The 72,089-nt window shown below is 37.0% G+C and overlaps 1 long non-coding RNA gene across 1 annotated transcript; it reads right to left on the bottom strand.

Annotated features, from left to right (window-relative positions):
- Positions 1–21,547: 21,547 nt before the first annotated feature.
- On the bottom strand, positions 21,548–51,751 carry LOC310888982. Its single transcript, XR_014576299.1, has 3 exons — positions 51,719–51,751; positions 25,207–25,453; positions 21,548–21,671 (listed from the first exon to the last, which is right to left on the bottom strand). It is a non-coding gene; the product is annotated as an uncharacterized lncRNA (long non-coding RNA).
- Positions 51,752–72,089: the final 20,338 nt, after the last annotated feature.

Genomic DNA, 72,089 nt, shown 5'->3' with positions numbered 1-72,089 from the left:
TCTAGAGAAAGTGAGACAGTATGTTTTTCTGAGGAATACCTTTTGCTTATAACATTAATATAACTTTTTTAACTAGAACGCTGGCCATTAAAAATGGAAGTCATAATTAAGAAGCATCATCATGGTGTACAAAACTGATAGAGTTTGTTCCATGGAAGACAGAACACAAAAATTTGGAAAATTTAAGAAAGGGGGGTGGGGGTGGGATGGGGGTGGGGGGAGGAGGGTGTTAACTATCTGATAACAGACATGGAGTAAAGGTCACAGATACATATGAAACAGAATCTATTTACTTTTCCTTGTGCAACATAAATTGGAAGATGTTACATTCCATTAACATAATACATAATACAAAGTTTGATTCTCATTATGATATTATGATTCTCATAATATGATTAGTAGTAACAATATAATGAAAACAATGGCTTTTTTTTACTTCCCCCCCCCCCCCCCCAGGTAGCACCAGAATGTTCCTTTTCTCAGTGATGCCAAACCATGGATTTACATATAATGGGTTATATGCAAGTATATTTTTGTTAAGTGTAAATATTTTAGTTAAATGCAAGTATATTTTTGTGTTTAGCGGTTTCTTGAACTGCATTATTAGAAGGTAGACATTATAAATAATCTAAGAAATAGAGAAATGAGTGTTTTGCATGGAAAGTAAAAATCTTACGTCACTTAACAAAGATCAGACCCTGATGAAAATCTTTATATGCATCGCAGTGAGATGTCTGCAGTTATTTGGAATCTTAAAGTAAAGAACAACAGAAAATTATTTGTTTCTCAGTAGGGTGTAACATTTTTTTAATTGACTTTTGAACCTCTGTGTCTGGATTGTCATTGTTATCTGTATCAGTTTATTTTTAAGAAGTACTAAAATCTTTGCAATTTACTGTAATGTATCCCTTATGCCTCTAGTTTATGAATTCGCATGCATCAGAAAAAAATCATTTATTATGAGTTAGAAAAACCCTCCTTATTTTCTTATTGCTAGAAGAATGCAGATGAGGAAAAAACAGCACCAGATATAAGTTAGATAGATATTGTGTATTACTCATTAAAAAAAAAATAAAAAATAGTAAGGTTACCATTACAACCACAGCATTTTTTAATCAGATAATGATCGGATTAATGTAATGACTGCATAATAAAGTCATGAGTACGTTATTGTGGTGTTATGTATTTATTTATTTAAATGAAAGGTAAATACTCATGATATGAGTAATGATGATGAGTATGATATAGTAAAATACTCATGATACCCTCAAAATCTCTACCTCTCTCTAAAACTATTTCATAATTAGCAAGTTCAATTGATTTTTTTATTATTTTTTTTATACTCCAGATGATTTAAGTTGCTACTACACTGTAGAGTAGGAACATGCTTTTCCTACTGTAAGACAATAAATCTTCATATTTTTCTATATATATTTATAATTATGATATATATATTGCTATATATATTGTTATAAATATTTATAATATCCAGTGATTCTGAGCTGAGACAATGTATTTCTTTCCTAAGGAATCTGAACTTCTGCTGTATTTAATCATTATTTTCTGAAAATCAGAATATCTTTAACCAGAACAAGAAAAAACAGCTACATAGCACTCTATTGTAGCAGCTTAAAAAAAAAAAAAAAAAAAGTTCTATTGAAACCATAACAGTCTTTATGGTATGAAACATTGGTTAATATGTAAAAGCAGGGTCTGCCTCCTTTAGATAGAATGTAGAATTAAATAGCCTTAGGTTTTGTGTTGTTTTTTAGTTTTCTTTTTCTGTCTTTTACAATTCTCACTCACAACTATCTTTAGAGAAAAACAAGCTCATTTGCAGATGTCAGAATTCAGGAGAACTCTGTTCTGTACTATTTTCACATCTATGTAAGTTAAAAAGGTGAAATTTAAAGTGCTGAACATAAAGCCATATAATTCAAAACTGAGTGGTCTTTAGAACAAGAAAGGATCTTTTGATAACTGTCACAGAATGGCAGTTCAGAAGTGTGACTCTCACTTTCTAGTCACATGGTGCTATCTTCCCATGTTTTATGTGACACTTTCATTATAGAAAAAGAAAATAATGACTTTTAAAACTAATTCTATTTGCAAGGAATACAAATTAGTTGGTCCCTTCCAATAGCAATATATAACTGATCTACCCTTTAGAATTCTTCATCTTTGAAATGTTTGGCTGAAAAACTAAGTTACAAAACAGCAGCACACATGCTCAGGCTGTGCTCTTGCAGTAATAAACATATTTTACAGGGTCAGTTTTCCTAAGATCACGATCATGTCTGTTTCAAATTTATGTCAATATACAAGTGGAGAAGTGTTCTGTTTTACTGTCTCTTTGACTTTTGCTCACTGTTTCTAGTATTTGTAGGCCACCTGCAACTTGAAACTGAAGTCTCCTGTGAACCATTCCATTGAGACTGTGAACTGGAATAGCAAAAAGGCACTTATATGCTTCTTTGAAAGGACATTGTAGAATAAAAGCCTATGGAAATATTGGAGCAAAATAGGCACAAAAACACATACTAGAATTGTGCAGATCCATGTGGAGGAAATAAATATCTTTTTATGGCTAAGAATATTTAATTCTTTTAGACATGCAGGCACTCACTCTTCAGAGGAATTCAAAGTGATTTACCGTTCTTCATAATTACCCAGATTTTTTTCATTATAAATTTTCGTTTGGAAAGGTAAATATATTTGCACATGTAGATTTTTATGTGCAGAAAGTTAAAAAGTACTAATATTAAAATACATGTAATAAAAATTATTCAGTAGCAATGAAAATGTTTCTTGTTTTCAAGATACTTTTGAATATTTACAATTAAGATCTAGTAATATTTCTTTAAATAAATAATTAAAATAATTTGTTGCTAAAGAGGTTGTTAATGAGGACTGAAAGAAACAAGACTGTTACCCACAAGCATTGAGTGGTAATACACACAACACTGCCCCTTTGGATAGTTTCTGTCTATTTCCTTCCTGCTTTTGTTGCCATGTAATGTAACAGTCTTCGTTTCTGAAGAAGTATAGCAATAGCCAAAACAGTGACTGTAGCAGCTCCTGGGCTTTAAGTCAATCCATCCTTGGCTAGGTTACTCTGTCCCACTCCTACCTGAGCTTCCTTCCTGCTATTTCTTTGGAGAGTACTGACTGAGTAGTCATTACACATTATCTCTCTTCTGGACTAGTTCAACTTTTACTTTATCAATATTTTGCAATTAATATGATATCATTTAAATCTTTTTCCATCTTAAATAGAATAGGCCCTTCAGACATTTTATAAGTGCTTAGACTGAGCTCTTGATGAATACCTCAAGAGGGTGACTTAGTATTTTTATAATTATTTTGTGTGTGTGTGTGTGTGTGCGCATGTGTGGAATTCCATGTATAAATACAATAAAATTAAAAGCAGAAGAGAAAAATAAAAATAAATAAAATAAAATAAATAAAATAAAATAAAATAAAATAAAATTAAATTAAATTAAATTAAATTAAATTAAATTAAATTAAATTAAAAGTAAAATAACAAGACAGGTTTTCATTCATTTCAGAATTGTATAACTTCATTATACTATACACCAAAAAACAAATACATCAACTGCAAACCTAGTTCCTCTAAATAAATAACATAATCTGAGGTAAATGAAAAGATACAAAGACCTTTTAGTAAGCTTTTTGTTTGAAACTGTTCAGTTATGGCTTTTTGTTCAGTTCTTATTTGCCACCACGGAACCCTCCTAATCTGTAAAACTTCAACATTGTCCTATGATTGCATACCTGCTTGCACAGTTATGAGAATATTTTCCACCAAAGTAACACTCCTGAATCCTAACGAATGTGCTGTATGGAAGTACCTGAGTCTTTCCTATCTGCCTTACCAACACTTGTCACCATAGCACTCCAGTATCACAAAGTGGCTGAAGCTGGCTAGAACCTCTGGAGATCTTCCAGTCCCAATCCTGCATGGAGCTGTGTTCCTCAGAGCCATCTTCTGGCAGGTTTAAATATCTCCAAGCATGAAAATTCCATAGCTTCTCTGAGAAATTAAATAAATAAAAATAAAATTCCTCCATTTAAAAAGATTTTTTTTTTTTTAATTTCAATTTGTGAGTATTGCCTTTATTTTCTAACACTGGGCACCATCAAGTGTCAGGTTTTGTCTCCTTTATTCCCTTCCACCAAGTTTTTGCAATACATGCAGAGAAGATCCCATGAACCTTCTTTTCTTCTTGCTAAACATTCTCAGTGCTCCTAGTCCCTCCTAATAGATGATCCAACCCCTTAAAAATTTTTGTCCTTCACTGGACTCCCTGCAATATCTCCATGTTTCTCCTGTACTGAGAAGCCCAGAATTGGACACAGCACTCCAGGTGTGACCCCACTAGTGCTGAGGAGAGAGGAAGGATCACTTCCATGAACTTGCTTCCAATGTTTCTCCTAATGTGTTCTTTGCAACAAAGGGCACACTGCTGTTTATGTTCCATTTGGTGTCCACAAGGACCCTCAGAAGCTTTTCTGTAAAGCTGGCTTTCCAGCTGGTCAGCACCCAGCCTGTGTTGATGTATGAACTTACTCTTCCATAGCTGCAGGACTTTATACTTACTTTCATTGAACTGCTTGATGTTCCTGTCAGCCCACCCATCTGGTGTTATCAGTGTCTCCTCCCACTTTCGCATCATCTGCAGACTTGCTGAGGATACACTCCACCTTACCATCCCAAACTTTAATGAAGCTGTTAAACAGTATTAGACTGAGTGTTGATCTCTGGGATACACTATTAGTGACTGGCGTCCAGATGGACAGATCATAAATGCCATGGACCACACCACCTTCAACATGGCTCTCCAGCTATTTCTTATTCCAGCTGACTTTCCACTTACCTAGACCATATTTTCTCAGTTTGCCTACAAGGGTATTACGGGAAACAGTGTTACAGGCTTTGCTAAAGTTGACTTAAGCAACATCCACTGCTCTCCCTTCATTCTTCATGCCAGTCACATCATCATAGAAGGCTATTGCATAGGTGGGGCAAGATTTCACCTTCATAAATCCACGCTGACTACTCCCAATCACCTTCCTAGTCTCAATATGTTTGGAAAGAGTTTCCAGGTTTATTAGGTCCATGACCTTTCCAAACACTCAGAGCCTTCAGTTAACCTGGATCCTCATTCTTGGTCTTCTTGGAGATAGGTGTAACATTTGATTTTTTTCAGCCCTCAGGAACCCTGTTTCATCAACATGACCTTTCAAAGATAACCAAGTGTGGCTTTTCAATGACATCACTCAGTTCACTCAGCACTAGTGAGTGCATCTCATCAGGTGCAAGGACTTTTGTCATTCACTTTACATATATGTTCTCTAACCTGATCCTCCATTACCAACTTTTAATCTGGTTCCCTCCCTGAGGTCCCCAAATCCACTATCTCATGGTTACCCTTAACATGTATATCCTCAACCAGTGTATAAGGTCCTGAAGAATACCTCCAGTCACTGACTTTTCAGTCACCTGTGTCACAAAACTGACACCAAAGCACTTCAGAAACCTTCTGGATTGCTCATGCCCTGCTTTGTTGTCCCTTCAACAGATTCCAGGGTTGCGTAATGTTCTCAGTAAGAAAAAAAACAGCCTGTGAAAGTGAGGCTTCTTCTGGCTCCTGAAGGTCTCATCTGTTTATTCTTCTCTATCAAGGTTATCTGTAGTAGACCCCCACCAGGATATCATATGACCTACTTTGGACTGCCCACTGATTCTGACCCACAAGCTCTCAGCTGTCTCATTGTCTGTTCCCTGAAGTGCCATGTATCCCTGCAGCTGTCACAAGTTGAAGAAATCACCATTTCAGTTCTATCCTTCCTAAAGAGCCTGTATCTGTCCATGTCAACACTACAATCATGAGGTATTCCATGCTGACTCCATGATCCCAGTGATATCTTAGCCTCATAACTTCATGCAGATTTCTAATTTCTCGTGTGTGTTTTCCGTGCTGCACCCATTAGTAGCCTATAGGTGCAATAAATGGATGCCCAGTTATGCTCATCTCCCAGAAAATGTGTGAGCTTACTTAATATTTCTGTCCTGTATACCTTCTTTATTTGTGCACATGCTCTTGAGATGGCCTGACTTTATTCCTGTTTCATCAGTTATAAGATCACTTTTGTCCACATCACCCTGGTTCCTTTGTTTGCCAACCTTGACCATCACGTCCTCATTTGATTCTCTAGTACCCTGAGACTCAATACATTTCTAAACACTTTCTGTATTGCTACAGTACTGTGCTGTGATCACCGTAACTGTTTCTGTTGCTTAGGCTGGCATACTATTTCAATAGCAACCACCAATGTCTGTCTGGGCCGTGCTGTGAAATGTACAAAGGTAATGCATTTTTTTCACATATGACTGCACGTGTTTTTGCAGAATTTTCACAATTTGAGAGCATTATAGCAGTGAATACTTTGAGGATTTTTGTTCTTTTTATGTTCTTCTCTGTAAAAAAAAAAAAAAAAAAAAAAAAAAAAAAAAACTTGCTTAATTTAATTTTGAATGAAAAAGAATACATGTAGTGACAGAAAAAAAAAATAAAAAAAAAATGAGGGATCCTGAATCATATATGTGCCAATATTGAAACTACAGAATCATAGATTCATAGAATCATAATGTTTTTTGTTGGAAGAGACCTTAAAGAACATCTAATTCCAACTCCTCTTGCCATGGGCAGGGACACCTTCCGCTACACCAAGTTGCTCAAAGCCCTATCCAAACTGACCTTAAACACTAGCTGACATGCAACAATTTAAACTTTGTTTTGTCATGAGGATGGAGGTCAATCATGCTATAAAAGAGCAAACATACCTCGGAGTACACATTGTCACAAAATGCAATATCAACGTGAAATGAGGATTTGAATTCAGTGTGGTATATAATGTAGGTCCAATGTCTACAGCAGAGAAGGGTGCCTTTGACAGAATTTACAAGAAAAGAGGTTATTTAAAGAAAAAAAAAAATAAATCTTGATAGTGTTTCTTAACTTAGAAAAAAAAAAAAACATTATCACTGATTGTTTCACTCCTTTTGTCAGCAAAATTTCTTGAAATAAAACTGAAATTACTGGAAGTTTTTCTTGCATTAAAATCACGAGAGGTGATTACATACGCAATAGGAAATTCTCTGAGCTTACTAGCTTCCCTTGTGAATTGTTTCTTTTACATTTGTGTACTGGGTATGATTCATTTTGAGAATGTCATGGATCATTGAGGTATGACTTAGAGAAAGCTAATTGATTAGATATTCACTTCTTAGGTAATCAACTATTATTCAGAACTGTTTGGACTGTCTATTTGATAACCTCCCTAGAATTTTACTTACTAAACAACCAATAACTACAGTGATGTTAAATTAAAAAAAAAAAAAATCAATAAAGTTGTCATAATTTTCATTCATTTACATTTAATTTTTGATAGACTGCAACATTTTTAATGAAGATGTAGCCTTCTGTAGATTGAAACAAACAATTTGACACTCTTAAGTCTTATGGCTGCTTTCGAAGCTCTTAGTAATTATGTATTACTTAATAGGGAGGTTAAATATGCCACAAATATAGATTTTCAATCAAACTGAAATAAATTCATGTGCAACTGTATAACTCATAAGATAAAGTGGCTCAAGCATTAATGAGTTATACTGTTGCTTTATGAATGGGATTAAAAAACAACACAACATAAATAAAAAAAAAAAATGACACTCCCACAGAAAATGATAAAAACAATTGAGAATACACATATTGAATTTTAATCAACCTATGAGCTATGGGTGTTTTTATTACTGATTTTGAATGTTAGAATGGAGTAGAACATCTTACAGGACTTGTATGTCAAGACAGAAAATTTTAGTTTGCATAGGTCTTGATTACCTCTGGGCTGACTTAAAAATACTTAGATATTTTGTCTGATCTGAAATAAAATCTCCAAATTACTAGTGTTCAAAAACTTGAATGATTTCAATATTTTAACCTTATGCCAAGAAAACAATATTTTTCATCTCAAGATGATCCCTAAGAAATATGTCTGTGTGTATTTATATATACATATTTGCATAAGAGAAGTTCTTAGTTTCTTGGAAGACATTGATGGTAACTTCCTTCTCCAAATGATAGAAGAGCCAACGAGGAGAGGTGCTATTCTGGACTTCATTACGACCAACAAGGAGAGGTGAGGAATGTGAAGTTCAAGGACAGCCTTGGCTGCAGTGACCATGAAATTGTACAGATTAGGATCCTGAGGGCAGCAAGGAGGCAGCACAGCAAGCTCTCTACCCTGGACTTTGAGAGAGCAGACTTATCCTCTTCAGGAATCTGCTTGGTAGAGTACCACAGACCAAAGCCCTGGAGAGAAGAGAGGCCCCAGAAAACTGGATAATTATTCACCATAAAGATCTCTAGTCACATAGCCTAAGCCCCAGAAGGCAAAGGCAGGAACTGGTAGAATGAAAAGCTGCCCACTGTAGCAGAATATCAGGTTCAAGACCAGCTAAGGAACCTGAAGGGGCACAAGTCCATGGGACCTGATGAGATACATCTGTAGGTCCTGAGGGAAATTGCAGATGTATTTGCAAAACCACTATCCATTATATTTAAGAAGTAATGGATAGTGCAGTGAAGTTCCCAGTGAATGGAAAAATGGAAACATAACCTCCCATTCAGAAAAAAGGAGAAAAACAAGACCCGTGGAACTACAAGACAGTCAGTCTCAACTCTGTGCACAGCAATATCATGGAGCAGATCTTCCTGGAAAATCTGCTGCAGCATATGAAAAATAAGGAGGTGATTTGTGACAGCCAATACAGATTCACTAAGGGCAGATCATGCCTGGCAAATTTGGTGGCCTTCTACAATGGGGTTACAGTATTGGTGAAAAGGGGAAGAGCAACTAACATCATCAATCTGGACTTTTGCAAAACATTTGACACTGTCCCAGATGACATCCTCGTCTCTAAATTAGAGAGATACAGATTTGACAGATGGACAACTTTATGTGCAAGGAATTGTCTGGATGGTCACACTTAAAGAGTTGCAGTCAATGGCTTAATATCCAAGTGGAGATCAATGAGTGCTGTTCCTCAGAGGCTGGCATTGGGACCAGCACTGTTTCACATCTTTATTGTTTACATGGACAGTGGGATTGTGTTTATGCTCAGCAAGTTTGCCAGTGACATCAAGCTGTGTGGTGCAGTCAACACTCTGGAGGTAAGAGATGACATCCAGAAGGACCTGAACAGGCTTGAGAGGTGGGCCTGTGAGAACCTTATGAAGTTCAACAAGGCCAAATGCAAGGTCCTGCACCCGTGTCAGGGCAATTCCAAGTACAGGTACAGGCTGGGTGGAGAATGGGTTGAAAGCAGACCTGCAGAGACGGACTTAGGGTATGGATTAATGAGAAGCTCAACATGAGATGGCAATGTGCACTTGTAGCCTAGAAAGACAACTGTATCTTGGGCTGCATCAAAGGAAACATGGCCAGCATTTTGACGAAGGTTATTTTCCCTCTCTGCTCTACTCTTGTGAGACTTCATCTGGAGTACTGCATTCTTCTCTGGGGCCCCTAGCACAAGAAGGACGTGCATGTATTAGAACAAATCCAGAGGAGGGCCATGAGGGCTGGAGCACCTCTCCTATGAAGACAGCTTGAGAGGTGGGGTTGTTCAGCATGGAGAAATATCCAGAGAGACCTCATACGCAGGTTTCCAGTACCTAAAGGTGCCTACAGAAAAGCTGAGAAGGGACTCTTTATCAGGGAGTGTGATAGGACAAGGGCTAATGGCATTAAACTTAAAAAAAAAAAAAAAAAAGTAGATTTAGATTGTGTATTCAGAAGAAAGTCTTTACTCAGAGGCTGGTAAGGGTCTGGAACAGGTTACCTAGAGAAGCTGTGGATTCCCCATTCCTGGTGGTGCTCAAGGCCATGTTGGATGGGGCTTTAAGCAACCTGGGTGAGTGGGAGGTGTCCCTGCCCATGGTAGGGGGGTTAGAAATGGGTGATCTTTAAGGTCCTTTCCAACCTAAACCATTCTATGATTCTGTTTGTATAATTATATGTGTTAGTGTATAAATAGAATAGAATATGTATATATGTATTTTACATGGGAAACGTGATTGCTGGATATACATGTCTTTGACTGAACTGTGTTTTTTAACTGTGCTGGTTTTTTTGTTGTCGTTGTTGTTGTTCTTTTTTAAAGAAGCATTATTTATTTTCATTAACATGATAATAAAATATAACTTTAAAAACAAAAACAAACAAACAAAAAAAAATTGGCATCTTAGCTAAAGTGCCTGACAAACTAATCAGTGCTTGCTACATCTTGGTTTTGATTTTGAATATTTTGAGGACAAATCTAAGTGTAAGAAAAAAAAATATATAATAAAATACTAATGTAGGTGAATGATTTTTTTTTAGTCAGGATGACTGAAAAGGCCATGTAAAGAGCTGCAAAATGCTCTTATCGATGTGTTAAATTTCATGGCAGCTGTGTTGGCATCATTGTAAGTACATCAGTTTATTTGAACGAGGATGAGAGGAGAGGTGTAAGATCTTCAGTCATTAGCTACTCCTTACAAACCACAAAATACAGTGTTAAAGTGTCAGTGGATGCAATCTCTTGCTAACCAACTTTTAACTCCTTTAGTTAAGGAAGAATAAAATCTGGGAGGCAGCTGACATGCAATAAATCCAGACTGTGGGGACACAGATAAATTAAAGGAAGGTCATGTCAGAGATTGTGTTGGCTATTTTCACTTCTGTGGGGAGAGGAATTGCTGCATCATGCTGTAGTAGCACTGGGTAGCAATGTGGCATACAGGGATTTCCTAGAGGGCTGCCAATGAACAGGGAGGACCCCGAGACCCTGCATGAGGCATTAATGAAAGTAGAACAACAGACTGAAGATTTTTGCAGGAGCAGTCGAGGGTCAGGTTTTCTTGCTGTCAGAAATTCATCCAGTTGAACCACATATCATCTCTTGGAAGCGGGCCACTGACTAAAGTAACACCTTCTTAGGTTAGGCATGGGTCTGTGAGTTCTCTGCAACATCTGTGAGACTGCAACATTTGGCACACACCTTCTGGAAGAGAAGTGCTAGTGACATGTATATCCCTATACTTATGTTGTTGTTTAACTTGTTGGGCAGCTAGGCAGCACACAGACATTCTCTTACTCTCCCCCACATACAGTGGGATTACAGAGAGAAATGGAAAAAAATGTAAAAGCTTGTGGGTTGAGATAGACAGTTTAATAAGATAGAAAAGGAAGAGCAAAATAATAATAGTAACATAAATAAAATAGTAATTATAAATATAAATAATAAATAATATATTAAATAATAAATAATATATCAAATAATAAATAATATTGTATAATTTTATAAAATTCATATTGAATATGTATAATAATATTTTATATAACATAGCATAACATCACATAATATTAATATATCACATCATAGCATAGCATAGCATAGCATATAGAATATCCCTTCAGCCAGTTTAAGTCAGCTGTTCTAGTTGTGTTCCCTCCCAACTCCTTGAGCACCCCTAGCCCCCTTACTAGCAGGACAGCATGAGAAGCTGAAAAGTCCTTGTCTCTGTGTAAACACTGCTCTGCAACAACTAAATTATCTGTGTGTTATCATCCTTACGCTCATTCTAAATCCAAAACACAGAATCATACCAGCTACTAGGAGGTAAATTAACTATCCCAGACAAAACCAGGACAACTCATCTACTGTAAGATTTACTATTACTTATTTTCTTCTTATATAAATGTTTTGATCATTTTAAACATAAACTGATTTAGTTAAAATATCATAAACAATAACTCAAAAAGAATGTGATTAATTTGTCTCAGGGTCAAATAATTTTATATGGAAAAAATAATATATTACCTATACCCTGACAAGCTGCACATACAATATTATTTTGAGAAAAAAAATACCTACAATGATGCCTATCTCTAAAGAGAAAGAACAGATGTAAGGTGATAATCATAATTTAAACTCAAGAGATAGTGCTGTAAAGATAAAAGAAATAAACGATAAAACACATGGAAAGTGAAAAAAAAAAAAAAAAAGAAAGCAGGCAAGCTCTGTACTTGTTGGTGGAGACTGTCCGGGAATTTCAAAGTGAAAAATCAAAAAACAAATACAAGACAGGTTTTTCACATTTTTATCATAATTATTTACAGGTTAGATGACCTGAAATAAGTCTAGCTTAAAATGACTACGTTAAAGAATGATTTTTTCCAACTCTTAAATTGACAGTATTTTTTTATATAATCTTTTCTATTTATTTATTTATTATTAAATAAGATCTTTTATAACCCTTCTTGTTGAAACAAGGGACTCTCTTTAGTTCTGAAACTAGTGAAAGTGGTGAACTTTCTTGGAAGGAAAGATCATGGACCAGGTCTATTTCTCAGCAGAGTTTTCACTATTTCAGAAATAAAGTTCATCTCTTTGTCTTCTCTGCAGTGGTAATCTGAGATATAATGCCAATTTTCATGGCAAATTTTGTAGCACAGATGTCTGTCCATTTGAATATAGACTGAAAACAGTAACTTGTTTAAGGAGAACAAATGAAAGAGAAATATTTATGACTTTTTCTTGCTCCTGGTTTATATCTAACATACATTGGTACTTAAGACTTGAAAAGATAAAGATCTTTAAAAATCATAGAATCATACAATTATTAAGGCTGAAAAAGAACAAACAAACAAACGAAAAAAAAAAACCTCCAAGATCATCTGGTCCAACCATCACCCTACCAACAATATTACCCACTAAACTGTGTCCCTAAGCACCAAGTCCAATCTTTCCTTAAAAAAACCCAGGTATGGTGACTCCACCACCTCCCTGGGCATCCCATTCCAACGTCTAACCACTCTTTCTGAGAAGGAATTTCTCCTAATTTCCCTGAATTTCTCCTAACCTCCCCTGGCACAACTTGAGGCTATTCCCTCTAGTCTTATCGTTAGTTATCTGCGAGAAGAGGCCAACCCCCAGTTCCCCACAATTTCCTTTTAGGTAGTTGTAGAGAGCAATAAGGTCTCCCCTGAACCTCCTCTTCTCCAGACTAAATAACCCCAGTTCCCTCAGCTGCTCCTCAGGAGACTTGTGTTCCAGGCCCTTCACCAGCTTTGTAGCCTTTCTCTGGGCACGCTCCAGGGCCTCGATGTCTTTCTAGTAGTGAGGGGCCCAAAACTGAACACAGTACTCAAGACATGGCCTCATCAGAGCAGAGTACAGGAGTAAAATCACCTCCCTGGTCCTGGTGCCTACACTATTCCTGATACAAGCTAGGATGCCCTTGGCCTTCTTGACCACGTTGGCACACTGCTGTCTCATGTTCAGATGAGCATTGACCACCACTCCCAGACCCTTTTCCTCTGCACAGCTTTCAGGCTACTCTGCCCCAAGCCTGCAGCGCTGCATGGGGTTGTTGTGACCAAAGTGCAGGACCCAGCACTTAGCCATGTTGAACCTCTTCCCATTGGCTTCTGCGAAACAATCCAACCTGTTCAGGTTCCTCTGCTGGACCTTCCTACCCTCCGGCAGATCAAGACTTCTGCCAGCTTGGTGTCATCTGCAAAACTTGGTGTCATCTCTGAATACAGACTCATTCCTCATCCAGTCAGCAATAGTATATATTTAGGATAAAATTTTGCTCTGTTTTAATTTTAATCCTAATAAAATATATTTTATTATATAGAGGGTTTAAGGTGTTGACAAATTTGATTGGGGTGTGGAATATGCTAGACCAAATTTATAGATGTTATAGCTGTTTAGCTGCTAATTGACAGGCTTCTGTGCTTGCCATGGGGCTTGTTTGCCTTCCTGTATGTTAGTCTAGTGCTTGTTAGAGGCTGTATTTGCTTCTGTTGTTAGTTCTACTCCCTGTCATCTTGCTTTGCTGTGCCTGGGGACATTTTGATAACTGTTATGGGCATCCACATGGACAGGTCATCAGCCAAGGCATTGATACTCTACTTGTGCTTCTGTACTCGGCAGGCTGGAACTCCAGACTGAACTTGAGTCAGAGGCACTGTGACCTGTGGATGAATTGACATAGGAGAAGGTACACCCCAAAGCATCTCTGGCAATGGATAAGTCCCCTGTGAAGCAAAGTACACCTTTAAGCATCAGTTGCCAGAAAGAAGTCCATGCCAAAGAAGGTACACCTTACAGTGTCCATGTCTGTGGACCAGTCCATGTCAAAATACCCCAAAGTGTTCTGTGTCTGTGAATAAGACCATGATACTGCAGGTGTCTGAAGGGACCTCTGAAGGGATTGTGGCAAATGGGAAAGGCTGCTCCTGAGCAGGTACACCTTGAAGTGACTTTAGCTGTGCAAAAGTCCATGCCACAGCAGGTATACCTCTGAAGAGGCTGTGGCCCAATAATAAGTCTGCACCAGAACAAGTAGACCTCAAAGCATTAGTAGCTATGGAATATTCCGTGGCACTGTAGATAAACCTCTGAATGGACTGTGTTCATGGATACAGCCATTCCAGAGCAGGTACGCCTTTACGGACTGTAGTCAATGGACAAGCCCAGGCTGCAACAGGGGCAAGGGGAAGAGTTCATAGCAATGTTAAACCCTATAGCCTGGTCTGAAGGTCCCACGCATGGACACCATGAAGGATATACCTTTAAATTGTTGTAACCTATGATCTGAGTTATAGGAAGTCCTATAGCAGGAATCACTCAAAACGACAAAGGTTGAATCTTGCAAGACATAGTGCAAATGTAGCAGTGACCTGACCTAAGATGGCTTTGGCATCTGATAAATCCACATGACACACCACCTCTACTGCTCTGAAAAACAACCATAACAGATAGAACCTGAGTCATGGAGTAAAAAATGGAGTGGATATTTTATGAACATTGTATGGACATTGCACAGTGGTGGTCTTAGTCAAGAGAAAAGATATCTGTGTATTAACTGAATAGTAAACCACAATATTCTCTCACATTTTCTCACTTTTCTCTCAGGCTGCTGCTGCACAGAAGTTTTTATTCCTTCTTAAATATTCTCTCACAGAGATGCAACCAGCATCACTCATTGGCTCAGCTTTGGCCAGCAGTGGATCTCTTTTCAAGATTGCTGGAACTGGCCCTTATCTAACATAACGATGCTTCTGAGTCCTCATAGAAGTCACTGGCCCCTGTTCCCCTGCTCAGCTACCACAACCTCGACATGTAAACCCAATACAATGTTGGAACAACTGTATAATACAGTTAGAAAATAAAATCTTAATCTTCCCTGTTACATTGCAAATTATCATCCAGGTTTCCCATTTTCTCTCTAGTTGTTTTGAAATTAAATTTTACAAACTAATGATAAAAAGCAGAGGTATCAAATCACTGTGTTCATTGTGAACCTTAATAAACAATAAATAATTGTAGTCTTAACTGTCTAAGAATTATTTGTCCAGTAACAATGATACTAAAAGTTGCAGTCCACAATTTTCAGTTATTTCAGCTTGTTCTTACTTTTCCAGTTCCTTTGGGTCCTATTATCCATGGTACTAGTTTTTTTTTTTCAGGAAGAAGATGAGGATGCTGAATGTGATTTTGATGTGTTATTAGAAATGTGAGTTTTCTGCTGAGGGAGCATGATGTTGATGGTCCATATTCTTCCTCTTCTCTCTGGGATCATTTTCACATATTTGTCAATGCTCTACTTACCATTTCTGTCCTCATTGGTTCCCATTTCCATATTATATCCAAATTTATTGTATATGGTTTTATTTGTGATGGAGACTTAGTCTTTGATCTCTTTCTTCCGAGGTTGCTTCCAAGGTTACTTTATTTTAATAAACAAATTATTTACTGATTGTGATTGTGATCTGTTGTTTCTGTTTGCATTTCCAAAAACTCTTCTTTCATCTTGGGTATGTCTATGAGGAGGGGTCCAACAACCCTCAAGATATGGTTTCTCAATTAACAGTCTCAATGTTATAAAGTTTATAGCAATTTTGTTTTACTTTAGTGCAAATTGACAGTTCCTAGATCTTGGATTTATTTATTTATTTTCTATTCCACATTCATTCTTAGTTGCTACAGATTTACAATGAAGAAAAAAAAAATTGTTTCAGGATTAATTGACATTATCTCACTCAGTGAAATTTAATTCAGAATCTTTCTATAGTGTTGGCAGTTATTGTCTGATAGATATCACACCAGTTATATCTGAGACTGTCTTAAGTCTGCATATCTTAAAATAATAATAATAATAAACAAGTAAAGAGTGTATATATAAAACAACAACAACAACAACAAAGTGGTAGTTTTACTCTGCTGAGCAGCTAAACTCCACCCACCACAACCATCCTCTCAATCCACTACCTCAGAAGAAGAGGGGAAAAATAAAGTATGCTGGAAAAAAATAAGTCTCACAGGTTAAGATAATTTAATTAAAGGGAAAAGGAAGATAGAAAAATCAAACAAAGGTTGTGTGGAAGCACAGAGAGAGAAAAAAAATAATATATATATATATATATATATATTTCTACTTCCCATCAAGAAACGATGTTTGACAACTTCCTGGGAAGTAGGGTTTTGTTATGCATAGCAGTTGTTTGAGAGGACAGATATCTTTATAACTACAGCCCCCACTCTCCTTCCCCTTTCCCACTTTTTATTTCTGAGTGTGACATCATAAGTTATGGAATATTTTCATTCAAAAGGTGGTAAGACAACGGAACAGGTTGCCCGGAGAAGTTGTGGATGCTCCATCCCTGCAGATGTTCAAGACCGGGTTAGATGAGGCCCTGGACAACTTGATTAGAGAGTGGCATCCCTGCCCATGGTAGGGGGGGTGGAACTAATTTTAAAGGTTGGAACTTTTAAGGTCCCTTCCAAAATGAGCTTTCTATGGTTCTATGAATATTCCTTTGGTCGCTTTAGGTCAGCTGCCCTGGTGATGTTCCCTCCCCGTTTCTTGCCCACCCCAGCCTACTGGCTTTGGGGGGGTTTGGAGAGAGTTCTGATGCTGTGCCAGGATTGCTCAGCAATAGAGAGAACATTGGTGTGATACCATTGCTGTTCTAGTTACAAGAGCAGAACACAACAGTATATCGGTCACTGCAGTGAAAGTTAACTCCATCTCAGCAAGACCCAGTACACCAACCAACCAAAAATTTCTTGATTTGATGTTGCTTGTTTGTTTTTCAGTTATGAGACCATAACTTCTGCACAAAAAATTCTTGTTGATCTTTCTGGATAACTTCACTGTATATTTCCTAGCTATACCTATTAATTTAACATAAATCACTTTACTTGTAACTACAAGCAAGAAGAAAATGTCTCAAAGCATGTGTTAAAGACACAGGAGATATCAAAAATAGGTTTAAAATAAAATTCTGCGTAGAGAAATGTAACAGGATTTTTCAGTGTGCACTGACTCAAATCTCATTCCAAAATTCTCTTTTGTCTTCTACGTGAGGATCAGATTATTTAAGTATTTCCCTTTTGTTTCTGTATCACTTCCTTCTGTTTGTAATTCACAGTATGTTCCTGTCTCATTACACAATCTTTGCCATCTGAATTTTTCTAACCCACATGTAATCTTGCCTAAACAATAATTTCAAATTAATTTATAATAATGTATGCATATGCAGAACTTGAAGTCAGAGGGATTTGAGGTGTTATCCTAATTATATTGGACTTGGATCCCAAATCATGAACCGTTCACATTCTGTATTTATATTACTCACATCCTGTGTTTACATAAACGCTGTAAGTTTAAAATGGTGAAATAAACGCACACACAAAATCACACACACACACACACACACACTTTTTTTTTTTTTAAATAAGGTGACTGCTTCAGTAAGAGCAGCTTCTGTGGCAGCAGCAGCAGTTGCCATATGCTGAGAAGACTGCAAGACTTGCAACATCCTGGGGGCTGCCTGAGACATCCTGGGGGCTATCTCTCAATGAAGACATCCTCAGCCCCCTGACATCCTGGGGGTTCCCTCTCAGTGAAGAACCTTTACTTAATTTCCAATCTGAACCTCCCATTATGCAGCTTCAAGTAATTACCTCAGGTGTTATCTCTGGTCACCCTGAGGTCTTATCTCTGGTCATCAACGTCTTCTCTTCTACTGCCCCTCGTGAGGAATCTGTATACTGCAAGGAGTTCACCCATCAGTCTCCTCTTCTCTTGGCTGTGCAAACTGTGTGACCTCAGCTATTCCTCATACATCTTCCCGTCTAGACACTTCACCATCTTCATAGCCCTCCTTGGACACTCTCTAACAGTTTTATATCCTTCTCACACTGTGGTGCCCAAAACTGTACACTGGAGATGAAGCCACACGAGCACAGAGTAGAGTAGGACAATCATCTTCCTCAGCTTGCTAGTAATGCCATGCTTAAGACACGCCAGGATACGTTTGGCCCTTTTGTTTTCCAAGGCACATTGTTGACTCATAGTCATCATGCTATCAACAAAACTCCCAGATCCCTTTCCTTAGGGCTGCTCTCCAGCCTCTTGTCACCTAGTCTGTACATTTACCCAAGAGTGCCGAGTACCAGGTGCAGAATCCAGCACCTGCTCTTGTTAAAATTCATAAAATTGGTGATTGCCCAGCCCTCAGTTTTTTTCAAGATCTCTCTGCAAGGCCTCTCTATCCTCAGGAGGAAAATATATTACCTCTTGAACCAAGGTCATACTTTATAGAAAGATTACAGAGCTACAGTTTGTATCTGCAGGGAGAAAACAAGAAAAAGCAAGGTCATCTTGAATTGACACTGGCCAGTATGGTGTCAGAAAACAACAACAACAAAAGAGTTTTTTTAAGTAAATCAACAGCAAGAAGAGGTCAAAGGAAAACATTGGATTCATACTTGACCAAGACTGATGCATAACATGTGAGGATGGGGGAAAGGCAGAGGCATTTCATGACTTTTTGCCTCAGTTCTTAGTATAAATGATAGGTCTTGTGATGCCTTGTCCTCAAAATTGAAGGACCACGAAAGGAAGTTTTGGTGAGCTGGCAGTCTGCCTTTTCTCACAGATAACTAGTGACAAGACAAGAGGGAATGGACTCAAGTTGTGCTAGGTTAGGTTCAAGTTGGAAATTAAGAGAAATTTATTCTCAGAAAGAGTAGTTAGACATTGGAATGGGTTGCTCAGGGAGGTGGTGGTGTCATTGTCCCTGGGAGTGTTAAAGGAAAGGTTGGACGTGGTACTTAGGGACATGGTTTAATGGGTAATACTAGTGGTAGGGGGATGGTTGGACTAAATGATTTTAGAGGTCTTTTCTAACCTTAACAATTCCATGATTATATGATTCTATGATTGTGGCAGCAGTGACTTTGCAGTTATGGACACTGAAATTGTAAGTGATCTGTAGTATCTGTTGAACATTCATAAGTCCATGGGGACTGACAGGATTCATCCAAGGGTACTGAAGGAGATAGCAAGTCATAGAGCTGGACCCCTCTCAACAGTATATTAAACGTCATGGGAAAGTGAGGAGGCCCTTGCTTGCTTGAAGCTAGACAATGTTATACCAATCTACAAGGAGGGTGCAGGAGACAGACCACACCGGAAAGTACAGACCTGATTGTCTGAGCTCAGTTCCTGGAAAAATTACAGAGATTATCCTGGGTGATATTGAAAGCAACGTAAAGAACAAAGATATTATCAGGCATAATTAACATGGGTTCATCAAGGTACATTCCTGCCTCAATAATTTAATCTCCTTCTGTGGTAAGACTACCCACTCAGTGGATGAAGTGAAGGCAGTGGATGTAATATTTCTGGATTTCACTAAGGCCTTTGATACTGTCCCTGCCAATATCCTTCTGGACAAATTGTCCAACTGTGAGATGAACAAGATCATGTTATGCTGGGTGACAAGCCAGCTGAATGGCAAAGCTCAAAGGGTTGTAGTGAATGCAGCTACATTTCACCAACAGCCATTCACTAGCAGTGTTCCCCAGGGCTCAGTTCTACAGCTGGTTCTGTTTGCTATTTTTTTTTTCAATGATCTGGATGCAGGAGGTAAATGCATACTTAGCAATTTTGCTGATGATTCTAAACTGGAAGGTGGCTGTTGACTCTCTGGAGGGATGAGAGACCTTGAAGATGTATCTAAATATATGGGAGTATTGGATAATCATCAATGGCATGAAGTTCAACAAAGGTAAATACTGGGATGGAGTAATGCCAAACACAGCTACAGACTTTGAGTTGATTGGCTAGAGAGCAGCTCTGCATAAAGGGATCTGGGGGCACTTCCTGACTGTGAACTCAGCATGAGTCACCTGGCAGCCAGGCCACCTGGCAGAAAAGATGGCAAATGACATTTTGGGTGGCATTAAACACATTATAGCCAGCCTCTAAAAAGAGGTGATTCTCCCACTACATTTAATGTTGATGTAGCCTCACCTCAAATATTGTGTGAAGTTCTGGGCTACACAATATAAAAAGGATATTAAGATACTTAAAAACATCCAGAGGTGGGTAACAAAACGGGTTAAAAGAATGGAGGAGAAGCTGAAGACATTTGACTTATCTAGTCTGCAGAAAAGAAGGGAAAGAGTGACCTGATTACTCTCTATAACTTCCTGAGGAGAGGAAATGGAGAGGGAGTTGCTGATCATTTCTTCCTGGCAGCTAATGATAGAACACATGGAAAATGCAGAAAGTTGAGTCAGAGAAGTTTAAAAGTGGATATTAGGAAAATTTCTTTATTGTGAGGGTTGTCAAACGTTGGAACAGTTTTTCTAGTGAGGTGGTTGATGTCCTATGCTTCTCAGTGTTCCAGAGGCATTTGGATAATGACCTTAGCTATACGCATTAACTTGTGATTAGCTATAAAGTCATCATACAGTTGGAAATGATATTATTGTAGGTGCCTTCCATTTGAACTATTCTGTTCTGTTCTGTTCTGTTCTGTTCTGTTCTATTCTATTCTATTCTATTCTATTCTATTCTATTCTATTCTATTCTATTCTACTCTGTTCTGTTCTGTTCTGTCCTGTCCTGTCCTGTCCTGTCCTGTCCTGTCCTGTCCTGTCCTATCCTATCCTATCTTATCTTATCCTACCCTAAATTTATGTATTAAAGGGTATAATAAATTTAACTATTATTGCCCCTTAACCACACAAAAGTAATTTCAGTGTTAATAATATGGCTCAACTTACTCACATATATGTCTTAGTCATACTGCATGCGCCACAAAGTTAATTAACAATGACTTGGTCGTAATTTGCTCACAGTATGAGGATTCAGTCCAGATTAGGTTAGAAGTGCCCTCTTTTAAATATAATTTTCCTTTCAAAGGCATGAATGAAATCTAACCACAGACCTCCCCGTGGTCTAGCTATTGTATGACCGTATATTTTAGTTCATTTTGGTGCATTGGCTCACTTCTGGTTCAGAAGATCCATGAATCTTTGCCACCTAGCTGTGATATAAAGATTATAAGTAAAAACAAATCAACCTGGAAATAAGGAAAAAACTTTTCAGGGTGCAAAAGAGGTGTCTGCTTATTTTATTCTGTGAAGGTACAATCATCATGTGCCAACAGCAAATTCTCCTTGTCCAAATTTTTGATGTCTCCTTGTAGACCTCTTACCCGTGTAGTGGGAGCTGAAAATAAACAAGTTGACAGCAGTTAAGTAATCAAAATTCATCTTCTTATTCATGTAATAATTTCATAAAAAAATTTCCCAACCTAGGTGGCTTGGGCCTCTGATTTTCATATGTCAGAACAATGTTTTAAAATTACACGAACATTCCACATATTCTCTTACAAAGTGAACTAGAGTTCAAGAGTTTCATTTGTATTCCAAATATAGAAATCATCAGTTGCTGTGCTGTTTCATTAAAATCAGCTTCACAACAAATTAATTCTCTGATGTTCAGTAATAATATAATTGGCTCTCCAATAGTAAAACACCCACTTACCTCAGAAAGATACACATTTTAAACACTGATTATCTGATAGCTCTTTCTCTGTTCCTAAAATATGACATGTATTTTGCACTGCTATAGGACGTCAAAAGTAAATATGTAACTTCCAAGTGGACTGATGATTATAAGAAATATATATAAAATCTAATTATAGCATACTAGATCAGTAGTCCTAGACAATAGTGTTGCATTGCAATGTGTGAAAGGAAGAAGATTACTTTAAGACTTAAAACTTAAGCTGTATCGATATCTTTGATATCAACATCACTTTGTCTTATCCAATGGGACACACTTACATATATGATGTTTACAAATGAGTAACTTATTCTTCATATTTCTCCTTAGGTGGTTTTACTATCAATGCTTTGTGCATAGATCTAGCTGTCTTGTGACAGCTGTAGTAGTAATATGCCTGAGTAAAATTTTATCTGACGTTGAAATGTGTAAATGTAGAGCTGTAGTATTGCAGTTATCCATTTGCCCTTTAACAAAAGCTTATAAAATGACAGGGAAGAAGCAGGGAAGACAGTGTGGTAGAAAAGGTAGCAGAAAAGCAATAATAACACAGTGTTACCCTATATTGTCTTTAATTAGATGTCCCTCACCTCAGATATTTAATTATTTAGAAAAAAATGACCTTTTCTTCCTGGAATACTTACTCCATTCTCTGTATACATTAAAAATATGTATAAATTTATAAAATGGCATATGTATGTATATACACACATAGATACATGTAGAAGTTTTTATAGCATGTAATATATATATATACACCAAAAAAAAATACAGACATACGCACATAGATGCATGTATGTTTTCATAACATGTAATGTATACATATGTATACACCAAATATATATATATACATTCTCCCCACACTCACATACATTGTTTTCATCCTCTTACTTTTTACGTTTTAGACATTTACTGTTTCTTTATTAATTTTGTTGTGTACTATGTACATTTTTTTATATATATACATAAGGTTCTATATCACAACTTCCTCAGTAAAAGAGTTTTGGATTTTTGTTTTCTTGCTTAAAGTTACAACTTGTTTAACTACTAAAAAAAAAAAATGTCTTCAGATGACTTTGATAGTACTGTTGTACAAAAACTAGTCACCTTTAAATGAGTGAAGAATGATAAATGTAACTTCAATTTTTGTTTCTTGGGTTTTTGTCATCTAACTTTAATTTCAGGTAACTCTTTTGTTCCATCTTTTTTCTCAGGTACAGGCTGTTTTGTCTTTCTTCTGGGTATGAGACTGAACACCCATGTAAGTGAATATATGGAATATATCTTGAATATATTGTTGCATAACCTCAAGATACAGTTTATTGATTTCTTTTTCCCCAGCTTTCCACTATGTATCTGTGCATTTGCTATTTAATCTGTATGCTTTACCTTTTCATATGCTTTTTACCTTTCAACACTGCTCAGGGAACTAGTTAGTGAGGTGTGCTGGGAAACTGCTTTTAAAGACATTGGGAGCCATCAGTGTTGGTCATTTTTTAAGTACCACCTACTAATAGTGCAGGAACAGGCAATTCCAAAATGTCAGAAATCAAGCAGGAGGGACAGAAGGCTGGCCTGGCTGCAGGGATCTTTTTCAAGAGCTTAGGTGGAAAAAGAAAGTGAATGGTTGCTGGAAGCAAGGTCGGGTGACATGACAGAACTATAGGGATGTTTCTTGCTTTTGTAGGGAGAAAATTTATGTGGCCATGGTTCAATTAAAGCTGAAGATGGCCAGCGGTGTGGGGGACAATAAAAAAGGCTTTTTTAAGTATGTTAATGGGAAAGGAGGACCAGAGCAAACATTGGTCTGATACTTCATGAGGATGGTCACCCAACAAACAGGGACATAGGCAAAGGAGATAATTTTAAAGCATTTATTTCCTTCAACACCAGTGAAGGGCTTTGGGAACCCAGCTGCCCTGAGTTGGAGGACCATGACTGTGGGAACAAAAAACTACCAGTCAACCCTGAACTTGTGTGGGATTTGCTGCTCCACCTGGATGCATATAAGTCCATGGGGCCTGATGTAATTCATCTCAGGGTACTCAGAGAACTGGCTGACGTTATCACAGGACCTCTCTCAATTATTTTTCAATGGTCTTGGGAATCTGGAGAGTCCCCAGCTGACTGAAAGCTGCCAAATGTGGTCCCAATTTTCAAGAAGGGCAAGAAAGAAGATACTGGCAATTACAAGCTAGTCAGTCTCACTTCAATGACTGGTAAAATTGTGGAGAATATTATTCTGGGAGTTATTGAAAAACACTTGAAGGACAACACAGACGTTGGTAACAGCCAACATGGGTTCACTAGGGGAAGGTTATGCCTAAAAAACTTAATTTCCTTTTAAAATAAGATCACCCAGCTAGTTGACCAAAGGAATCCAGTTGAGGAAATCATTCTGGATTTCAGTAAAACTTTCAATAGTTTCTCTCATAGTATCTTTCTGGACAAAATGACCATAATTCAATTAGATAAAAGTACAATAAACAGTGAGGCAAGTATGATGAGCAATTGGCTGATGTGTCAGGCCCAAAGGGTTCTTGTAAATGGGGTTACACCAGGCTGGCAACCTGTCAGTAGTGGGGTTCCCCAGGGCTCCATTTTAGGACCAGTCCTCTTTGATGTTTTCATAAATAATTTGGATTTTTCACACTTGAAGTTGTTTTGAACAAATTCATGGATGACACCGAACAGGGCGGAGCTGTTGACTCCATTGACAGTGGTAAGGCCTTGTAGAGAGATCTTGACCAATTAGAGAGCTGGGCAATCACCAACAATATGAAGTTTAGTATGAACAAGTTCCAGATTCTGTACCTGGGAAGGGGCAACTCTGGCTATACAAAAAAAAAAAAAAAAAAAAAAGGGCAACAAGATGATGGAGATTAGCATCACATCACCAACAGGGATCTGGGGGTTTTGATTGGCAGCAAGCTGAACGTAATCCAGCAGTGTGCCTTAGCAGTCAGGAAGGCCAACCATATCCTGGGGTGCATCAAACATAGAATTGCTAGCCGGCCAAGCAAAGCGATTGTCCTGCTCTACTCTACGCTGATGTGGCCTCACCTCAAGTACTGTGGACAGTTTTGGGTGCCACTGTGTAAGAAAGATATAAAACTGTTAGAGAGCGTCCAAAGGAGAGCTAAAAAGATGGTGAAGGGTCTGGAGGGCAAAGCATATGAGGAGTGGCTGAAGTTACCTGGTTTGTTCAACCTGGAGAAGAAAAGACTGAGGGGAGGCCTAACGGAGGCCTACTGCTTCCTCACAAGTGGAGTGGAGGAGCAGGTGCTGATCTCTTCTTTCTGGTGAACAGCAATAGGAACCAAGGGAACATCTTGAAGCTGTGACACGGGAGGATCAGGTTGGATATCAGAAGAAGATTCTTCATTGAGAGGGTTGTCAGACACAGGAATAGGCTCCCCAGGGAAGTGGTCACAGCACCAAGCCTGCCAAAGTTCAAGAAGAGTTTGGACAAGGTTCTCAGATACATGGTCTGATTTTCTGTGTGGTCCTTTGGGGACCCAGGAGTTGGCCTCCCTGATCCTCGCTGGTCCCTTCCAACTCGGGATATTCTATGATTCTATGCTGTGGCGATCTACCTATAACTCCAATTCGCATATAAGCTTGTTCCTTCTAAACTATTTTTGAGATGTAGAGAACTCCAGCCCAAGCTAACATTAAGATGACCACATTTCCTTTTTCTCAGGACTCTGATGTCAGCTCTGAAGGCAAATAAATCCTCTGTAATAGCCATGAAAGGATAACCATTCTTGTTTATGATTCTACATTTACGAATATGTGAGTCATACTTTTTTCTCAAATTCACTTCCCTTGTTCTTCATATATTAATGGGTTTTAATTGCTTGGGTTTTGTTTGTTTGTTTGTTTTTAATTATTTTTGCATCATAGAGTATACAGATCTTCATTTTGTATATTAAGCGCTTTATCTTATTTGCTCGATTAATGTCTTTCCAGATGATACACCTAGATTCCAGTTCAGATTTAGATTTAGAGAATAAGTTATTCTACTCATGATATATCTGTCTAATAAAAAAGGTACCTAGTCATGCCTGGATCCTAAATTTGGGCCTGGTCACAACTGTTCTTTACATGTAGAAGCCTTATAAATAAGATGTAAGAAAAGAAGTGAGTGTTTTTAATACTTTCTGTTTGTTTGTTTTTCTTTTCCAGAGCACATTTTCTAGAGATATAGTAAACTGTGTTTCTCAATTACAGGAGGAATTAATGCATTTCACCTTTGAGAAGTAACGTCTCCAATCAATACCTCCTGGCAACACTCTGAATAAAATCCAAATGTCAAGTGTTGTCTTTCCTTTGGTTACTAGTTCTTTTTTCTACAGTAGGGGTTGGGGGGGTGCAGGGGTGCGGGGGGAATAAAAGTAGACTTCTACATAACTTTACTAACCAGTCTCTCTGCATCATTAGATCAAGAAGCAGATTTTATGAATTTCATGTATATTTCATGTATTAGGCTTATGTAGCAAGGTTGTGGTAGCAGGAAGGCTGCAGGGGTGGCCTCTGTGGGTACAGAAGCTGCCATATGTTAGATAACAGCCAGTTCCAGACGACTCAAAAATGGACCTGCCACTGGCTAAAGCTGAGTCAATAAGTGGTGCTGGTTGAACTTCTGTAAAGGCATATTTAAGAGAGTAAAAACTGCTGATCAACAGTAGCTGGGAGAGGAGAGTGAGAGAATGTGAGAGAAACAACCCTGTAGACACCACAATCAGTGAAGTTGTGGAAGGAGACGCTCTAGGCATTGGAGCAGAAGTTCTCATGTGGCCTGTGGAGAGGCCGATGTTAGAGCACGCTGTCCTGTTGCAGCTCATGGTGTACCATAGTGGAGGAGATCCCTACACTGCAGACCATGGAGGAACCCAGAGTGGAGCAGGTGGATGTGGCCTGAAGGAGGCTGCAGCCCATGGAGAGTCCCTGCAGGAGCAGACTCTGGACTAGAACTGCAGCCTGTGGAGAGGAGTACACAGTGGAGCAACTGGTCTGATGAGAGATGCCACTGGTGGGGAACCTGTGCCGGAGCTGTCTGTTGCTGAAGGACAGCATCCCATGGTATGGATCCATGCTAGAGAAGTTCCTGAAGAACTGCAGTCTGCGGCATGCCCACATAAGATCATTTCATGAAGGATGGCATATCATGGGAGGGACCCTAGAGCAGAATAAAAGAGTGAAGATGAGGGAGCATCAGAGACGGAGTGTTGTGGACTGACTGAAATGCCCCAGTTGCCTGGTCCCTTGTACCATTTGGGTGGAGAAGGTAGAAGAGGGTGATGGAAGGGACAGTGTTTTTAGTATTCTTTTAGTTTCTCACTGCTCTAATCTGCTAGTGATAGATAAAAACAAAAACAAAAACAAACAAAAAAAAAAGTTAATTTCTCCATGTGAGACTGTTTTGTCCGTGAAAGTAATTGGTGAGTAATCTGTTTTTCCTTATCTTAATCCATGAACAGTTTTTCCATCATAACTTCTTCCCACATTTTTTTGAGAAAGGGTAGTGGGACAGCAGTGTGGTGATTAGCTAGCCATTAGTGTGAAAACAACACACTTTGATATTTTGTTGGCCTCTTTTTCAAACTCTCTTTTGATTTCGAAAAGCTTTCTCAACCTTCCATAGAAACCCTCTATCTGAGGCTGGAAAACAGGCTGCATTAAACTAAAAGAGGGGAGATATAGATTAGATGTTAGGAGGAAATTTTTTACTCAGAGAGTGATAAGGCATTGGAACAGGTTTTCCAGAGAAGTTGAGGATGCCCCTTTCCTGAAGATGTTCAAGACCAGATTGGATGAGGCCCTGGACAACCTGATCTAGTAGGTGGCATTCCTACCCATGGCAGGGGAGTTGGAACAAGATGATCTTTAAGGTTCCTTCCAACCTAAGCCATTCTATGATTAGTCACAGACATTAATATCAATATATTTCCACAAGCCAACTGCTGAGACAGAAACACTTACAGGTCATCACTAGTGTCAGAAGACATACAAATGTTCTCTGTGATCTTGGAGATTAATATTACAAAAAACAAACAAACAAACAAAAAAACTACCAATTAAATGATGCTAAATAAAGCAGCGGGTTGCACATTGTCAGACATCTGGTTAGCTTTAGAGGTGTGCTAAGCTTGTGATAAACTGAAAAGAGAAACATAGTAGAAAGTTACTCATTAAGACTCCATCAAGAACTCATCCTTGAAAAACTACAAGGTAATTTTTCTCATATCTACTAAGCTGCTTGAAGGGATCATTAAGAAGAGTATTTCTCCCAAAGAGCAAGATCAATTAGAGGTGGTCTGGTATAAGGTTTAAACTCGTTAGAGAACAAGTGCTTTCTTCCTTTGCAAGTGCTTGCAGAGCGATTTAATCTCTGTATACTATACAACAGTGATTTCAACAAATGTAGAAGACCTAAATACTGAAAATTACCAGAAGATATATCAAGATGGTATTTCGTTTTTCCTGTCCTCAATGTTTGATATATCATTTTATTTATTTATTTATTTATTTATTTACTTATTTATTTATAATAATTGGTCCATTATATGAATACTAAATATTTGTACACCAACCTAACTGACAGATGAAATCAAAAGTTTCTAAATTTCAAAAAAATACCAGGGAGATCTAGGAATTTTATACACAAATATATTCTGAATGAAAAATATTGCTCAATATAATTAAAAGTCTCTGTATGAAAAAGTAAGACTTTCAATCATATTTCTGAACAGTACAAATGCTGCCTGTTTCCACTTGCAAAGTTTAAATTTACTTTTCAAATCCCTCCAGTGTTTCACCTAGTTTGCTGTCTCCATACCTCCGTCATCCAACATGGTGAAAGAGGTGAGGGGAAGGGCAGTAATTTTACCTTTGACAAAAGCATAAAAGTATTTCTAATTTGGAACTAGAAGCAGCCAGTTTTCTTGGTATACTTTCCCAAACAGGGAAAACACCTTTTTCCCAAACAGGGAATATACCTTTTTCTCAGTCTGGTTTGGGCAGAAAACAGTGAAATTTTCATATCAAATTATTAAAGCTTGAAAAAAATATTAGAAACAGTACTTATTATGAAATATTTTAGGCAATTTTACCATGCACAATAGTGACAGTTTTCTTGATATAAAGTGTTTATTTTGATTCAGGTTATATATTTTTTAAACTTCTGAATTATTTCATTGGATCCCTGCAGACTTTTGTACCTCTACATGTCTCACCGATAGTTCTTTTCAGAAGTGCGCGCTCTATATGTAAAAAGAAAAAGAATATGGTCCTTTTTAAAGTCAAATGTTATTTCTGAAGCAAGGATTATTCCATTAGGTCTTTCAAAATTCCTAGTAGACTTTACTGTCAGTGAAACTTCAAAGACTCTGTTTATACAGAGACCATCAGATAACACTAAGGGTCTTTGAAATGGTGTCTAAGAAATGGTGACAAAGCAGTCATTGGTCCCAGCCAGCATGGGTTTGTGAAGGGTAGGTCCTGCCTAACTAACCTGATTTCCTTTTATGATAAGATCACCCGTATGATGGACCAAGGGAAACCAGCTGATGTGATTTTTTTGGACTTCAGCAAGGCTTTTGACACGGTTTCCCATAGGATCCTACTGGACAAAATGTCCACCATACAGCTAAATAAAAACATCATACGATGGGTGAGCAATTGGCTAACGGGCAGGGCCCAAAGGGTTATGGTAAATGGGGCTGCGTCAGGCTGGCGGGCGGTCACCAGTGGGGTCCCTCAAGGCTCCATTTTAGGGCCGGTACTTTTCAATATTTTTATAAACGATCTGGATGTAGGAATAGAAGGTATTTTGAGCAAGTTTGCTGATGACACCAAACTTGGAGGAGTTGTGGACTCGAATGAGGGTGGAAAGGCCTTGCAGAGGGATCTGGATAGGTTGGAGAGCTGGACGATCACCAACTGCATGAAGTTCAATAAGAGCAAGTGCCGGGTCCTGCACCTGGGACGGGGAAACCCTGGCTGCACGTACAGACTGGGCGATGAGACGCTCGGGAGCAGCCTAGAAGAGAGGGATCTGGGGGTCGTGGTAGACAGCAAGTTGAATATGAGCCAGCAGTGTGCCCTGGCGGCCAGGAGGGCCAACCGTGTCCTGGGGTGCATCAAGCACGGCATCGCTAGTAGGTCAAGGGAGGTGATTGTCCCGCTCTACTCTGCGCTGGTGAGGCCTCACCTCGAGTACTGTGTGCAGTTCTGGGCACCACAGTATAAAAAGGACATGAAACTGTTGGAGAGTGTACAGAGGAGGGCTACGAAGATGGTGAAAGGCCTGGAGGGGAAGACGTAAGAGGAACGGCTGAGGTCACTGGGCCTGTTCAGCCTGGAGAAGAGGAGGCTGAGGGGAGACCTCATCACAGTCTACAACTTCCTCGTAAGGGGGTGTCGAGAGGCAGGAGACCTTTTCTCCATTAACACCAGTGACAGGACCCACGGGAACGGGGTTAAGCTGAGGCAGGGGAAATTTAGGCTCGACATCAGGAGGGGGTTCTTCACAGAGAGGGTGGTTGCACACTGGAACAGGCTCCCCAGGGAAGTGGTCACTGCACCGAGCCTGTCTGAATTTAAGAAGAGATTGGACTGTGCACTTAGTCACATGGTCTGAACTTTTGGGTAGACCTGTGCGGTATCAAGAGTTGGACTTGATGATCCTTAAGGGTCCCTTCCAACTCAGGATATTCTATGATTCTATGATTCTATGAAATTAGAAAGAGTTCTCTCCCTGAGAAAGAACTGCTGAGTACTAGAGAATTTCTTACGAAAACACATGCATGTATTCTTGCCTACCGACAACTATGGACACTTACACATACTGGAGCTACAAAAAAAAAAAAAAAAATCACAGATTTTTGGGGAGATTCTCAGCTTAAGCTGGGAAATCTCAGACAGACTCTCAAAGATAATAATAGTATCCTGGGATAAAGAATGACATACTCAGCTTCTCTGCCTGGATGTATATTAGCAGAGGTGGTTTTTGTTTGTTTGTTTGTTTGTTTTTATGATGATGAGTAGGATAGAAAAGAACTGAACAAAACAAAAGAAAACAGAATTGTATAGTTCGGTTGTTCAGTTGGAAGCGACCTACAAAGACCATAAAGCCAAACCAACCTCACCACTGTCTGCCTGACCACTTCTGGAGGTAGCCATGTATCCTGCACTTGTGAATCATGTTTTCTGATGCCTTCCCCTTCTTTGAAAAATGCTCATCACTTTAATTTACATATGAAATCCACTTTGTATAAAAAAGAAAATCAAAGAGCATTTAACAGTTGACCAGCATTAGTTTTATATCATTTGTTATCATGATGAAATGCTTTATCTAACTTGTCCTGTCTGGGTTTTTAGAATAAATCCTGTAAGGTCAGACTATTCAGTGAACCTCTGAGTTAATTTAGTTCTGGACACATCCAATATGTGTGACCGTGATTAAAGGCTTTTATTTCAGCATTTTCAGTAAGCTGGGATTCATTCTTTTAGCAAGTTACTAGTCTTTCTTTACATGAAAAATAATTATTGAGAACTTTGGATTTTATCTGTGACCGTTCAGATTGTTTCTCTGCTATGTTAAAAGTCTTCTTCTACACAAGGGGAGTAAATGCAAAAGTTATAAGAACTCATATGGAAGTTAGGTTTCAGCTTTTAGACAGGGGAAGACAATAATTCAAAGGGATGAAATGGTCTGTGAACAAAACATTTTAGCTATTTAAAATGTAATTTCTGCCATTATCTTAACATACCTATGTTATTTTTAATTACAAGTGATCATAGGATGAATGGCTCAGGTTGGAAAGGACTTTAAAGATTACCTAGTTCTAACCCCCTGCTGGAGTCAGGGATTCAACCCACTAGATCAGGTTGCCCAGGGCTTCACCCAACCTCTTGAACATATCCAGGGATGGGGCATCCACAAGATGAACTGGTATCTGGAAATTCTTCAGTAACTGCATCATCTTAAAATACTACAATTTTCTTTAAACTCCTCCTATTTTGTTACTTCAGAACAGATATTTTCCAAATGAAGCTGAAAGTTTTAATGTTAGAGTTTTCAAAACAAGTAAATAAGTAAATTAAATATATCTCTTTCATACTTTTTTTTTCCCCAGTTGTGATAATATAAGAGATTTCCTAGATATTTAGTAAACAAGGGTATTCTTATAAAAGAGCTCAGAAGTACTTGGAAACCACCATGCTTTTTGATTTAAAATTCTTTAGAAAGGCTTCCTGGTTACATTTCTAGGTTATGTAAAGCCCTGAGCAAGGATTTGCCTCATCCTCAGAAAACACAGTAACTCAGTAACTCAAGCATACCTTTCAAACACCTTTATTTCTTGCTTTCCTCTTCATTCTCAGGAAGAAGCAGCAATGGTCCATCACACTAATAAGTTGTTCTCCTTCAACTGAATATTAACACAGATGTTAAAAAGTTACTCAGACAGTGCAGAGGGATAGCCAAAGCTATCCCCTGTAGGGGCTGACAGATATGGGGTTGTTCTCATTTAAAAAAAAATTATCTTCTATCTGAACTCTCATATCAAAATGATAGTACCTTTTAAGTTCCATATGACTCAAGTCATATGATCAGAAAGTATTATGAGTACTGTGTATTTTTAATGACATACAAGCTACAGTGAAAGAGAAAAAAATGTGGTTTTTGGTTTGTTTGTTTGTTTTCGATGTTTAGATAGTACATATTTCCTGTGAACTGCAGCTTTATGGGGAGAAGCAAAAGAGTGAACAGGAGGTGGAAAAATGATTGGGTCATTTCTGTTAAATTAAATTCAATTAAACAAGAGCAGGTGCCACATCAAACATGCAGCAAAACTGATTCAGTTTCTTGCAGTTAATGAGTTTATTTTTCATGGAGATTTTGAGGAAACCAGACATGGCCATTCATCTGCTGAGTAGTGCTGGAAGTTATTTAAATTTGCTATGCAGAAAGATCCAAAATAGAAATTTTTTTTGTATACAATTTGCCAAAGAGCATACATACAAAACAACATTATTAACATAATGAAAGGAATAGTTGTAGAATAAATTATGGACACAGCCTGAAAAAAAGACACAGATGGATTTTTTTCTTCCCCATTTGAAACATGATGAAACAAAGGATATGAGCTGTGCAAAAGTATCTAGTCTTATACATCATTTTGCAAGTCAGCTGAGAGCTAGTTGTTCAGGCAGTTTTGAATTGGAAAATATATGAGCTGCAGCATGCTGTTTATGTCACCAGTGAGCCTGAGTGAACAAGTCCCTCTAGGCTTCTATGTTACATATCAGAAGGTGTCATCACTAGCAGATTTTTTCTTCAAATTGAAAATGAGAAAGTAAAAACAAAGAACAACAACAACAACAACAAAAAACAGTGAGGAAAAGGAAGGCAAGAAATGTAGTGTGTACTTCATTGTTCTTCAAATACCACCTTAGCACCCAAAGGCACTAATAAGAAAAAGTTCCTGTTATGCCTGTTTTGTGCAAACACAAAATTTAGAAAGCTGGAAAACATGTTTCTTTATAAAGAAAGCTTCCATAAGGGAAACTTCTTTATGAGTATTTGTACCTTCTCTCATTCTTTCACTCTCTGTGTTTTTCTGTTCTTGATTCTTTCTTTGTTAAACACCTTTATTTAAAACATTTAATAAATAATTTTCCTTTCATCTCTTTTTGACCAGATTTTTGTTTTTCAAAAGATAAAAATAAAACATCTGAATTTCTTCATTTTTGCAGAAAATTGAGGGGAAAAAAAAATTTTTTTTGCATAAAAAATTTTGCAGAAAGAGATTTTGGTTAAACTCTCTTGAAGAATTCTTAGTACTTTGAGTGACCTTTCCACTAAGACAACTATTATATAAAAAATGTAATTTCATACATCAGGACACCAAAAGATAGAAAAAATAAAGGAAGTTTCCATTTTGCACTAACTTACATAACTGACCAGCTATATTCTGGGAAATAGGTGTTTTGTTTGGTTTTGTTTTCCTGAGAGTTTCTTAAATTTTAGTCTAATGAAATCAATATTGTCTGACATTCACAATTCCTTGTTTTCATTAATTTAAAGATGAAAATTTTGAAGACATTTGTAAGAAAATCAGTTATCTAGGTTTTCTTTATAATCAATAAAAAGAAATGGGCTGTTCATGAGCTCTCTTTTCGATTGAGGTTTTCTAGTTTGTGGTCTAGATTCCATTTATTATCAATAAAGAGAAACAGGCACTCTAGCACTACAATTCATTTAATTGTGATGTAGGTATCTGACAAAGATAAATTACTTCCTCAGAGTGAGTTGCTCTATACTTGGAGTTGTATTACTTTTTACTGACTAAAAAGATGCCGTGTTCTCAGATATAAGCATCAAAACCATTGATTTTGAAATCTAGGAGATATTTTAATTTTGTAAGTCATAGTAAAATCTCCTGACAATATATAGATTATAGTTTCTCTTAATTCATAGAAAGCATTTTCTTCTGGGAGCTCATGTTCAGTAAAAAGAACAATGAAAACACTCATGGATGTTTTTCAGTATAAGGAGTCTTTAAAGAATATTAAAATCCTGAATATGTCCATTACCAAGTCTCAATTTACAAGACACATTTCTCTTCTGAAGACCCTTTCTCTTGAGCATTATTTCATCATGTTTCTCTCTATGAAATTGTATTCAGATTTTGTGACTAATTGATTGCTACTAAAGAGAGAAGAAACAAATAAACAAACTTGTTGAAAAAAATGCTGATTGTATAAAAGTAATTTAATTTCCTAGAGATATCATAGAACACATCTTCATAAGGGTAGAACTAATCTGTGTCATGATGGTCTAAAGAGATATCTCAAGTATGGAAATGATATTATATCCTATGATAGTTTTCTCTGAATTACTCTTATTTAGCTAGTTTCCTTCCTTCCTTCCTTCCTTCCTTCCTTCCTTCCTTCCTTCCTTCCTTCCTTCCTTCCTTCCTTCCTTCCTTCCTTCCTTCCTTCCTTCCTTCCTTCCTTCCTTCCTTCCTTCCTTCCTTCCTTCCTTCCTTCCTTCCTTCCTTCCTTCCTTTCTCTTTTCTCTTCTCTTGCTCTTGCTCTTGCTCTTGCTCTTGCTCTTGCTCTTGCTCTTGCTCTTGCTCTTGCTCACTCTCTCTCTCTCTCTTTTTCTTTCTTTCTCTCTTTCTCCCTCTCTTTCTCCCTCTCTTTCTCTCTCTTTCTTTCTTTCTCTCTTTCTCCCTCTCTTTCTCCCTCTCTTTCTCTCTCTTTCTTTCTTTCTCTCTTTCTTTCTCTTTTTCTCTCTCTTTCTTTCTCTCTCTCTCTCTCTTTCTCTCTTTCTTTCTCTCTTTCTCTCTCTCTCTCTTTCTCTCTTTCTCTCTCTTTCTTTTTTTCTTTCTCTAGGTCTCTCTGTCTCTCCTTTCTTTCTCTGTCTCTCTTTCGTTCTCTCTTTCTCTTTCCTTCTTTCTCTCTTTCTTTCTTTCTTTCTTTCTTGAATAGAATTCAGCAATATATTAAATTTCTGAAACTAATTGCATTTCAGTGATTAATATTGAACTTGAAAATATTCTTTTTTTTTCTATGTTTCATGTTTTATTTCAGAATTCAGAGTTGGGTTGTACAGTTTATGTTCCAATTTATTGAAGACTGTAACAATTTTCAAAAGATACTTTTTTCTGCTCAGCAACACCTTTAGTGTCTTTCCTAAGTTAGAGGTTTTAATCTCACTAGTATATTTCAACGTATTTTTTCTCACCAGTATGCTAACAACTTACTCCTTGAGAAAGGTGTCCAGAAATATCCAGGCTTTAACTACTGTCTGAGGTTTTCTGCTTTGCCCTTCAGCCTTTTTTAAGAATATTTTCTTGTAGATTTAAAATCTTCCCTTTTGAAATTCATTGTCTCTTTCCCACACCCTCGAGTTTTATCAATCCATTGAGGTCTTATATTTTCAAAGGAAGATGATTACAGCAATGTCAAACAATGACATCTATTGACCGTTACTTCTGAAAACACCCAAAATGTTTCCAGTTCATAATTTGCACCATCCCCACTTCCCTTTTCCCTCTCCTATGTATTTTTGTTTACTTCCTCTACTTTGTTTCTTCACCAGACCTCTGTACCAAATTTGCATTTACCACTTGGGTAAAATGCTAGGTCTGATAGAGTCATTCCATTTTATGGAACAAATATTTCAACAGCATCTGACAAGACAGTTCAACTGTTTGTGTGAGTGTTCCCTGTGCTGGTTCTGTCCAAATGAGTCAGATGAGCAAAAATCTACTATTTCAAATGTTTAGATTAATCTCTTTTGCTTTAACAGGTATGGGTTAGTAAGTTATATATAAGAAAAACAGACAGGCAGATCAGAGGACAAAATTCTCCGTTATCACCAGTGATAGGACCTGCGGGAACAGTGTTAAGCTGAAGCAGGGGAGGTTTAGGCTGGACATCAGGAGGGGGTTCTTCACTGAGAGGGTGGTCGCACACTGGAACAGGCTCCCCAGGGAAGTAGTCACTGCACCGAACCTGTCTGAATTTAAGAAGCGATTGGACTGTGCACTTAGTCACACGGTCTAAACTTTTAGGTAGACCTGTGCGCTACCAGCAGTTGGACGTGGTGATCCTTATGGGTCCCTTCCAACTCAGAATATTCTATGATTCTATGATTCTATGAAAATTTATACCAGCAGGACAGTGAACAGATTCTGTGGAAGAACCAGTGTAGTAATTGCTTCACATGTGGATGTTTGGTTGCGGTCTCACGTTGAAATACAAAACAAATCAAAACAAACAAACAAACAAACAAACAAACAAAACACCACCAACAACAACAAACGCAACCATCATCATCCAGTGTTAAAGAGAAATATATATTTTTCTTTCTTTGCTGGCATTACTGTATGACAACTAGTGTTTCCACTATTTACCCTTTAGAAATACTTCATTATAATTTTTTTTTATTTTTATTTTTATTTTTTTCCCCCCCCCTAAGGTTTTCCAGACAGACTTTCTTCTTTCAGCACAATATTAAAAACTGGATCACAGCCCCCATCCACCTACCTGAATGCTGGAAGGCATAAGAATGGTGCTGCTCTGCATGGCCAGGAAAATGAAAGTGACCCCAACACATGGCAGATAGGGCCAGATCAGCCACTAGGTAGGTCCAAGGACTTTCTAAGATGCCTGGTGCACAGATGGGCAGTGGCAAGGCTGCCTGCAGCATTGTTTGGGCTAGGACACCAAGCAAGGATGTAAGTAGATCCCAAGACCCAGGGAAAGGTTCTCATACAGTTCTGTCTCAAAACTGCTCTGTTTTCGCAGAAGTCTCATTCAAAATTAACCTGGTTTCACTTTATCAAAGCTGACCTTAAGCTTAGATGCTTGTACTTTTGGGGTAGAGAGGATGTTGCAGGCTTTGTTTGTCTAAACAAGACACTAACACATATAATTTCAAAATATTCTTGTACAATTCTTAGGAGCTGCCTGTGTCCTGAAGTCCTCATCTCCGCTTTCTCTGGTGTATTTATATTACTTAAGTTTATAGACTGTGGCATGAGGATAACTTTCATTTTTTCTGTACCTCACAGATATGCTTGAAGACTTAAAACATTGATAAGAAATGAAAATGGAAATATATGATAGTGATATATACCAATATGTTTTATGAAAACAAATAAAATATCTTAATGTAATAGTTTATTTTATTTTATTTTTTTCATATTTTCTTAAAGGTACCTATTTTTCCAGAAAATTCATGTTTAGGATCATAGTATCATAGAGTATCCTGGGTTGGAAGGGACCTACAAGGATCATCAAGTCCAACTCTTGGTTCCACTCAGGACCACCCAAAAATTAAATCATATTTCTGACAGCATTGTCTATGTGCTTCTTGAACTCTGGCAGTCTTGTTGCCATGACCACTTCCCTGGGGAACCTGTTCAAGTGACCAGTAACTCTCTTGGTTTTCCTAACATTCAGCCTGAACTTCCCCTGATGCAGCTTCATGTCATTTCCTTGAGTTCTAACTTTTCTTAAATTAAATAAATAAATAAATTAATTAATTAATTAATTAATAAAGAATGCAATGATCCTTATGTATCATTCTTTGACAGTCATTAACTGTATCAAATACCAAAACACCTGGCATGGCAATGAAGGTAGGTTAAACAAGTTTTATCTCAGGGTCACTTTGATAAGTAACATGAAGATGCAACTTATGGATGAGAAAGAGTATCAGTAAACATCTATATTTAGTTGTAACAACTCCCGTTTCATAAATGCTTAGTTTTCACACAGAACATATTAAGCCTAGACAAATTTAATAAAATGAAACATTGTAAGTGAAGAGGTGTGGGGGATTACTTTTTAGGTACATACACTCGGAGAGTATTCAGCTGAATATATATTTATATAAGGTACAAATGAGAGAAGGCATGTGTAGGACACAAATACCAAACTCCTCCTGATTAGGTGACTTACACTCAAAATAAAGCTGTAACATTGAGAAATGCTGCGTCTTTTTTTGAGGGCATGAAAGTTTCAATTATAACGCAAAAACTGTCAGTGGAGAGTGCTATCTTAATGATAGCCTTTGATCTGGTAAGACGGTGGCTTATAAAAGCTTAACACACAAAATTATTAACACAAGATTTCAGTACAAATTCTTAACTATACTTAAGTGGTATACACAGTGTTTACTGAGAATTCACACAATTTTTCACAACATTTTATGCATTGACATAAGTATAGATATACTGTTGAGAGCTTTGGTGCTATACACATTTAAAAATTTCCAACTCAGACATGCTACTTTTCTGTCAGGCCTCTCCTTCACATCAAGACCAAAGAATAGGTCTATACCAGCTACAAACACTTTTAGCCCCAGAGACAACTTCTGTGCTTATATGCGTGTGTATATATGTATATGTGTGTATATGTGAGTTTACATGCATGCATCACAAAGAAATTAAGAATTTTCAATTTATCATTATTTAAACCTAGTGGTCTATTGAAGAATCAGCTAAAGGTGTAATTATTTATTAGTTTTTTTTTTCTCTCTTTTTTTATTTCAGATCTATCTTCTTGTCATAAATGCTTTAGCTTCCACCTAAACAGACCATGCACCATAAACTTCTTCTATATCACTGTAGACAAAGATATAGAAGAATACTCCTGAAATAATATATTATAGTTCCTGTCCATTTGGTGCTTAGCTCAGTTTGGATTGGTTGTTTACAAGGATTAATTTTAACATTCTTCTTTGCCTGGAAAAAAAAAAATATATATATATATATGTATATATATATTACAGTACACACTTTACTCTGAAGTACACCTACAGCCCCAAAAGTTAACTGCTGAGAGAGGTTTCTGACTGTAAGCTACCTTCCTCTAGAATTTCTTGGGGTATGTCAAAGTTAGGCAATACACACATTACAGTCATCTAGTGACGTGTTAGCTCAGCAAGAGTATTTTCTTCCAATTGTTCCCTGTTTTGTTTCCTTAGCTGTTAATCATCCTATACAAAGAAAATTGTTCTCTAAGAATATTTAGATAAGTGATGTAAATTGCATTTTAATTTCCAACAAGTGTAAATTCTGGCAAAGTGCTAACCTTTTCTGAGACAGAGACAGAGACAGAGACAGAGACACAGACACAGACAGAGGCAGAGAAACACAGAGAGATGAGGAGACAGGGAGACAGAGAGAGATATGCTTATTTTCATAGAGTTTGATTCTGTTTACTTCAGTCACTGAAACTCACCAACATACAAGGCTAAAGTAGGTTTCTCAGTATATGAATTTTGGTGTCTCACCCAAACCTCCACATAACTGAGAGGCTGTTCCTTCAATTGTTCCTTGAAGTGTTGCAGAAAAGTGAGAAGACTGTGGGCAATGTGCATGTGAAAATTCATGTTAGAGGAAAGGAACTAACCATAACTCCTGCATTAGTATAAATAAGCTTGGAAGAAATACTTGACACACTCACTTCTGCCAGCATGATTCTGGAAGCTGTCAGGATAATTCAAGATAGCCAGAAAGAACTTCAGGCTGCTGACAGGGTGGAATAACTCACAGCATCAGCTGAGGTTTGGGTGTCATTTAGGATTTGATGTAGGCTTCTGACTTTTGCAGAGGAGTCAAATAGTAAATCTCAGCCACCCACCAAGGAGTATCTGGAGGTAAGGCTCATCTGAATTAGCTTCATTTCAATGTAATTTTTTATTGTTGAAGAAGAATGCTGTAGTAATAGAGAGCCTTCAAAGCAGCAAGTCATAATTCTAGGGCAGAAACTTAATTAATCTGTGGTGAATAGTCTCAGATGAGGTCCTTTTCTATGTTGACTTCAGAGAACCTCAAAACATGGCACAGTTTTTATTAGTTACTTGAACATAATCTACTTGAAACAGATTTTTTCTCTCTCTCTTTTTTTTTTTTTTTCCTGAATGAAAAGAATCAGAAGTTAGGCCATTACACTCCTATACAGTCAAATGAAATCTAAGTGTAATTTTGCTGCAGCATACATAATCACAATTCTAAAACATTTTAGAACAGAGACAAGCATACTCTGTTTTTCCAAGTGAAGTCATATGCAACACAAACTTACTGTATAACTCCCAATATACTATCTTCAAATGTAATTTTGAGCTAGGAACCACAAAACACTTTGCATTTAAATTAAATATTATTGCAGAGGGACACAACATATATTTGATATTCATGCTTTAACATGACAACGTTGTTAGGTTATGTGAAAAATAATAATAATAATAATAAACATGTTTCAGCACAAAGAGAGGCACACAGAAGAACAGGTCAGGGAACTCATACAATACTATGATTCCCATGGAGGACCCAAATGGGAATGGGGAGTAATATCCCAGCCAGAAGCTCCAGCTTCTCCCCAGACCCCAGGGGGGTACCATGAGCCAGAGCTCAATCAGCAGTATAAGTCAGGGAGACTCACTGGTCTCCACACTGACCATGGAAAAGCAGACTAGGTGCAATCCCACACAGACCACGTGTGTGTAACATGTCATGAGATGCTGGAGGTTGGCACAAGGCTTATCATGGTATGTAAGGGGAGGAAGCAAGGACACAAAAGGTGGGGATCAGGGTGTGTAGTTGTCTCACACAGATGAGTAGCTAAATATTGTCACGTTCTCCACTTACTCCCCCTTCTCAAAACAACAGGGGAGAAAATAAGATGAAAAAAGGTAAGGACAGTTTAATTAAAGAAAAATAATAAAATAAAATAAAATAAAATAAAATAAAATAAAATAAAATAAAATAAAATAATAAAATAAAATAAAATAAAATAAAATAAAATAAAATAAAATAAAATAAAATAAATAAATAAAATAAAATAAAATAAAATAATAAAATAAAATAAAATAAAATAAAATAAAATAAAATAAAATAAAATAAAATAAAAAAATAAAATAAAATAAAAAAATAAAATAAAATAAAATAATAAAATAAAATAATAAAATAAAATAAAATAAAATAAAATAAATTATTATTATTATTATTAATAATAATAATAAAGATGCATGGAAGCAAGGAGAGAAAACAATTATTCTCTCTATCGCAACAGCAAATGGGGTTTGGCCACATATTGGGAAGCAGAGCCTCAATATGCCTAGCAGTCACTCGGGAAGACAAATGTTTTTGTAACGAGAGCCCTTGCTTCTCCTACCACACCCCCAGATTTTATTGCTGTGTGACATATGGTATATGGAATATCCCTTCGGTTGGTTTAGGTCAGCTGCCCAGATGATATCCACTCTCCACTTCTTGCCCACTCCCTGCCTACTGGCTTTTGTGGGGAGGATGGGGATGAATAGGCAGTCTTGATGCTGTGACAGCACTGCTCAGTGATAGGGGAAACATTGGTGTGATATCAGTGCTCTTTTAACTACAGATGCAGAGCACACTATATGGGCTGCTTTGGAGAAAGCGAAATCCATCCCAGCCAGTTTCAGCACAGGATGGTCTGAGGACAAACAAGTGTTGAAAAATAAAAGAGAAAGGGAATAAAAGGTACTGGAGAGGTGTAATCAGTGGCAGGTTTGTGCACTTGTGGGGCCATGCCCTGCATCGAATCATCATGGCCCATTCTGTCTTCTCAGTGATGTCCTTTTCTGTTTCTTGTGTGAGAGGCTCTGTCCTGAGCATGTCTGTGTGCAGAGCAGTGAGTAATGGCCATAGGGTGGGACTATGGATCAGGTCTGCATGTCCATGTGCCAGCAACAAATGAGGAACAAATGAGAGTACATGTGTTGGTGTGTGTGCACCAGGGAAGGTAAAGGCTGACCAGCTGGAGAGCAGTGTGAGTGGCACTGAAGTGGTCCCCACTGCCACAAGTGGCAGTCCAGATGTACCTAAACTGGGAAATGTGGTTGCACTTAGGAACTTCAGATGAAAATTCAAATGAGATTGTCACATCCTAATATCATATTAGGACAAACTAAAGATATACACTGAGCTGTCAAAGGCCCTGATTTTTATAAGAAGCTTCAACTTCATGTTTCTGCAGTGGGTTTGTGTGAACAGGTTTTTGGTAGTGGGGAGCAGCAGGGGTGGCCTCTGTGAGAAGAATATGGAAGTTGCCCTATATTAGATGAGGGCCAGTTTCAACCAGCTCCGAATGGACCTGCCACTGCCCAGGGAAGAGCCAATAAACAATGTTGTTTGCACCTCTGGGAGAGCAGATTTAAGAGAGGGGAAAAAAAAAAATAACATCACCACCAACAAAAAATACCTGTTGTGCAAAAGCAGCAGGCAGAATAAGAACCATTCCTGCAGACCCCAAGGTCAGTGCAGAAGGAGGGCTGGAGGTGCTCCAGGCACCGGAGCTGAAGTTCTCCTGTAGCCTGTGGAGAGGTCCCATGGTGGATCAGGCTGTCCCCCTGCAGACCATGGGTCCCACATGGAGCAGATCTCCACACTGCAGCCTGTGGAGGAGCCCCTGGTGGAGCAGGTGGATGTGTCCTGGAGGAGGTTGCGGCCCCTGAAGAGGCCCTGCAGGAGCAGGCCCTGGGCCAGAGCTGCAGCCCGTGGAGAGGAGACCACGCAGGAGCTGCTGCCCGTGGGGGACCCGTGCTGGAGCAGTTTGTTCCTGGGGAATGGATGGACCCCGTGGTACGGAGCCATGTGGGATCAGTTCTTGAAGAGCTGCAGCCTGTGGGAAGCCCCTGCAGGATCAGTTCAGGAAAGACGACATCCCATGGGAGTAACCTCACGTGGAGCAGGGGCAGAAAGTGACGGTGAAGGAGTGGTGGAGAAGTGCCGTAGACTAACAGCTACTGCCATTCACCCATACCCCAGCATTGTTCAGGAGGAGAAGTGGAAGAAGGTGGATTGAGGGGAGGTGTTCTTTGTTTGTCTTCTTTGTTTCTTACTTCTCTAACTTGCTAGTAATAAGTAATACATTTCTCTAATTTCCCTGCGCTGAGTCTGTTTTGCCCACGATATCTGTTGAGTGATCTCTCAGTCTTTATCTCAACCCTTGAGCCCTTTTAATTATATTTTCTCCTGCTTCCCCTTTTAGAAGGAGTGACAGAGAAGTTGTGTTGGAGCTCAGCTGCCCAGCTGGGTAAAAACAGCATACATAGTGCCAGATGGAAGGAGTCATGCACTCCAGATGCTCAGTCAATGTTCATGCCGCAAAATGACACACATCTACAACAGTGTTACACTCAAACTAAAACAGAAGCTTTGTCTGAAGACTCTCACAGGCTATCAGATTTTATAATATAGGAAGAAAAAAAAAATCCAAATTGTTCTGAATAAAGAATGAGCCTCAAATCTTAATTTTAAAGTGCTGTAAATTATATATATACATGCCTTTTTTTTTTTTTTTGGTGAAAACAGAAGAATAAAAAGCAATGAGAGAACAACAGACCCTTAAATACTCACATTTGCTTTGTGAAAGTATTGAGAAGCAGTGGAATACACTGGAAGAGATGTAGAAGCTCTTTTTTTCTCACTTAAACCATCATAAAGTCTATGTTGATAGAAAGTGCGTGAATAAAAATTTATAGCATAGACATTCAAACTGCCTTTGTGGGACAACATATATGGTGTCAGTAGTTATCGAGATATTACATCACCTACATGATTCTTCAGATAGAAAAGTGTCTGTCTGTTAGACTTAAATAGTTAAATTATTTAACAAGCAAAATGATGAAGCCAAGAAGTGAAGAAATAATGGTGTATCTGCAATGGAAGCAAATGTAATACAGAGATGATATTGATGACACCCCTAGTGTTTTTTTTAGTAGACAAAATTTAGACTAAGAATGGAAAATTAGAATAGGATGTGACTGTTTTTATCCCATCACCCACCAACAAAATGTTGTCCTAGGCAATAAGAATGCAGTTATAAATTTTTATTTGTTTGCCTCTGGTTCAACCTAACTCACAGTCAGGGTTCATTTACATGTTATGACTTCTATGAATAATGTAAATATATATGTATATCTATAGATATATGTATAGATATATATATATGTAAAGTGTATATATATTACACAGAGGTATGTTTTATATGTATAAACATGTATGTATATAGGTGTATAATTTTAGTTAGAGGTATCTGTGTATACAATCATATGAGAAAAGAGTTGACACAAAAGATTCTTTTAAGACAAATCCTACTGAAATATCAGAAGTTCCATACATTATACCCTATACTGTGCTACTCAACCCTTGTGTAACAAAGAAAAAATTGTGCCCTTGTGCATCTATTGTCAAAATCTACTGAGTCCACTACCCTTACAATCATCCAAGAAGACATGGAATATTGTTTTAAGGTACTGCATACAATATTTGGTTTGCAATGTATTACACTGTGGTACAGTTGTACAAATGTATAAATTCTTCCCTTAATGGTCATATGATACATGGTCTTCCATAAGGAGAACAATTAAAGAAATTAAAGAAAGGAAGGAAGGAAGGAAGGAAGGAAGGAAGGAAGGAAGGAAGGAAGGAAGGAAGGAAGGAAGAAAGAAAGAAAGAAAGAAAGAAAGAAAGAAAGAAAGAAAGAAAGAAAGAAAGAAAGAAAGAAAGAAAGAAAGAAAGAAAGAAAGAAAGAAAGAAAGAAAAAGAAAGAAAGAAAGAAAAAGGAAGGAAGGAAGGAAGGAAGGAAGGAAGGAAGGAAGGAAGGAAGGAAGGAAGGAAGGAAGGAAGGAAGGAAGGAAGGAAGGAAGGAAGGAAGGAAGGAAGGAAGAAAGAAAGAAAGAAAGAAAGAAAGAAAGAAAGAAAGAAAGAAAGAAAGAAAGAAAGAAAGAAAGAAAGAAAAACGTACGCCAATAGTATTGTTAGAATGTCCCTTTAGTTGTATAGACAGAAAATGCACAATGTACCAAATAAATTTGCTGTTGTCTCGATCCCAAGAAACTCAGATTCTGAAAGCAGTAGACATACAAGGAGGCAAACAGCAGTCATTTCTGCGCAGATTGAAACACTTTATCACAAGCAGGGCAACAGAATTCCACTTTCTGGGGAAGTATAATCTTTTATAATACAAAAATCCTTATTACATTTCTGGGCTAGAAAACAACTATTAATTTTTTACCAACCTAGTCTATTAGACACTGTTATAATTTACCTTGGACTTTGCCCTTTTTGGTATATGACAAGCAAATATACGTATTCTGTTCCAGCATTTACTGAAACAAATACATACTGACCAATAGATCAATAAAATTCAACATCAAAAGCCAATTCTACACCTCTAGGAGAATTGGATATAACACTTAGAAAATAAAATCTTGTGAATTTTACCATGAGAAACAGAATTTAAATCCTAAATATTTGGCAATACATTCCACCTTTTTTTTTTTCTCATATGTGTAAACAGGATCTAGAAATGTGTGACTCAGTATGTTATCATTAATGCCAAAATGCACTGGAAGCAAAGAGCTGAGCTGGCTTATAAAATTTACTCATGTAAGTTAGCAGTTACTTGAAAGGAGAGGTTTTAATGGAACTACTGGTGTCACTAAGTGCTTATCAGCATGAGCTAGGGCTCTACAATCTGGCCTTTTAAAGAAAATGACATCTCTGAGTTTCAGGTGGCACATTATGCAAGCCTGTACTGCAGCACCTGCAGTGTATGATAAGGAACGACGTATGCTTGTCTTATGGCACCATTTATTTAGAATAACACACAACATGTCTGATACTAAAAAGAACAAAATAACGTATTTGTTTACAGAACAGCCAACTATTCAAAATGCAAGATTTACCCTGATTTTTTTTTTTTTTTATTTCTTTTCTCTTGTTGATGTTCTGTGGGTGTTATTGTTGTTATTGTTGTTGTTGGTGGTGGTTTTTGTTTGTTTGTTTGAGTGATTTTTTTTCCCCTTGATTTTTGGCAGTGTGAAGGGTGTGGGGATAGATAACATGCTCCTTAAGTTCTTTAGAATTCTTCTTTAGAACAACGCAAAACAATGCTTTATTAAAATCAAATCAAATAAAACATTTAGTTAAAATAAGATTCTCTGAATTTTTTCAGCACACAATTAACCAATATAAAACCAATCTCTATGTTTTCCTGAGGTGTTAACATCAAAATTAGCAGCAGAAAATACTGTGAGCCTCTTCTTGAAATGTTGATTGTGACACTGTTCTTTTTCTCAGAAGTTAATTGCTGAGAAAACCCAAACCACTCTGTTTTGTGGTCTCACTGATGTTTTGTGATAAACAGAAAAGGACTCCAGATCTTACAAAGTCAGTGTACAGACTCTTTAGGACTACCAGGCATACTGCTAACATGTAATCCAAGCATAAAATGGCAAGCATGTGAACTATTTAAAATAAGAAAGGAGAAGGGAGAAGTTGTCTCTACTGCTGTTTATGAACCAAATCCTAAAGCAGTGTAAAGGAGACAGAACTATGGGCAGGGTACTCTATTATTAAAAGGAGAGAGCACAAGGGAGAGCCTAAAGACTGGAGATGAATATCTGCAGATTCCTTTTGCTCTGAATAAAGTACATTCCTGCAAAGTCTAACTGGTTGCAGCCAAATTGTATACTGGATAGCTTTACCCTGGAGTCCATAATGTTAAGGTCCCTTAGTAAGGGCTCAAAAGCTAGTTTTGCAAAACACAGTTTTGGCACTTCAGATCAGCTTTACTTTAAGAAAATTTTTGGTGAATTTTGGGGGATTATCATTGCTAAGATCTTGCAACATCAGAAAAGTAAAAATAAAGGACGGGAACTGTTGAGTCATCTATAATTAGTACTTCCAAGACTAAAAAATTGGCTGGATGGCTGGGCCCAAACAGTCATGAATGGAGTTAAATCAAGTTGGCAGCCAGCCACAAGTGGTGTTCCCCAGTACTCAGTACTGGAAGCAGCTTTGTTTAACATTTTTATCAACGATCTTGATGAGGGGATTGGGTGCACTTTCAGTAAGTTTGCAGACAACACCAAGTTAGGTGGGATTGTTGATGTGCTTGAGGGTCAAAAGGCTCTGCAGAGGGATCTGGATAAGCTATATTGATAGACACATCCAATCGTATGACATTCAACAAGACTAAATGTTATGTGCTATGCTTGGGTCACAACAATACAGAGACACAGGCTTAGGGAAAAGTGGTTGGAAAGTTGTCCTGCAGGAAAGGACCAGAGTGTGGGAGTGTGGCCTTGAGGGTCAAAAAATGCCATGGTTGGTGATAACATCTGACTCAATGATGAGGTCATCAGGAATGTAAAGAGGGAACAAAGAAGGGTGATTCTGGAGACTCCTTGCTGTCTCAGACTGCTTGTTCTCCAGTCTTTAAGACATAGAAGTTGCTGGGTGTTTGCTGTTGCCGGGCAAAATTGTTGACCAGTGAATAGTTAGTGGAAAAGTACTGCTGTAGAGCTAAATGTATAAGAAGGAAGCCTTTCCTCAGTAGGGGGAGTTGAAGTCATGTTATCAATAAGAGAGTAGAAGTTCTGTAATCAATAAAGTAGTAACAGTTACTGATCCTAAAAGAACCCTGGTGTCTGTGTGGTGATTATGCCACACCAGGGGATGTTGATTGACAGTCAGATGAAGTGTGCCAAGAAGACCAATGGCATCCTGGCCTGTATCAGAAATGGTGTGGCCAGTAGGACTAGGGAGGTGATAGTCCCCTTGTACTTTGCATCGGTGAGACTTCATCTTGAGTACTGTGTTCAGTTGTGGGCTCTGCACTACAAGAAAGATACTGAGTCGTTGTAGAACATTCAGAGAAGAGCAACAAAGCTGGCAGAGGAACTAGAAAACAAGACATATGAGGAATGGCTGAGGGAACTTGCGTTCTCTAGTCTTGCAAAAAGGAGGCTGAGAAGAGACCTCTTCACTCTTTCCAATGACCTGAAAGGAAGTTTTAGCTAGGTAGGTTTTTGGTCTCTTTTCTCAGGTGACAACAGAGATGATGTGAGAAAATGGCTTAAGTTGCATCAAATGAGGTTTAGATTAGATGTCAGGAAGAATTTCTTCATGGAAAGAGTATTTAGGCATTGGAACAGGCTGCACAGGGAAGTGGTAGAGTTGTCATCCATAGAATTATTTAAGAGATGTGTCTATGTGGTGTTTAGAGACATGGTTTGGTGGTGGACTTGGTAGTATGAAGTGATGGTTGGACTTGGTGATCTTAAAGGTCTTTTCCAACCTAAATGATTCTATGTTTCTATTGAAAAATAGTGATCTGGGTGAGAACATGCTATTACAGAGAGGGTGAGAGAGAAAGTGGGAGAGAGAGTTAGAGAGAGAAAGAGCAACTTGTGAAATGCTCTTGTACTGAGTTTTGGTAAAGCGTTAGCTCATGTGTTTTTTCCAGGTCTGACACTACACTACAAGAGCTTTATTGGAGAGTGCCCAGAAACAGTGTAAAGAACATGTGATCTGTGAGAATAAGTACTATCTTGGTCTAAAAAAGAACATTCAGGGAAGAAGACAGGTCTTCACGCGTATGAAAGTAGGTTGAAAAGAAGAGTAAGTAACGATCTTAAAAGGCAATGACAAGTCCCCATTAGATATTAGGAAAGTTAGTTATTGAACCAAAGAGAGAAATGCTGTAAAAGCTGACTGGTAAAGCTGACAGGTCTGTATGGTGTGTTCAGGTATTAAAGTGGCTACTCAAGATGCATTATGGGAAGGGCATGGAATACACAAGCTCTTTAGGACTTACAGATCTATGAAAAATGTAACATATTTTCCTCTCAGATGCCTGTGGTTTGTTGAATTCCAAAAAATATAGCACAGATTGTTGATTTGAAGGACAATGTATGTATATCACATAGTACTAAAACTGGCATTGTTCTCAAACATTTGTCTAAATCCTGTCTTATGCACATTTGAAAGTTTCATTTTAGACCAAAATTACAGGTAATTTAATATTCTCCTTTCTAGTTTTCTATGAGCTCTTCCTACAAGTATAACAACCATAAATATAATCTACTAGACTTGTTAGTGAAAGAAATATTGTCAGCTATTTTCTAAAAGTATTCAGTTTAAAAGTACTTTGCAGGAAGAAAACTCCCCTTCCACCCACCCCCCCTCCAAACCCAACATTTTTACAATTTTCTCATGCAATGTAAATGCACGAGAAATGTAAAATAAACATTGCAATGGGAATGCATTTTCTCCATTAAATTCTGGTTTCAGAATATCTAAATGTAAACTATAGATTGTTACAGATTTGTCTTGCTGACTCTGCAGAGAGAGAAGGGGGAAGGAGGAAGGGGATGGAGGAAATGGAAGGAAGGAAGGAAGGAAGGAAGGAAGGAAGGAAGGAAGGAAGGAAGGAAGGAAGGAAGGAAGGAAGGAAGGAAGGAAAGAAGGAAGGAAGGAAGGAAGGAAGGAAGGAAGGAAGGAAGGAAGGGAGGGAGGAAGGGAGGAAGGGAGGAAGGGAGGAAGGGAGGAAGGGAGGAAGGGAGGAAGGGAGGGAGGGAGGGAGGGAGGGAGGGAGGGAGGGAGGAAGGAAGGAAGGAAGGAAGGAAGGAAGGAAGGAAGGAAGGAAGGAAGGAAGGAAGGAAGGAAGGAAGGAAGGAAGGAAGGAAGGAAGGAAGGAAGGAAGGAAGGAAAAGAGGCTTTCTGTCATTCATTTAAGTAATGTTATTTCTCAAACCTGATGATGACAACTTTCATGACACAATGCTAATTACATCATTATACCATTATAAATTTTTGGTTAACCAAAATGTTAAAATGTGTTAAAATGTTAAAAAGTATCTATATCTATCTATCTATCTATGTTAAAAAGTATCTAAATCCCATTGTTTATAACTCCATGTATCTTTACAGTCTGCAATTTTCCACTCATTTATACTTTCAGTTACTTGGAACAATATGGTCTCATTAAAAAGGAAAATCTGAAAGTAGTGAAAACAAGCACCAATCCAATTTTGTCAGGAGTCAAGACAGAAATTATTTTTTCCCTAAATGATTGGCTGATAGTGTTTTTCTTATGTCACTTTTGTACTTATTCAATTTTAAGTAGGAACTCACAAAATTGCAAATGCCACCTTTAAATACTTAAGTCTTTGTTAGACTCTGTGTCCTTATGTAGCTACAGCTTCCAAATTATTTTTAAACATATGGAATTTATGGAATTTATATATATATATATATATATATTTGAAAGAGTTTCTTTGGGGTTTTGTTGTGATAATGCTTCTCTTTTCTTCTATGTCCTTTCTCATCCCTGTTCTGTTTGTTATTAACACCATTTGAAGATGGCCTGTAATCTGTATATACATTTATTTGCTTTAGTTTATCTGGCAAAACATCAGAAATGCCATGCATTACATAAGTCATAAGGCTTCTGAAGAAAAGAGTAAAGAAAGTATTTAAGTAATAAGGCATATTATTTTGGACACTGTGAAAAATGCCTATCTAATCAAACTGTCTAATCAAACTGTTAAGGAACTTGGTGTAATTCAAGGAGAAATGGAAGTATGACTATATTTTAGTATCCAGTACCACAAGTTTTACCTTGATACCAGCAGTACTTCCCATCTAAAAATTATTCCTTACCTGTCATTTGTGACATTTAGGGTTCTCATAAAATTTCAGGTCCACAAAATATCAGACATTGTACAAAATCAGTCTTAAAATGTAATTTAAGATAAGTTGCCCAAAAAGAAAATGCATTAAGTAACAGGAGAGACTGGGAGAATAATAACTGGAATGAGGCTTCTGACTTCTCAGACACCTTCATAATTTACTCAGTAAATTATATCTCCCCATATGCTTTGTTTTATTATTGCATTCCAGGCTTAGACTCAGAGTAATTGTGTGTATAAATAAGGTAAGAAACTTTCCTTTATAACTTAAAGATGATTTTACCAGTGCAGATGTGACTCTGAATGCAGTTATGTCTTCTTGTCTCCTTCTAATTAGGTATGTATAGACTGTCTACTCTAAATATTCCTAGAAATAGTTAGATGCAGGCTTTTTTACACATTGATTTTTGTATATCATGCTATATTGTTGTGGTTTAACCCGGCTGGCAGCTAAACACCACACAGCCGTTCACTCACCCTCCCCCCTCCCTCTCTGGGATGGGGGAGAGAAACGGGAAAGTGAAGCCTGTGAGTTGAGATAAAGACAGTTTATTAAGACAGGAATATAATAATAAAAATAATAATAATAGTGATAATGATAATAGTATTAATAATAATAATGTGTAAAAAACAAGTGATGCACAATGCAATTGCTTACCACCCGCTGACCGATGCCCAGCCTATCCCCGAGCAGCCGGCCCCCCCACCCCGGCCAGCCACCCCTATATATTGTTTAGCATGACGTCAGATGGTATGGAATACCCCTTTGGCCAGTTTGGGTCAGCTGTCCTGGGTCTGTCCCCTCCCAGCTCCTGCTGCACCCCTAGCCTGCTCGCTGGCAGGACAGAGCGAGAAGCTGAAAAGTCCTTGGCCTGGTGTAAACACTGCTCTGCAACAATTAAAACATCAGCATGTTATCAGCGCTCTTCTCATCCTAATCCAAAACATAGCACCCTACCAGCTACTATGAGGAAAAATTAACTCTGTCCTAACTGGAACCAGGACTTATATGCATTCAGGATAGCAAGATTCTGAGACACCAGAATAGTTCAGTGTTGTGAGGTGGAGTATTAGATCTGCATTCAGTCTTCTAAAAGTCTTTGAGGAATTTCTAGTCTTTATACCCAAATTGTTTTCAAGAAGAGATCTTTTAAAGCATGAAGAGAGTCCTCTTGATCTTATCAGTTTTTCAAGAAACAAAATATATCATTCAGTCCACAAATATAAATGGATTAAAAAAATTACCATGAAGATATGAAGAATCATAACTTTCTTGTCAGAAGATGTGTAGAATTGTAGATTGTACCATCATTTGCTGTTTTGTTTTTCCATTGAATTAAATTTTATATTTCCTAGGAATTCTGTCTCTCTAAGAAAATTTAAATTGCTAGAGAATAGCTACTCTTGAAGTGTTGACTTTTATGCACTGAAACTCAGAGTTGTGAATCTTGGAGGAATTGTAGTTTGAAATAGATTTTTTTTTTCCCACTTGAATATGTATTCATACATAAAATTTAGAATCCTAAAATACTTTAAAAATTACTAAAATATACTGAGTTCGGAAAAAAATAAAATAAATAAAATAAAATAAAATAAAATAAAATAAAATAAAATAAAATAAAATAAAATAAAATAATAAAATTCTTTATAGATATTTATAGAAAACACATTTTTTGAAACTATTGAGGGGGTCAGCTAACACGATAACTTACTTTCTGCTGGTTTTCCTAGAGAGTGTATATCTCCACTGCGTTCATAATTCTAATTCTTCTTTATCAATTACTCCTTTTCATGAAAGCAAAGAAGCTCTGAGCAGGATTTAAAAATGATTTAAATCTTGTCTAATTTACCAAGGAGAAGACCTAGGTTAGAACACTTGCTCCATTAAGACTCAGGATTGTGCATCATGGAGAAGATAAAAGTGAAGTAATGTGTGTGATGATTGTTCTCCGGTTCTCTTTTCATTATCCTCTGTGAATAGCAAACAAAATCTCTCACAGAGAACTGGGGAAGAGGAATTGGGGAACTGGGCACCCTCCCAATTAAAAGACCACAGATGTTGTACCTCCCTAGACACCGATAAATACTTGCACCAAGGTTACAATGGTCAGAGTACTCAGACTTGAGTGACAATCTAATCTACCCAGACTACCGACGTGGTTATACTGTGAAAGCTGGATACATAGGGAAACACAAGCACCAGTAAACATTTTTATGTGTTTCTTTCCACTTTCCTGATTTTAGCAACTTTCTCCAGCACTCAAAGGAGCAGTGCTCCAACACAATATGTTAGTGTGCTTACTAGAAAAGAAGAGCAATTGCTGTGATAGCACTTAGCAAATGTGCAGCTTTTTTTCTAGGTGTCTGTCAAACTTATGTAAGAATAAATATCAGTTATGACCATGGAAACGACTGTACAAATAAAATGACAGCATGTTAGTACGATACAAGACTGCTATTGACTAAGACTACAGAATCTACTATATTCCTGGTAAGAACTGGATATTTCTAGAAGCTGGGGTAGGTTTATGCCAAATGGACTGCTCACACTGTTAGAAGGCAATGCTATTTTTCCTCTTCATGCAACTTTTCTTTATGACAGCACATTCTTTATTATAGCTTTTAGAGACTAGAACACAACCCTTTTTCTGGGTTAATATAATCTGAATTTGTCATATACTGTAGTAAAATTGCTTCTGTCCACAGCTTCTCTACCATAGAAAAGCTGTGTGAACATACGCAAGAAGCTCCTGCACCCTTGCTGAGTTGTGTTGAATTCCAGCATCTGAACTCACAAATGTGCTTGTGTGAAATCACTTGTGTGCATGCACATTATACAAGCACACATCCATGGGCTTAAAAAGATGTAGAATGACTTTCAAAACTGTAGTGGGTTTACATGGCAAGGTTTTGGTAGTGGAGGGTTGCAGGGGTGCCTTCTGTGAGAATAATCCAGAACCTGCCCCAGGTCAGATAAGGGCCAGTTTCAGCCAGCTCCAAAGGGATCCACCAGAACCAAGCCAATAAATGATGTTGTTTGCACCTCTGGGAGAGCAGATTTAAGAAAGGGGGGGGGGGGAGGGGACGGGGGGGGGGACGGCTATGACACTGCTGCACAACAGCATCTGAGAGAGCAAGGAGTGAGAAACATCCCTGCAGACACCAAGGTCGGTGAAGAAAAAGGAGGGAAGTGCTCCAGGTACCAGAGCTGAAGTTCCCCTGCAGCCTGTGGAGAGGCCCCTCATGGAGCAGGCTGTCCCCCTGCAGCCCATGGGACCCACAGCAGAGCAGATCTCCATGCTGTGTAGTTCATGGAGGAGCTCACGGTGGAGCAGATATATCTATCCTGAAGGAGGCTGTGGCCTGGGGAGAACCCTCACTGGAGCAGACTCTGGGCTGGACCATGGGGGAGCAGGTTACCTGGCAGGGGCTGCTGCTTGTGGGTGTCTTATGTTGGAGCAATTTGCTCCTGACAGATGGAACCTGTGGTATGGACCCATATTAGAGTAATTCTTAAAGAGCTGCTGCCTGTGGGAAGCCCATGTAGGATCATTTTGGGAAGGCCGGCATCCCGTGGGAGGGATCCCACGCTGGAGCAGGGAAAGAGATTGACTGAGAAGGAGCGGTGGCAAAGTGCTCTAGACTGAGAGCAGTTGCCATTCCCCACACCCCTGTGCTGCCTGAGGGGAGGAGGAGGAAGAGAGTGGATTGGGGCAAGATTTTTTTAGTTTGTCTTCTTTGTTTCTCACTACTCTAGCATGTTAGTAATAAGTAATAAATTTTTCTATTCTCCATACACTGATTCTGTTTTGCCCATCACAATAATTGTTGAGCGATCTCCTTGTCCTTATCTCAGCCCTTGAGCCCTATTCATTATGTTTTCTCCCCCTTTCCCTTTTAGGAGAGGGAATGACAGAGCAGTTGTGGTGGAGCTCAGCTGCCGAGCTGAATAAAACCACCACAAAAACAGATATGAAAACCATGATATAAATGGGATCTTTTAAAACTGCACATAACAGTTAGTCTTAATCTCAAATACTGCAGTAGTCCAGAACATGCAGAATGGTTCTGAATGTCAGAAGGCAGAAAATAGAAAAGCATATTCCATATGTCCTGTGAAATATATTGTCATTATCTATCTAAAATGGATGGTAACTCTTACGAGCACAAGTTATTGATGCAAATAGTCTTACTCTCTTGTATATCTTTACCTCTTTCTCTAAACCCAGTTTTCTATTTTGTTCCAGTAGCAATCACGATAATATATATTTTTTCTTTTAAAATGTAATTATTTAATATTTGAAAATATATATATATATAAATAGTGAATTAAATATATGATAAAATAGAAGACACTTATCTTTATGCATGTATACATGGAGAGCTGAGATGTCTAACATGGAAGGTTGAAATTTGAATTATATGGTACTATTTGAAAAGGTGAGTTTTTGCTCTGCTGTCAGAAAATGCCTGCACAGGGACAGTATGACATTCTTTTATAAATGGAAGGCTCTTGAACTCTGGACTATGGGCTGTAGCATAAAGTCTATTCTAAAAGGGGCAACTGTTCTGATCCCAGTAAATATAGCTTTAAAAAAATGCTTAAAAGCCCAGATGACTCAGGAGATTACTAATAGACTGTAGAGTCTTTTCACTTCTAAGTCATTAGTTCAAGTGCAGCCATGGCTGGCAGGGTTTGAATCACTACTCTTTGATGGCAGATAGAAAATGTTCATGAAGAAATTTTTGTAGTTTTTGTTCATTTTCTGTTTCACAGAACACCTGTGCTACAAAATCCTCATTATTAAACAACATCCAACAGGAGCTTAGTAAACTAAATGGATGCTCTGTTTCAAATCTTGGCTGTTGGTTGGGAAAAAAAGCTTTCACACTTTATTATGAGATTTTCACCCTGAATCCCTGTGTCAAAGGCAGCATCATCTGGGTGCATAGTAGACAAATGTAGCAGATCTTTCTAATCTACTTTCCTGACTCTAAAATGTGGGTAATGCTTCCATTGCCTCCATTATTGACTTTCCTGTCACTTTACAGCCTGAACTCATCAAGACAAAGAGTGTTTTTCCTGGTGTTATAAATGTATCAGAGAAGGGAGTGTTTAGTATCTATGTTTAGTATATACAATATTTGGAATCTTAGTTATTGTAGCTGCACTCTTCTGTAATGCAAATAATACTTAAATAAGAATATGAGCTAAATTTTAAATCCACGTATGTACATCTCTTTCATAGTGAATCTACAAAAGTTGCTGGACTAAATAGGCAACATAAGATGTTTGATTAGCTGCTTACTTTATGTATACAAATTCATGTCCTAACCCTTTGTTCTTAAATATGCAGACAGAAAGAGAAAATGTTTCCAACTTCCTTGTTTTACTTAACACAGTTTTGTCAGTGCATATTTTACTTAGCACATACCTCTATGTGCCTGTCACTAATATTTAGCTAGCACAGCCTAAGTGTCAATTTGTCAAATTTTTACCTGTCTGGAGAACCTGCAGGTGTCATCTCTGGTGTCTATTTTGTGAATAAATATGAGAAATTAAGTATGGTGCATTTCATAATTTTCCTGAGTACAAATATGTATATAAGTATATATGCATATATATACTTATGTATATATATATATGTATAAAAATTATTATCTTTGCAAGTATCTGCAGGGGGAAAAAAAAGAAAAAAAAAAAAGCTTGTAAAAGGTATCGCTCAATATTCTAACAATGAATATGAGATTTATGTGAAAGTGCAGGCTAGATACAATATCATTGTAATAGGTAAGGGTAGTGGTTACCCTTCTTTGAAAATAACTACAAAACCACTTACAAATTCCTTTATAAGAAATAGCAGCTACCACCAAACACACAGGTAAGACTTTGCTAGGCTTTGGGGTGTTTTTGTCGTTGTTCTTGTTGTTGATTTTTATTATTTTCATTTGCATTTTTTTTTCCTTTGCTTCACTTTTCTTTGCTTTTCCTTTGCTTCTTTTTTTTTTTCCTTTGGTTTTCCTTTTCTTTAATTTTCCTTTTTTTCTTTTTTTTTTCTCTTTTCTTTTCTTTTCTTTTCTTTTCTTTTCTTTTCTTTTCTTTTCTTTTCTTTTCTTTTCTTTTCTTTTCTTTTCTTTTCTTTTCTTTTCTTTTCTTTTCTTTTCTTTTCTTTTCTTTTCTTTTCTCTTCTCTTCTCTTCTCTTCTCTTCTCTTCTCTTCTCTTCTCTTCTCTTCTCTTCTCTTCTCTTCTCTTCTCTTTTCTCTTCTCTTCTCTCTTCTCTTCTCTTCTCTTCTCTTCTCTTCTCTTCTCTTCTCTTCTCTTCTCTTCTCTTCTCTTCTCTTCTCTTCTCTTCTCTTCTCTTCTCTTCTCTTCTCTTCTCTTCTCTTCTCTTCTCTTCTCTTCTCTTCTCTTCTCTTCTCTTCTCTTCTCTTCTCTTCTCTTCTCTTGCCTTGCCTTGCCTTGCCTTGCCTTGCCTTGCCTTGCCTTGCCTTGCCTTGCCTTGCCTTGCCTTGCCTTGCCTTGCCTTGCCTTGCCTTGCCTTGCCTTGCCTTGCCTTGCCTGTGAAGTGGTGTATGCCTTACCTTACCTCCCTCTTCTCTCTCCTTCTCATATTTATTTCATTTTAATTTGTGGGGGAAAACACTGGTTCCTAAGCTTCAGAAGAGGTACTGTTTTATTTCTGTGCCACAAAGGACGAAAGTACAGTCTGATAAAGGCAGAAGGAAACATTTTCAAGACGTTTTGGCTTAAAAATGTACTTTATAAATGGGTTTGGGTACTGACTGATTGAATTTTACTATGCTGAAGGAACTGTGAAATAAAGTCATTGAATATTCTATGTGTGGTTGCTAAAGCTTTCTATTTCTTCTTCATAATGACATCACTCACAAAGAGATAAATCAAACTATTTCTGACTTTGTCACATACAGCAAAATGAAACACAGCTTTTTTTTTTTTTACGTTTCCATTTCATCCACATACTCTTCAAATTATTGAAAGAGAAAGGAGACAGGGTTTGATACAAGTCAGCTGAATAAGACACAGAAACAGAAAAAGCTGCTATGATGCATTGGCAGTATTCTAAATAAATTAAAATAAAAATAAGAAAATAATAATAATACTAAAGACCAACTAAAAATCAGTTTGTTTTATTTAAGCAGGACAATAAATAAATGACATTATGGTTGAACCTGGTGATTCTTTTGGTGTTTGTGGTTTGGACATCATACTTTCTAGACTTCTTCAGAACAAGGAGCATTTTGTATTTAAAAAATCAATATATTCATAACATTCTTTAGCACAACTGTGTAAGTCTAGTCAGAAGGGTGTTGCAAGTTGTACTTTCCAAATAAGAAAGCAAAACAAAACAACAACAAAAAAAAAGTTTGACCAAAATCATGAAGGCTGAAGGTTATTGGACTGGAGACAAAAGCTGGTGAGATCTGAAAATGCACTTCAGAAATAAGTAGATGGAAGAAACTACTACCAAAGTTTTGTATTGTGTTAGACATATGATTTAGAAAATATATGTCAGACAGAGAGATACAATAGTTTCTCAGCAATTTCTTCATTATTCTTCTGATAATTTATACCTACACTTCAAGTTTACTAACTCTTTGCTGCTTATCAGAGTGAAAATAATGATCCATAGCTCCTGTACAGTTCTTGGTTAATGAACTTAGCAATAAATAAATAAATAATAAATAAATAAAAACTGAATGATTCCACATGAGTAAATTCAGATTGACTAAATTTACTATTTATTTACTATTTGGTATTAGGTTAAATGTTGAACTAGATGATCTTAGAGGTATTTTCCAAGGTGAATGATTGTATGATTTTATGATCCTATGGTACTACTTCACCCTTCTTCACATAGGCCAGTGACATCCAGCTAGTACATTTACCAAGGCTAATAGGTAGGCTAAATGTCAGAAGGTCTAGAAGACAGCAATAGGAAAAAAAAAATTCTAGAAAACCACTAAAATAAAACCAAGCACAGATTTAACCATATGAATGAACATCGTATACAGTAAGGTGAATTTACTGCTGCTTCAAACAAAATTGAAAGTATTTTCTTTACTATTTCCAGCAAGGAACTGTATTGCATGGAAGCAGTATGTTCACTAGGAAGTAATTCAGTTTAACATGAGGTAAGCTCTGCTAGTATATGGGTCCATAGGTAAAGATCTATTAATACGTTTTTGAACATGAACGTGAATTTTGAAATGCTTTTCTTCATTGTCATTTTATTATAATAAAAGTTTAATAGTTTTGGAAATATCCTATGTGGACTCAGCTGTTGTATTGAATATTCACTGTTTATTCTGTTAATTCTGTGGTGGTATTGGGGTAGAATATTACTTAATAACCTGGAAAAGGAGCCCATTATCTTGATAGTAGCCTGGCAGGAGTATGATCAGTGGTAAAGCTTTAAGTTACTGTATTTACCTCAGGACTGTAGGGCTCCTCCAGGCAACAGTGCATAAGCAGTGCAGAATAAAATTCTGATGACATCAACAGAACACCATGTGCACCTAGAAAAAAAAATGTTCTCTGCTGTCCCATTTCTGTCAAGCATTGCATAACTAATGGTAAGGCACTCATTTGATCTATTTTCTTTTCTGAGTGATAGATTTAAATTCCCCAGCTTTTGTAGGGGTATAAAGCACATTTCATCAGTCCAGCTAGGTACATTGTATAACTTAAGCTTTATATTTTTGAGGGTGTATTTACCAAGTGAACTAAATAAAGAGACTAATTCTCAGTGTTTAGTCCTGTAATGTTACAACAGACACATCCTTTGCACTCTTTTTTTTTTCTTTTTTTTTTTTTCTTTCACAAGTACACATTCTGCAAGTGATTTGGATAGGATCATTTCACAGGGTGCATTAGTAAAGACTGAGCCTCATTCTGCTTTCTTATGTATCGATTTTGCACTGAGTTCAATGACAGTTACTCATGATTTACATCTCCATAATGGGAGAAGCACTTGACCTTGTGATCCTGTAGTATTACTGGGGTGTCATGGAAAATATGCTAATGGAAAACTACTTCAGTTATAAATATTTTGTAAAATATATACACAAGATATATGCACAACCCTTCTCCCTTGTATTCCTAGTAATTTATCTATAGTAATACTACTTTTATGCAACCCGACAGTGAATCCTTTATTCCCATTATTAGGCACTCAGTCATGCCAGGAGCACTCCTGCGATTAACAACTAACCAGTGGAATAGAGAAGTCAATATTCTCAGACTTTCCTTAAAACACACATAAGACACACAATTTCTTTAATGAAGATGCTACTAGCAAGATGTTTTTTGGATGTGTTGCAGCACTTTGAAATAACCTACATAAAAATAAAAATAAAAATAAAAATAAAAATAAAAATAAAAATAAAAATAAAAATAAAAATAAAAATAATAAAAATAAAAATAAAAATAAAAATAAAAATAAAAATAAAAATAAAAATAAAAATAAATAAAAATAAAAATAAAAATAAAAATAAAAATAAAAATAAAAATAAAAATAAAAATAAAAATAAAAATAAAAATAAAAATAAAATAAAAATAAAAATGAGAATAAAAATGAAAATGAAAATGAAAATGAAAATAAAAATAAAAATGTAAATAAATAAAAATAAAAATGAAAATGAAAAAAATAAAAATAAAAATAAAAATAAAAATAAAAATAAAAATAAAAATAAAAATAAAAATAAAAAAATAAAAATAAAAATAAAAATAAAAATAAAAATAAAAATAAAAATAAAAATAAAAATAAAAATAAAAATAAAAATAAAATAAAGAATGTCATTAAGTTTGTTTTCTTCTTGAGCACTTGGATTTAAATATGAGAGAGGGAAATGATACATAAAGGGGATGGTGATGCCATAATTACAGGTGACAGAAAATTTGTACAGGAGAAGGATGAAAAAGATCATTTTTTCTGCTGAACTAAATGAAGTCTGTGCTTGTAGGCTTTGAACATATGTGCATTCTGACTTTCCTATAATCATATTAAAAAAATGTTATATATAAGTGAAGAAATAATAATTTGCTGAGACATTGCCTGCTTATTGCCATGGTAAGTGGCAATCCTGTCTTCCTTTCTGTTCACAGTGTTATGAGTTGTTCACTGTTTCATCACACTGCTGTATTTGAAATGCATATTCTCTACTGTCAACATAAATCCTATTTCTGTTTAAAAAGAAGGGAGGGGAGGGGGGGAAGGGGAGGGCAGAGGGAGGAGAGGGAAGAGAGAAGTAACAAGAACACACAAGAAGCATCTGAGTATGTATATTTTCTGTCTTTGACTTCTCTGCTTGTGTTTCTAGGCTTTCTAGGGCAGTGACTGCATCTCCTTTATACTTGTACATTCCTAGCACAATTCAGTTTTCATCTTGGCTGAAGATTGTAAGCAGCACTATAGTACAAATTAAAAATAAAATATTATCTCATTACCTGATTTTTTTTTTTCCATTTAGCTGTATTCTTTAGCTTCAGTGTTGTAATTGCTTCTAGTGGTGACCAGTAAAGGGCATCCTATTAATTATTTTGCTTAGCAAAATGAAATAAAGAAGTGGCAGATAGAGAAAATATTTTTGTCTTCACTTGTAAGATCTTTCCTTTTTTTTTTTTCTCCTTTTTTAATAAAACTGTATTTTTCACTATCCAATATTTGAATATTTGTATGATTTAATATGTGAATATTTGTAGATTTAAGGTAAATTAAATTATTTGAGGCTCAGTTACTACAACAGGAATGGCTGCAAATATCTTAAAAGTCATTGGAAGATAATAAAAGGATATGTGTTCATAAAGTCAATCAGAGACAAACCTGTATTAATTTGCTAGATGACAGGCTGTACATAAGTTTAAACCACTAATATCATAATTATATAATTTGACTCCTTTCCTAAAAGTTTCTAGATGCTTGTACAAACATTGTTAGAAATGTTTGACTTCTGGGGGAAACAACTAATCTGATAAAAAATATGTTAATAAACAATCAGCCTTGTCTTGTATTTCTTTTCATTTTCAGACCAATAGAAAAGTAACTTTTAATCTTTTGTGACTTAATGGTGAAAGTAATTAGCTTAGGTTAAACTATAGACTTTACATTGAGGAAGATAAATGTTCTAATATGGACAGTGATATGTACTTCCTATTAAGACTGTCACTTTAGGGATGAAAAGACACTGTATTCTAGACAACCTTCTTCATCATGTCAATATGCCAGGTACTTAAAACAGGCAGAACTGCTTAGTCAGTCCTCAGGGGCTTGCACTTTCAGTATCCTGGTGCTAAAGATCCTTGTCAAGATGCTTATTTGGATAAAATCAACTTAGAAATTAAGTTAATGTATGAACCACTTCAAATCATACTTCTTCATTTTAACAGAAAATCAGTCATGGGGACAAGTGTGTAGACATTTTAATGAGGCACAACACAAGCTTCCAGAAAACTTTGTGAACTTGCTGCCTCTCGTGACCAAAGCTGGAGTGTTTTGTCTTATTTCTAATTTTCTCTGAAGATAAAAATAAATAAATAAATAATTAAAATAAAATAAAATAAAATAAAATAAAATAATAAAATAAAATAAAATAAAATAAAATAAAATAATAAAATAAAATAAAATAAAATAAAATAAAATAAAATAAAATAAAATAAAATAAAATAAAATAAAATAAAATAAAATAAATAAATAAAATAAATAAAATAAATAAAATAAATCTGAGAGACTAATAATCTAATAAAGTGAGTTAACAAAATATTCATCTAATTTCAAGGTAATTCTTGTTCTCATGACTAAGAGGAAGCATCCCAAGAAAGTATGATTGGGAAGAAAGAAATTAATTGTGTTATTTGGGAAGTTTGACTTTCTACACAGCATTGACACATTTTTATTTTGTTTTATTTATTTATTTTATTTTATTTATTTTTAAGCAGGATTAATTATACTGGTCTCTTTGGAATGCGTAATGGTTGTTTCTAAACAACTTTATACAAAGCTAGGCTTTACAGCTTGAGAAACAGATAAACAGCCCTGTAAACAGGGAGAAACCCTTATTTCTAAGTGACAATGTTATTGATACTGCTAATGTAAATCACTAATATAGGAACATTGTCAACTCAGAAAACGAGGTGAAAATGCATGATTGTAGAAAACTTTCAGGGCAACGTGAAGTTTCAGGTGAGGGTAGGACCATAAATATGCAAAGTTTTGCAGTATGTTTGCTTGTATTTTTTCCTGAAAGTTAGCTGTCCAAAAACAGACAAAAAGCTTTTCAGACTTGCAAGATTTAAGATGTGTGAACAAATTCAAGAACAGGGTAACCTTTTGAATGGAGGAGGTGATAAAAATCTGTCCTTGCCCAATCTGTCTAGGGATGGTCTTTCCCCCCAGTCTTGCTTTTCAGTCCAGCAGCTAGCAACTTCATGGGTTATAGCAAGGTCCCAAAAGGAAAACCTTCCTGTAGTGTCTATCCATGCCCAAAGCTCCTTCTCACTTTCCTTTCCTTCCCCTCTGGCTGCCTTAGTCTTTTATCTGAAAAGATGTGGAGTCTTTGCTTCCTACTAGAAATTTCCACCTGACTCAGTGAGCAGCAGCTAATGCTAGGGCAAAACACATGGCATAGTCTGCAGACGGTAAAATGCAAACAAATGTCATCTGCAGTTTCTGTCACAGAATTTGCAAGAATTCACTCAGTACCAGCCTCAGTACCAATACTGTTGCCTAGGCAGGATCCCAGATTCCATACCAGCTCAGTAAATACAGTAATTGCTGGAGGAACGCTTAAAGACAACACGACCTCTTTTATTAATTTATTTTTTATTTTTATTTTTGTGTGTGTGTGTGTGGTCTGGGTCTTTGTTGTCTGGTGGAAGATAAAAGATGCAGGAAGGCGTGTGAAGGTTTCTGCTTGTTTGAACTAATGTATGTTTCTTGTAAGCTTCAGAGGAATGTAAGAACCACCAACAGGAGTTGAAAAATCACTTATATTATTGGTGGGGAATTACAGTCTGTATGTGGAGAAAAGCATGAAGTCCAGCCATCCTTGGGAAATCTCAGTGGGAGCACTAATTGAGGTGCATATCCTCTGCCAGAATTTCTGCAGCCCAGAAAAGTGTTGAGAAGACGTGAACTAGTCAATCCCCCTCTGCAGAGATTCCTGAGGGAAGCAGAAATGAATAAATAAATGACTGTTAAATAAATTGTTTAAATAATTACTTCAATAGCATGCAACAACAAAGGAACTGCAGTAGAAATTTCAGTTGGTAATTGTCATGCCGAGTAAGCAAAACCATAGCCCTCTTTATGAGGTTACTTTAGGCTCTGCCCACTCAGAAACTTCAGCAGCAATACTTAGGTGCAATACTTCTAGGTGCGATGAGAAAGCACAAACACATTTTCCACGCAGTTCAGCTCTTACCATCTGTCTCACTTGAAAAGGCATCTTCTAACAAAGAAGATGACTTTCATACCAGGGGAAGTGTAGAGAATATCATTACCCCAGATCCTATTTAAAATGAGATTGGGTCTGTCTGAACCCACACCCCCAGCTTCTTTACAGAACTAGGTGGAAATATGCTGTTCTCTGCTTACCTCACCCCCACTACCCCTCCCGCAATCTTTCCCTCTTTCTTCATTGTGTCCTACACAGATTTTATCACTAAAATGGGACAGAGAAGAAAAAAAAAATAAAAAAAATCTTCTATACAAAAGCAAAGATACTGTGACCCAAGAACACACACTTTTGCAGAGAATATCATATTTCCTGCTCATTTTTCTTCTCCTCCATTTCACCTCTGTGGTGCATTGTGTTCAAACGCATCCATTCTGAAGCTAAAATAACCATTAAAGATGTTTCATTCTGTGCTAGACTGTGAATGCTTCAGAAAACATTTTTCAAAAATGAATGTATTTTATCCTGTTGAGATACAACAGTAAAGATGAACAGTTGTAAGACTGAAGCCAGTGAAAAAAAAATAAGATTTAACAAAAGAATCTAATTCCTAATCTTAGATTCTGGTGGTTACACATTAGCTCTTATTCTTTCTCTGAACTGTACCAAAAGCACACATCCTCTTATTATGAACTGAAATAAAAATGTCATTTTTAACAAGTATAAAACCATCAGGGGAACAGAATGCTTTCTCTTTTTTCACAGAATTGTGATTTTTCTGAATGATGTATAAAGACTTCTTATTAAAGAAATGAAGGAAGAAATGGGAAATAAAAAAGAAGTTCAGTATCAGCAACAAGCTCAAAAAAAAAAAAAAGCAGATGAGAGGTATAAATGCAGACACACACACACACATACACACATATATATATATTTAGCAAACATGAACAGTCTCTAAAGGTATAATTAGTGGAGAAAGAGACAGGAAATTTTACACTAGGCAAGAAATAGGTCAACTCAGCTGAGGTTCCCTACTGTACTTACAGCTGGCTGAGTCTGTATATATATTAGATGTATAGGGAGTAGTGATTTATTGGTATTTCTTTCTCTAGCACTTATTGTATGACAATTCAGGAAAAGAAACTTTATAACGATCCCTAAGTCAGTTTTCTCTCTTTTTTTTTTTTCTCCCTCTCCCTCTCCCTCTCCCTTTCTCCCCCCTACCCCTCTCTCCCCCTGTCTCTCCCCCCTGCCTCTCCCCCCTGCCTCTGCCTCTGCCTCTGCCTCTCTCCTCTGCCTGTGCCTGTGCCTGTGCCTGTGCCTGTGCCTCTGCCTCTCCCTCTCCCTCTCCCTCTTCCTCTCCCTCTCTCTCTCCCTTTCCCTCCCTCCTCAATCCAGGTATGAGGTAGGATAGACATTTGTATGATATTCCATTTGGGAAATTAATACAATCATAAAATAACTAATTCCAAATGAAGAGCAAGAAGAAACATTGCTAATTAACTTCAAATGCAGTGAAAACATGACTGTCAAGAAGAAAACCATACTGAAAAATTGACTTCACCTCAGGTTTTGTGTCAGGTCAAAAAAATGAATTAAAGATGTTCTTCATTTCCAAGTATACCATTTTTACTTAAAATTTACTTCTATGATTGGAAATGATTACAAAATAATAAAGATTAGTGAGGTTCAGTTAGCAAATTAAATTTAATTTTACTAACACCTTCATGTAAGCGCTTTTCAATCTTCTTTCATAATACTTTCTGTCATACAGCAGATATGACCTGCATTTCTTCGTTTCTGTATTTATTTTTTATCTATGTACAAATGCTTGTGTTTTATTTACAATACGACTGGATTTCTCTAAGAATTGACTGGTCCTCATTTCTACTAGACATTTTGCTTATTTCAAAATTAACTGATAGTATACATAAATTGAAGATCTTTTACTATGGCTTTGGCAAAAATATTAAATAGAATTAGATCAGGAATAAAGATCATATTGAATCTGATCAATGGTGATCTATTTTCAGCTAGGTTTTCAGATTCATAAAATAAAAGCTTTTTAAATTATCTTTATCTAAGTCTTGATTTTCTCTACTACAAATTTTCTGAAGAACAAGTTTTGATGAAATAACATAATTTTTTTTTATTTTTTTATTTTTTTCAGGAGCCTGAGCATATTTTCACAGGATCACAGAATGGTTTTGGTTGGAAAACCAACCTTCTCTTTTAATCTCTTTGTCTTCCAATTCAAGCATTTGTCATCAGGAGTCTTAACTAAATCTAGCTTTGTAACAGTTCCAGAAGAAGCAAATAAATAAACAACTTTTCTCCCCTGATTCATGTAATAGAATCATGGAACAACTTGGGTTGGAAGGGACCTTAAAGATCATCTGATTCCAACCTCCCTGACATGGGCAGGGACACCTTCTACTAGAACAGGTTGCTCAAAGCCCCATGTAACCTGGCCTTCAACATCTCCAGGGACAGGGCATCCACAGCTTCTCTAGGTAACCTGAGCCTTACCACCCTCTGAGCAAAGAATTTCTTCTGAATATCTAAACTAAATCTTTTTATTTATTTATTTATTTTTATTTTTTTTTTTTTAGTGTAAAGCCATCACCCCTTGTCCTATCACACTCCCTGATAAAAAGTCCCTCTCGAGTTTTCTTGTAGGCCCCCTTGAGGTACTGGAAGACAGCTATAAGGTCTCCCAGAGCCTCCTCTTCTCCAGGCTGAACAACCCCAGTTCTCCTAGCCTGTCTTCATAGGAGAAGCGCTCCAGCCTTCTGATCATCCTCGTGGTCCTCCTCTGGACTTGTTCTAACACATGCACGTCCTTCTTGTGCTGGGTGCCCCAAAGCAGAATGCAGTACTCCAGGTGGGGTCTCACAAAAGCAGAGTGGAGAGGGAGAATCACCTCCCTCAAAATGTTTGTCATGCTTTATTTGATGCAGCCCAGGATACGGCTGGTTTTCTGGGATGCAAGCATACATCGCTGGCTCTACCACAGGTCTACTGGACCTACTACTTGGCCTTGTTTAACCTCATGAAATTTGCACAGGCCCACCTCTTAAGCCTGTCCAGATCCCTCTGGATGTCACCTCTTCCCTCTAGTGTGTTGACTGAACCATAGATAACTAAAGATAACTTTATAAGTCAGAGTGATTATCTCATCAAATGTTAAAAACTCATCAGAAGAGAGCTATTATCCATAAAATATCTTATCTGAAATGAAGTCTACTTAAATTGCTGAACAGTCTTGGCATGCTTGAACATGTCTACAATGGTAAAGCAGATATTTTCCATTTAATGCTACATTGTAATTCAGTGTTAAGCATGCAATCTATGTTAGACAGGCCACCAATCTCATGAGCATGGATCAAGACAGAAAACCAACAAATGCTATCCTCATTTCAATATGTTGAATAGATTCTTGAGATACAATGAAGATTTAGGGCTCTGGTCTCATGCCCTGGAGCTTTCCATCAGGGTATGGACCTGAATGAACAAAATAAACAAAATTCCAGTGAGCATTCTCAAAATTTTCTGTCCTGAATTTCCCCATCTCAATGTGAGGTACAGAAGTTTGTTAGGCAAAGGAGATGGTGCCACTCACTCTGGTTGACTGTTCCCTTTTTTGCATTGGCTCAAAAGGACGTTCAGCATTTGCTTCAGAAGGACAAAATAGCTATCTCCTCTTCCCTCTCCCTTCTCTACCCTTAATAAATTATATATTTCTCTGTTGACTTAAACCAAATTGGGGCCCTTGTAGATTGCCATTTGCTATACCATTATTTCTTCATTATACCCATCATATGCAGGTTCCATCTTGAACTAGCTTTTCAGTTTGGTTTTTTTTTTTTTTCCAAAATAAAACTAAGAAATAAATAAAAATCATCTTTCTGATCTCATCTGCTATAACTGTTTTGTGCCATTTCACTCAGCTTCCCACACAGAGCTCTGCACTGCCCTAAATGTGCTAAGTCATTCTTGTGTTAGTTTCTTCTCTTCTCACAGCTAAATGGCCCCTATAACTGATTACTTTCTTGTTCTATTTTCTCTTCAGTGTTCTCAGTCGGGCATTTACACTGATTATGAAGTTCTGGATTTTTTAAACTAAAAAACAATTTATTTTTTTTCCTCCAGATTTTTCAGTATCTCCCCTTACACTGATTTTTCCACCCAGTCCCACTTTCACAAGTAGTATTATTTTCCTCATCCTGCAAAGACTGAAGTTAACATTGTAATGTAATCACCACATAAGTATCAAAATGTACTTTTTATTTCTTTAATTTGCCATCAATTTCAAAAATAATTTTCACTCCTTGAAAGTCATTATTTGGGTTTCAACTATCAAATATGTATTGTGAATATACAGTATGTCTCTTTAAAGTTTTGTTCATTATATATGCTGATTGCCTTTGGGTCACTAGACTATGTCAGATTCCTTCTGCAGAGGACTCTGGCATAAGATGATTTTGGTAGGTGATTGATTTAAATATGAAACATAAAATTTGTTTTTATCAGCAATTACACAGGTCACAACCATTTTTCTGTATGTAACAACATGGTGTGCAATTTTACGTGTCATGTCATACTCACCCAAAGAAACTGGAAGTGACAACTTATCTGGTCTCAAAGAGATTGTTTTATCTCCCAATAAAGTAGAAAATAATGTGTCACTCAGAAACAAATCAGACAAAGCACCACAAATGTTTTTTTTTTTTTTTTTCCCAGATTGAAGAGAATGCTAATACCAATGTATTAACCGTAGTAACCACACTAATTAAAAAATAAATGCATAAATAATAATAATAATAATAATAAAGCATTGCTTTTAGAAACAAAATGGAGTGGATTCTTCTTCTTTTTGTCAACTAGAATTAGTTTAAAACTGTAAAGTACATGGCAACTGTCAATACCAGAAACAGACAAACAAATAAAAAAAAAAAAAACGCAGTGAATGACTAGCAAAGAATTAGCAACTTCTATTCTTTTTATATACATATATTTTTAAAAATATTAGTGAGTTTAGAAATTTTGCAGAGACCTGCCTTCTGACAATTCAAAATACTCTTATTAGTTATACTCCAGCTCTTTTTCTTATCTTCTGACATTTGGCATTACTCTAAGAGTTGTTTATAAATTAGAAGTTAATTAATATCTGGCTCTTGTTTATACTATGATCCATTTACACTTTTTGGAAATGCTGAGAAGCTTTAGAAGGGTATAAATAATTGCAAAAAAAAATAGGATTTTGTTGTTGGTTGATTGTATACACAGTTTGCAAATATGGTTTTCTAGATATTTCTTTAGGGGGATTCTTTCTTCTTAAACTGGAAGTACAAGAGAAAAAAAAAAGACTAATTTACTATTCATTATTAAATACTTTAAATTCTGCAAGAGGTCACCTCACATTGCAATATACTGGGAACTCTGATATGGCATAATGCTTCTGAACCTCAGCTAATCCATCACCTGGTGGCAGGCTGAACACCGTTAACATTAAAAGAGAACTTAATCTATCAGCTTCAGATAAGGATCTGTATCTATTTGTTCATTTTATGAAGCTTTAGAAACAAGTATAAGCAACTACTGAAAAACATCACTTTAAGGATCAATGTTATTTGTCAGTGTACTATATAGGTGATACCAATCCAAGTTGACCACATCATTAGTTCCAACACTCACACAACCGTATGTCAAAACAGGAGATCACCTGCTACACAAAAAGTAACCATGGCTATTTTTGCCATGTATTGAGAACATCTAACTTTATTGTTAGTGCCACAGACAGCTCTGTGGAATTAATGATGACAGATAGCTTAACCATTGCTGTCAAGATCAAAGAAAGTTCTGAATATAAGAAATTAAGATCCTTTATCATTTTCATTCAAGCCAGTTAAATACATGATAGGAAAGCATTATTCATCACACTGATCTTTTAAACTGCTAGCTCAGTTCACAGGAATTAAGAATCTGAGATGTGATACAGTGCTTATATAGACCAAATATCTGCAAATCATTTGTATCAGTTCCAATCTTAGCTGGACAAAAACTATATTCATTAAAAACGGTACATATAAATAGTTTTATAGTCTCAGCATACTCTCCAAAAGTTCACCAAACTAGTAAAAATCTGGAATAGTTTTTAGTACGGAATTTCATCTCTATAGAGTTAAAACCTTTTAACTACTCCTCAGGGTCAAATCCACTCTATCCATGGTTCATTACTTAACTTGCAATACAATTTATTTTCTAAATCCTTGATCTTCATGCTGTCTGTGGTAGTGAAACAAGGTATGAGTCAAAATGCTCTGTCTATAAATAGTCATACCTGTTCCATTAGAAACACAGGAGATCATATCTGTTAGTTTCATCATATTATATTTCATACAACATTATAGGTAAAATGTCAAGTCATTGTGAACCCATCTCAGTGAAAATAACAGAAGTAAATGTTCATACAAGATTAGTATTTTTTGCTCATAACTGCATGCACATTTTTTTAATCCTTTAAACATTCAAGTATATCTTAATTTCGTTGTTATATAGGGTCTAAATGCCACGTTTTAAATATCATGAAGTTTAAATATTTAAATATCATTAATTTTAACATGGTATTTAAATAATTTAAATACCATTAAAAAAAAAATAAAAAAAAAAAAGGAAAATATCCTTCTTAGTTTATTCCATAATTTTGATCTCTGGGCCAGGACTAATTACAGTTAAGGACTTTCTGTAATTCAAAATTCTCTACCTCTTTCTTCAGTATGACAGTAATATCTGTGTGAGCTAAAGGAAATGTGTTTGTGAACAGAGCACGTGATCTCTGGGTTACTGATCAGTACAGTCTGGAGTGTATGTTTGGGCTGGACTTTTGTTTTACAATACTCTTTTATATGGAAGATAATATAACTGTGGAAGAGAGGGAAGAAGACTACAATAGGTATTGTAGGGGCATACTATTTTATAAAGACCATTAGAAATACCACCAGCTTACCACTGATTTTACTGTGGAGGATAAATCACACAGAATCACAGAATGGCTGAGATTGGAAGGGACATCTGAAGATCATTTAGTCCAACCACCCTGCCAAGCAGGATCACCTAGAACACATTGCACAGGATGGCATCTGGGCGGGTTCTGAATATCTCCAGAGAAGGAGACTCCACAGCCTCTCGAGGCAACCTGTTCCAGTGCTCTGTCACCATCACAGTAAAGAAGTGACCTCATATTCAGACGAAACTTCCTGTGCTTCAGTTTGTGCCCGTTGCCTCTTGTCCTGCTGCTGTGCACAAATGAAAAGAGACAGGCTCCATCCTCTTTATACTCTCCCCTCAGAAACGTATACATATGAATGATGTCTCCCCTCAGCCTTCTCTTTTCCAGGCTAAACAGGTCCAGTTGTCTCAGCCTGTCCTCGTACGACAGGTGCTCCGGTCCTCTAATCATCTTCGTAGCCCTCCTCTGGACTCCCTCCAGTCCCTCTTCTACTGGAGAGCCCAGAACTGGACACAGGACTCCAGGTGTGGCCTCACCAGGGCTGAGTAGAGGGAGAGCATCACCTTGCTTGACCTGCTGGCAACACTCTTCCGAATGCACCCG

The sequence above is a fragment of the Anser anser genome (genome assembly GCF_964211835.1).
Source record: "Anser anser genome assembly, chromosome: Z".
Taxonomy (NCBI): Eukaryota; Metazoa; Chordata; class Aves; order Anseriformes; family Anatidae; genus Anser; species Anser anser.
Note: the sequence above shows the minus strand (reverse complement) of the source record. Positions and strands in the feature narration are given on the sequence as shown.